Genomic DNA, 72,089 nt, shown 5'->3' with positions numbered 1-72,089 from the left:
ATCAAAGAAAGTTGCATACGAAAAAGGGTCGAAAAAAAATCCCTTTGAATTTGGCAGTTGTATGATATAAGTCCTACATTTCATGCAGTTAAAAAAATCAGTCATCAATAAATATTTGTTGGATGTTTCAAAGCACCATTATCTTTTTTTATTTGGTGTGTTTATAGACTATACTTGAGGTTACATGGTTACTATGATTTGTATACAGGAACGAAGGGTAGGACATTTGATTGGTTATCTTAAAGTCATGGTTATTTTCTAATACGCATTGACAGTTTATGTGAAATTGTTACTGTATAAAACGATAGGATAAAACTCTACTTATGCTAAGCATTTCCTTATTTTAAACCAAGGTAAATTCTGCACAATTGATTTAAAGGTGCAATTTAACAAATAATATATAGGAAAATCAATGGTGGTATGACACCACAAGTGTTTTACAATATTTGGGTCTTTTAAAGAATGATGCAGCATGGGTATTAATATACCGATTCAAGTCTTTTAATTCTGATTATTCTCAACACCTTAACACATTCGGATAAAGTATCTTCGACTTTTTGCACGTTTCAATGCCTGGCATAATTCTCGACTGAATCCATCAACGTTTTAAAATTGTGTTCCCAAGTATTGTACCAACTTAGCCTCTTAGGTATTGTGTGTTGTTAATTGTCCTGTAACTAGATTGTCCCGAGTACGGAGCTACTATTCTAGTAAGATATTCACGCTTTCTTATCACGTCATAAATATCAGCTTTCTTTAGTTTCCTCATGATGTGTCAAATATCCTTTTTCCTAGAACAAGGAACAAATCCTAGACAGAGGAAGATATTTAGTACGGAGAAAATTGCAATAATGTATTCAAGATCGATTGAATACCATCAATGAATAACTTTGCCTCTTCTGAATAATTTAGCTTGCGTATATAATGTCAAGTCAAATTCAAATTTATAAAAAAAAATGAGGGCGTATATGAAAATCTTTCTTGGTGATCATCATCTGACTATATATGTAATCATATACACCAACAGCTAAAATACATATTAATGTCAATGATCTGGAATAAATTCTCTACCGTAATGCTTCATTTCTACTCTACAGTTAAAAGTACTATCTAGAAAAGAGACTAACCAAATATTTTAAATACCTTACAGCGGATTCCATTGAGTGTGTAGCCAGAGGTAATATCTTTGCTTAGCTTGCTTGTTAGCTGAACCGTGAAGTCATTGTTATGTTAGGTAAACTACCCTTCTTTAAGAATAGACTAGTCCGACAGAAAACCAATCGATCTGTCTGTTGGACTATGCTACTTAGAAAGGAGGGTAGTATACCTGACCTAATAATGACTTCACGGTTCAACTAACAAGCAAGCTAAGCAAAAGTTATTACCTTTCGCTACACACTCAATGGAATCCGCTGTAACAACAACAAAGACCACATCTTGCTTATCAGATTGATCTAGCAAAGCACTGTAATGTTTTCTAGAAAGCTGAAACTTGTGTAGCAATTATATTGGTGCCCTTTTGGTAAGATAGCCTGTATACAGATAAGACAAAACCTGAAGTTTATATTTTATGCTTTATTCAAGACCGGAGTGGACTAAAAACACAGGTATATTGATACTAGTTAATATATAGCTATTGGTCAAATTATCTTATGAGTTCTCATGTTTTATTGGATTTCTTGGTGTATCATTTATTTTAAAGGAAATCGAAATATATTTATATAGAAATTCCAAAATCTCACATGAAATGCAGTTTAGCAGTTTGTCTAGCTCGGAAACAATTCAATTGCTCTTACCGATCTCTGGTTTTACATAAAAGTATGTCTTTATTATCAAAACACAATTATTTTTTTTTCAATATGAAACAATGAAGGGAGGGGTACAACATTATAAATCATTATTTATTTTGACCACTTTATTTATATTAAAAGAACAACCTCAGATAAGAATAAGATATATAGCTAGGAACATTGCTATTTGAGACGATATCAACAAGTAAGAACTAGTAAAAAATGGAAACGTCATATATTGGTAACTTTTATTATCCCCATGGAGCTGTCTTTCTTTAACACATATATCTGTATATGTTACTATCAGTCCAATGTGAGCTTGAATTATGTAACATAGTAATTTGACAATACCTTTCTTTTATGTGCTTGAAATTAGTCAACATTACAAGTTTGATTCATTCATATACATAGAACCACTAATTCGGGCCCGGTCAGAAAGAACAGACAAAAAACATGGATATATTTAACCAAATAGGTCCTACGTCAAGCTTTAGCTTTATTAATAAGTAAATTATTGGGTTGATGTATGTATAAACTGAAAGCTTTCAGAAATAGGATCATTGCAAAATTCTTGCTGAAAGCTTCTATTAAATAAAAACAAGTCCTTTGGACTTTTATTTGTTTTTGAGTGAATTGGTCGAGTTTATACACCAATAAATTTCTTTAAAAAGGCGTTTAATCCACAAAAAAAAAGTGCTAAAAAATCTGCTTGTTACATTGTATATTATATATCAACTAATATTTTTGAAATATTTCTTCCTTAAATTTTATTTTACTGTTGAAATGCAAATATGAAAATTGATATTGAAATATGTTCATTGCATTCGATGGTACTTGATTGGCATTTTCACATCAAGGAATCAGAATTAATTCTACTTCCGTTTTCGGATTAAAAAGTGTTAAATATGTTAATTGCTGTTTCCGTTTAAAAAAAACTAAACATGTTAATAGGTTTAACCTTGGTCCATATTCGAATGCATACTGTTTTCAAATATACAGATGCATTAAAATTTTATTTGAAACCACATTATTAGTTTTTTTGTCAAATATTAAATGATTTTTTAGTTTTCAGAAAGTTAAGGATTGAATCCCATTCCACATAATCTAAACAACATTTCGATGTTAATATTTTGCGGTACGTTGTTTCAATTTACAACTTATTTGCTTATAGAATGTCTACAAGTAGGGTGTTGGATTGTATGTACTCTCACTTTTTGTTTGTTAATTTTTTCAATCTAAGAAAGATGTAGTTTTTTCACTGCTAAGAAATGAGTTATTCTTCTTTATACAGTTTTAGTTAAAAATTATTCTTTTAATAAACAATCGAAGTCTCCCACAGAGTAAGATTATTTGTCTGTCTCATTATGTTATATTGTGTATATAGAAGTATATGTATGCGCAAATGGTGCAAAGTATAGATTTTTGTGTTTTTAACCCACATATAAGGGTTATATATTTTGCCTCTCCCGAACAGAATTTCGGACATGGTTTTGACAATAAACATTTTGTTACTTGCCTTAGTGAACATATATTTGTTTAAGTGTTCTGCATCTATTGTATTGTACAAAGAGGTTAAAATTGTCTTGATTCTGTGTCTAGATTATTAACCATTAATATTTCTTACATTTGTAGATCGGCAAACATACACCCTAGGAATTATGTACATTTACTCATTTGAAATGTTATTTGCCAGTTCGAATCCTGAAATTGAAACAAAGTTAAAATATAAATGATTGAAATAGCATCACTTGTATATATGAAGATGTCATTTTCAATTTGCTCTAAAAATATCTGAAATCATATCATACATGCAGGTGTACAAATGATGCATTTTATTACATTTGAAATAGTTAACACGTTTTGACTTGCGAATACAATTAACTTTACTCTCAAGTTTTCGGTCATTTGTGTATATGCAATACATGCATTTCGATGTATATATCAGGAGAAAAATAAATAGATGAAGTAAGATTTTATTTCTGCTTTCGGTAGACGGGAGATAATCCAAAATTACTGTTATCATTACGCCTATTACTAATATTTTATACGTCAAATACCTTTGTTAAGATTACGGCTTCAGCTAATTTATTCATAAGGGAACGCACAGGGTAGACGCCTGCAGTAGATGACTATGCAAGCAAAATTTCTCACGCGAATTTCACATGCATCTCACATTATATTCATGTGAAAAATTTCCCGTGATATTCACTTCAAAGAGCTTACAATGTATATTACTTCAAATGAATTTCACGTGAATTAATTTTGTGATTTTTTCCTTGTGAAGTTCATGTGATTTTCAAATGTTTCACATAAAATTCACGTTAAACTCACATGAACTTAGTTGTACGTGAGTTTCACGTGTAAGCTCGTATGTTGTAGAATGCTTATGAGTTTCACATGTAATTCATATGAGTCTAAATTCAAGTGAAACTGATCTGAGTGAAATTCGCCTGTTAAAAAAATAGTGTATAAGAATCATGCTGCGTGGAATTTGTTTGACTGTGTGCGATCTATTAATTATAAATAATGCTAAATGTTAGTCTGTATTGTAAATGAATGTGCCGTTTGAATTTTGAACTTTGAAGTTTTCTATGGTTTCAAAAAGTATCCTTTTGAAAAAGTTTTTAAGGCCTAATAAACATTATTGAAGACAACACGTAAGGAATATCTTTTTTTTTCAAAATGAGTGTTAAATAATACATTTATTAACAAGTATCTATTTTTTGTTAGAAATGTTTAACACATGCATTCATTCTTTTCAAAATATTATCAAAATGATATAAAGCCGAATAAATGTTGACAAAGAATATTTTGTAGCTGCTTAACTCTATGTTTCTACCTTAACAGAGACGTCCTCAATTGCGTCAAAACTTAAGATAATTGATACAAACACGGTGATTACGCAGCGTCGACTTGAAACTTAAAACAGAAAAGAGTACATAATTAATACAAAAATATCCATATCGATTAAAAACGCATATTTATAATTTATGAGTTTAACTGTCCCTTTGGTATCTTTCGTCCCTCTTTTAATAATACTATTAGCTAGCAATAAAACCAGATTTAATAAAGTTTTAGTACATGATCAAATGACTGTGCCAATTCGGAAATATGATAGTTGTTTTCCATTCGTTTCATGTCTATGAGCATATGATTTTGCCTTTTGGTTAACGACTTTCCGTTTTGAATTTCCCTTGGAGTTCGGTAATAAAGTTGTTTTACTTGCACATAATTAGTTTTGATTATCTCCCGTTCGCCAGACGGAACATAACATAACACCAATTCAACGTTACATATGTATGACATATGTAAGGTCAGATACTTACGTAAAGTATGTTAAAAGTTGGTTCTCTTTTAATGTCAATGTTTTCATTCGTTACTTCAACTTATACATAATTCAATTAACATATTTGCATTTGCACTTTTGGTATGACTTAAATGAATATTTGAAATTTTAGTCTTATATTTAATGAAAAATTATGATATTTCATGGTCAACATTCTTGGTATGCATTCATCCCAAAGTGGCTCATTAGAATTTAAGAGTAAAATGAAATAAATATAAATTCTTTACGAACAGAAAAGTACAATCAATTAATCATCGGTCTACTCTGTTGAGTGTTAGGGGGAAACAAAAATTAGTAAAACTGAGAATGGAAATTGGGACTGTGTCAACGCAACAACAACCCGACCATAGAACTGACAACAGCCGAAGGCCAGCAATGGGTCTTCAATGTAGCGATAAACTCCCGCACCCGGAGGCGTCTTTCAGCGGGCCCTTTAACAGATATGTATACTAGTTCAGTGACCTCATACTTAACTCCGAATTATACACAAGAAACGAAAATTAAAATGCATACAGGACTAACAAAGGCCATAGGCTCCTGACAAAATTGCTGCGGGGTTAAATGTTTTAACATAACATTCTTTTTATGCGACCGATAGAAAAACAACTGCATTTTTGAAACTGTTATAAACCTTGCCCAATAGCTCAACTATAATACGCTTCCTGTAAAATGCCAAATGATAAAATCAGTTTGCTATTGTGTTGTGAATATATAAATATAAACTAGAATATGTTTGTTTTTCTGTTTTTACTGACAATAGTTAAGTTTGTATAAACTATGAAGAACAAAGAATCATTGATGTACGACATTAAGAATGATGATCCAAATTCAACAACCATATTACTCATGTAAGAAAAGGATCATGTTGCTGCTATTACATTTTGTCAAATGTGATGGTATTGTTAAGATCATTCGTAACACTTAAGTTTTGTTTAATTCATTTGCATATAGTCAAAAGCACTTTTGTAGAGGGGGGAGTGTAGTTTTTGATCAATGTCAACTTCATATATGATCGAACTGTACTGACATGATGAATATTATGTAAGACAAACTTTCAGTTTCGACTGTAACTTACCTAACTTACTTAATTTATGCATGATCAACCCTGGTTGTGTCCACGTGCATAGTAGGATAACTTCACCTTCCCAAAGCACCAAAGATATCTTTTTTAAGGTGGTACCCAACACGTTCACTAAAATAAATTTGCCTCGTTTAATTTTTATAAAATTTTCACTAAGTATTTACTTTGACCCTTTAACAAAAATGTAAAAATGTCAAAAATTTTGAACCAACCATTTTATCAGAAAAATTACACTGGTTATATAGCAGTTTGACAAACACCAATTTTGATCACTGAGAAGCTTAATATTCCCTTTACAACACAACGTTATTAAAACGTTTAGCTGACTTTACAGAGTTATCTCCCTGTAGTGTTAGGTACCACCTTAAATTGGTGGGAACAGTTTATTTGCTACTATTGAGTTTGTTATTTTTTGTATTTCGCCTCTATCTTCGTATCGTATGTTTAAAAATTAAAATGAGCTGAGCTTTTTAAGATGTGTTTTATTGACAAAGGTCTTTGGTATTTGATTGCTTATTTCAGAACATAATTTGTTTTTGTCTTGATTCCAGTCCACTGTTCATATGATGTTTGTCTTTTTTTTTTTTGAAAATGTGAAAATATGTTTTATTGAAAATCTATTATTATACGTATCAGATAAACATGAAAAAGTCAAATATTAAAACATGTACACTATATCACATTGCATAACTATATCTGCCTATTTAATATTAAAGGCAGAGGGAAACGACATATACGAATGGAATATGCAAACTCATTATTCAAAAACAGAACAAACAAGGTTCAGATTTGTTGACTTATCTTGGTATAGGAACACAATATTGTTAGGTTGATATTTTGAAATCAGTTTCTTTATTTGTTTATTGTATATTACCCAAAGCATCATATACATAAAAGAATCGAGCTATACTATCGATCAAATATATCATTGCTTTATAGGAAGAGACGGTAATGTGTCATATGGCCTATTATAGCAACGTGAAATACGAAATAACATAAGTAATGTCATTCATCTGACGTCATAAAGCAATTGGAGTTGTCAAGACGTTGTCGATGACGATGAATAAGAAGGAAACAATTGAAAATGCGTAGTAAAAGACCGAGTCCTTTTCATTTTCTATTTTATGATAGTTTCTAAGTTAGGGTTAGATATCAAGGCACATGTTAGTTCCCCATTTACATGTAGCATCGAAAGAACCAACCAATCTAATTACAAAATAGAAATAGTCAAAGCACTGTCCCTGACGTTTCTATAGAGGATGTTTACTAGAAGTATGTAAATTATGCCACAGATCAAAAGTTTATAAAATAAAATATTCGAAATTCTATTGTTTTTACCGGAAACAGATTAAACTGACAGATGTTAACCGAGGGGTAAAATCTCGTTAATTGATAAGAAAGGCAAATCAAGGTAAGAAATAAAAATTGCGATAATTCATAAGGAGTGAGACCAGATGAGTTACGATGTAGCGTGTATTGGTAAACGATTTATTATCAATACAGAAATGATTGCAATATTTTGTATTATTGCTATACGTGGGACAGGATTCTAATCGAAATAATTTCAACTAGCATTTTGGATTTTGTTTATATGAATTGAACAAGATTTTTCTCAATCCTGTTTAAAAATATTTATAAATCGCATTTTAGTCTTAAACGACAAAATTGCGATACTAAATGCTCGCAATAATTTTTGAATTCAAAGTCTTTTCTGAAACGGTTATTTTTTTCTTAACATCAACCGACATATCGGACAAAAAGATAATAAAGTTTTGTTAAGTCGTTTGGTCAATTTTTAGACTTATCCGCTGCATCAAATTCAGTCTGGGAATGAACAATTTACTGTAAATGAAATAATAATGGCTCATGAAGTCTTTTAAGACCGTTTTAGATCAAAATTGGTGAAGCGATAGTATCCGTCTCCGATTAAATATTCATACAATTCCCTATGACTCTTATCCCAACCAAGATCAATCAGCAATCCTCGGGTGAATCAGCTACGCTAACTCTTAGATAAAGTAACGGAATCGGCCGAGTTGTGACGAATGCAACCAATATGTTACAATAGAAAATAAGATAAATTATGATTCCGACGACTGCACAGATTTAAGACAACGAAAATGTGTCACTAAAATGACTGGAGACATCGGCACAGAGTTCTTTTAGAGAAATTTGTGTGTCAAGAGCATATGTTTTAGACAACTTTAAGTTAGATTTTAGTTAAAAAAGTAAAATGAAAAAAACTCGAACTCCGACTAAAATTCAAAACAGAAAGTACTTAGTAATCAAATGGCTAAATTGAAAGCAAAACACATTAAACGAATGGATAACAATTCTCATATTCCTGATTTGGTACAGGCATTTTCTTCTGTAGAAAAGGTTGGATAAAACCTGATTATAGAGTGGGCTATACATTTCACTTGTACACTGTCGCATAAAGTTCGATTATATTGACAGCGATGTGTGAACAAAACAAACAGACACAATACTGTGGATTCATTATTATTCAATGGATACCAATTTTCGTGGATTTCGTGGGCACAGTCAAACCACGAAATTAAATATTCAACGAATGATAATTTTTCTATAGGTTTTTATGCAGACTTCAGCAAAACCACGAAATTAAATATCCATGAATATGGAAGTTTTTCTTAATCCACGAAAATTGGTACCCACGAAAATAAGTGAATCCACAGTAGTTAAAAATGTCAAAAATCGAAGTGCAGCATTCAGCATTGTGTTATAATCCTAATACTTTAGAAAGAAGAAAAAACACCCTTTGAAGATGACTTGATTTTTGTTCTAGTCATACTGAGGTTACTGCCAACTTTGTGACCTTTGACTGAAATATAACAAAGGTGTCAGAACTTTGCAAATAACGCGCTATAAAACGTATACTTTATATTAAATAAAACATGTATACAATAATTAACAAAGTTACCTTTACTGACATTTTGAGATATTAAAAGTTCTCAGTTATGATGATGATATCAGCTTTGATATATATATTCCTATAATCTTAAATATATGTGTTTTGTCTAATCATCGAGTCTTAGACTTCTTTGTATCGTCTGACTGATTGTAATTTCAGACGATATTAACAAATAAGTATGTGCATGGACTATGATAAGGGACAAGAAGATACCATATCAGGCAATCCAAACACACAGCAGCCTTGACATTACTTAATGATCCAAACAGGTTGATTTTACACCAAAATACTTTTTTAACTATCAGGAATAAAGTAAGGCGACATATGCTTACAATGTTAACATCTCGTAAGGCAAATCAATGTAACAAACAAAAACTGACAGAATCCAAAAGCAGTGAGACCAGATGTGTCAGTGGGTACTTGTAAGTAAATTATATTCAAAAAAGGTCATGTTGGTCCTAAAATCGACCGAAATTCAAACTAAGAAATATTTAAGTCATGAAAAGTTTTCAGGTCAATTTTCACACTTATTTGCTGAAGTAAAATCAGTACTGCTCAGTCTGGATATTAAAACAATTCAGTAAATGACATACTATGGATGCAATATTATTCACTCGATTCTAGTTTTCGTGGATTTCGTGGGTACATGAGAACCAAGAAATTAAGTATTAAACGAATTACAAATGATCTATTAGGTAATATGCAGATTTTTGCAAAACAACGGAATTATTTATCCACGAAAATGCATGAAAATGGGTAACAACGAATATAAATGAATCCAGAGTTATAATGTCTTGTTTAGTCTTTTGAGTTCGTTCAAGGAGGCTCGAGTGTACAAAAATTTCAGAAAAAATTGAACATTTTTTTTTCATTACAAATTTTATTTATTACTTTATTAGTTGTTATTTCATCATATGGCACAAAAATCAACCAAAAAATTCAATTTGTTTTGGCCCCAGATGACTTTAAAATGTATATCATTGAAACAGCTCCAAATTATCTCCCTTTGGTGTAAACATGCATTTTATTGCATTTAAAATTATGTAATACCCGCAAGCCCCCTTAAAATCAAACTTAGTTTACTTGTGAGTAATCCGTCAGTCGGCAATCCTTAGGTGAAGACTCTACGATTTTTCTTTGATGACAAAACGGCATTGATCGAGTTGGGACGAATGCAATCAATTATGCAATCAATGTGTTACAATTGGAAATTGGTTTAATTTCAATTCAGATTACAATACAGATCTAAGACAAAATGGCGATAAAAAATGACCTGAGACGTCGGCTCTGATGGGGGCGATTTTTGTGAAAGGAGAACTTATTTAGACAACTTTGAGTCATAGGTTTGTTAAAAATAATTGAAATCACCAAAATACCGAACTCCAAAGAAAAATTCAAAACAGAAAGTACCTAATCAAATGGCAAAATCGAAAGCGCAAAACACATCACACGAATGTATTACAAGTGTCATACACCTGAACAGGTGTCAAAATCTTGATAATAAAGCACAATATGAAACTAATGTATATCTTACAAAAGGAAAATATGTGTACAATAATTAACAAAGTAGCCTTTCCTGACATTTTGATATATCAAATGTTCATAGTTATCACAATGATGGCAGCTTTGATATTATATTCCTATAACCTTAAAGATATCTTTTTGTTTAATCATCTGATTAAAATGTTTGGTGTCTTTGTATTGTCTCATTGGTTGTTATTTCGGACTAAGTTTTAAAAAAAGAGTACGTCTGTACGTTTATGATGGATAAGGGGGTACCATGTCTACATGATATTTCAGAGCAAACTAAACAAAAAGCATTCTTAACGTCATTAAATGATCCAAACAGGTTGTTTTGATGCCGTTACTTTCAATGTTGTGCTAAATCATTCACCGCCCTTGGGGTCAGCTGACTTTAATACGGTTTGAGTTTGCAACGTTGTTTCTTAAAGATTTGATTGTCTTTTCGTTTTTTTTTCATTTTGACCTTGTCATTATTATTTTTATTAATGCATTTGAAAGTTCCCTTAGCGTTCTAAATCTCTTTTAATGCTTCTGTGTTGACATGAATATCAATAATGTGGTCACTTTTATAAATTTCCTGTTTGAATTTTTGAAAAACTAAGGATTTTCTTATCCCAGGCATAGATTACCTTAGCCATATTTGGCACAACATTTTGGAATTTTGGATCCTCAATGCTCTTCAACTTTTTACTTGTTTGACTTTATAAATATTTTGATATGAGCGTCACTGATGAGTCTTATGTAGACTAAACGCGCGTCTGGCGTACTAAATTATATTCCTGGTACCTTTGATAACTATTAATGTAGATACAAGTGTGGTGTTACTATTTTGTATTATATACATGATATATGTTTACTGCAATGTCCTTCAAATACTACTTTTGGTAGTAGTTTCTCGTTAGTTTTCATCATACATGTATCTCACTGTGTTCATAGTATTTGTTTTACCCCTAACAGATTTAAGAGTATCTTAATTTTAAGACGTTTCCTCAACTAATTTCTATTTAATTTAATAAATAAGTATACTTTCAAATTTAATTATTGTTAACATATTTGAATGTATTTTAATTCACGGTATGATACAGAAATTAAAGAAATATAAATAACGATGTATTAACTATAAAGTAAAATAAATATATCTAGAATAGAAGGTACTCTGAATTATGGAGCAATAAAACGTCGATGGCAGACGTATGTGTTCAAAAATAAATTTAGACATTTGGTGGCAATTTTTTTCTTTTAAGAAAATGTTAACTTGCAAATAATTCAAATGATACTTTTATTAAGCAAGTAATGGGCTCGAAATACATAATTAATTGTCGATTGTTCATGATGTAGTTTGGATTATGTTACGGAAAAAAATAACATACGACAGAAAGAATATCCAGCATTCAGAGGGGGACTTCAAAAATTGTAAAACGTATTCTGTAGACCAAACTGTCACCTTTCAAGCAAACGCAATTACAAAATCCAATAATACATGAAACATGTGAAAGCCATTACTAGTTTCCCCAAAAAGTAACAAAGGTAAAAAAAAAATGGATCACGCATTAAAAACTTGTTAAACCACAGTTACTGACTTTCCGTTTGGTGGCTTTTAACTAGAAGCGTTAATAGGAAAGACCATATGTTTAGAAGATGAAGTATGCCAAAGGAGTAGGTCCGGTAAGGGTCGATTTCGGCCTCAATTTTCAAGTTCATCTAACGAAAGATTTTAGAAACTTTCTAAACACTTAAGTGTCTATTTCAATTGATTCAAGTCGTTAATGTGGAAGATTTTAACTTAATAAGTCATTTAAAACGCCCCGATTCGAGCTTAAATATGAAAAATCTATCAAATATGCCAAAAATCGTCACTTTTCAGATGGTTTTTGTCAAAAATGAAAGTGGCCGCATCCGTGTTCATCCTCAATCTTTATATATATTATGTATTATCATCAAATACAACTTACATTTCAATATTATGAATGAACACGAATGCGGCCACTTTCATTTCAGACGGAAACCGTTTAAAATTTAACTAAAATGCTACAATTGTGAAGATTTCAGTAAAAAGTAAAATCACAAAAATACTGAACTTAGAGCCAATTGGGAAAGTCCATAATCACATGGCAAAATCAAATAACGAATGGACAAGAACTGTCATATTCCTGACTTGGTACAGGCATTTTCAAATGTAGAAAATGGTGGATTAAACCTGGTTCTATAGCGCTAACCCTCTCACTTTAATGACAGTCAGATAATTTAGCATGACTTCATGATGCTAGTACCCGATATATGTGCATTGTGTTGTCAAAAACAGCCCATATTTATGTAGTAGAGGCATTCTACTGTGCAATGAATATCTAAACGATTACATTTTCACGATTTTCTAAAACTGCTATATTTTGAGGCCAAAAAGGGGTCTTACTGAACCTACTCCTTTTAGTTTTTATATCAGAAATATATTAAGACGATATATGCTTACGATAGGGAAATACTGTTAATTGATAAGGAAAGGCAAATCGAGGAATCAATCAAAAACTGAGAGAGTTATCATGCAGTAAAAGCAAAGATCACATTCTAGAAACCTTTGAAATTGACCTCATTTTGAAGGTCATCAACCCAAGACCTAAAATCAAAAGACAGTAGGTCTTTATTATATGTGGTTAATGAGTTATTTCACGATACACGTGATTTAAAATATCAGAGGAGAGAAAACTCAAAATTAATGTAAGCGTACCTTTCCAACTAAAATGTATGTGTTTTGAAATGCGCAAATAACAATTTTTTGAAGAAAAAAAATTTAGTAAAATATATTGTTGCTATCTTTTACGGTTTTTGAAAAGAAGTGAAATTAAGCTAAAAATATAAGTTTAGAATATGACCTTGACATCTGACTTCTGCCCTTGAACTACTTTATTTATTTTTTTTGACCTCAAATCAAAATACCCTAGATCTCTATCACTTAAGGTTTATCAGTTAGAAATGCATATCACGTATATCAAATGCATAAGGGGGAATAACTCTCACACTCTCACATGGAGTGTTCGTAACGTTTCATTCAAAATAAAACGTAACATTCTGAGGATATAACGAGCAATTTTAAAAAACAATTTGTCGTTTTCTTTTACGGTTGCGAAGGAGATCTCATATGAAGAAAATCTGCTCGGTCATACAGGGTCAGTTTCAAAAGCGTATAGACGCGACATCGTTTGACACAAAAATACGGCGACAGAAAAAAATTAGGCGAAAGAAAAAAAAACATAACCCTAATAAAATCAATAGGTCGTTCTACGGAAAGTTAGTAAGACCTAATGAAAAAAATACTGAAACCAGTGGCGTCATTGATAACGAGCCAACTTCTGAAACGGTCAATTTTATCTTAACATCAATAAAAGGTTTTGAACAATAAATAATTGAGTCATGTTTAGTCTTTTTGGTCAATTTTCAGACTTATCCGCTGTAGCAAATTCAGTACTATTCAGTCTCGAAAAGTGAAAACTGTAAAGGATTGTTTAATTTTCAAGAGCTGCTCAGTTCAAAATGTTCGTTTCATGTCATATTTTGAGGACACGTTTCTCCAGTTTACTCATCCACCGCAATAGCCACTCTATTCCAATAAATATGTCACGATGGGAAATAGGTTTATTTACGGTTCAGTCATTGATACTGGTATACACATAATTATTTAAACCAACAAAAACAAGTAGCGAAATATTTACTTGAGAAGCCGATACTGAGCTCTTTCTGGTAATTTTTGTGTGGAAAGCATGTGGATAGACAGCTTTTTTACCCAGATTTTTGAAAAACACATGCTGACTATGACTTTAATTATTAGTTGTTAAACTGGTGTTTTTAACCTTTGTTTGAAATTAGACGATACAAAGGTGTCAAATATCTTGCCAAGAAAGCGCAATAAAACTATTATATATTGAACAAAAATATCCCACAAGGAAAACATGTGTGTAATAATTACAAGTACTTTTCATGACATTTCATTAAATCAAAAGTTAACAGTTATCATCCTAATAGCAAATTCGATATCTATATTCATATAAAGGTTATTATCTTTAGGATATGTGTTTGTCTAGTCATCGAGTTCACAAGATGTTGACAAGTGCCATGTGTCCTTTAATCAGGGACAAGGGGATACCATTTTGAATGACCACTTCTGTCGCAATGTGTGTTGCACAATTTTTGAAGTGCAATAACATTAAAACAGCAAAGGTAATAAATAATATGAGGCAGACATTACCTGTGAAAGGGGACGAAGTCTGAATGAATCATTTTTTGTAACTTCAAAATCTAAATACCGTGACGTTTCCGATTTTGGTTTTGTTGTGAGGGAATTTACTTGTGACGTTATTTAAGGTATGAAGTCATGTTCAATATAAACAAAGAAAGGCAATCATCATATGTAACGTTTATGCATATCAAAGACAAAAAATGTTTTAAAATCAAATTATATTGTGTTCCTTGGGTTTCTATATCTTACTAACTACTCAAAGTTTCATGTAAAGGAGACCAGAAGAAGGAAGTACATGTCCGCGTTCTGCGCAAATGCGGGATTTCAATGACAAAAAAGTTAACCATTTTGAGTTCATAATTACAATTAAAATTTTTGGATAATTTCCCGCTTTTTTTTTTATTGTTTTTTTTTTTTTTTTTATCTTCAACTGAAATCCCCTTAATAGAGATATGCCATTTTGTGCATTTACCCAGAGGATACTACGTTCACATCAATATGATGTACTGTTGTACTGAATTTAATAGAAAATCGGGACTTTATGGCAAATAAAGCAAAATTTTTTGCAGAAAATATATTTACTTTAATGCAGAAATTTTTCTTATAAAATTTAAAACATGGATTACTCACTTCATTTCCCATTCTCGTTTACTGCTTACTAAAAATCCTTAACAACCTTTAAATTTGTAAAACAAATCTCATGCTGAGTCCTTAAAGTCGAGCGTACCCTTGACGATGTACTTGAATTGATCCATATTTATATTTGTTTTAACCATTATATGAATTAATAAACTTGTTTTAAGAAAATAATTGTAAGCACTGCATGCAATAAAGATCTATCTTTGCCCAAGTTTTTGGAATTTTGGGTTCGCAAGGCTCTTCAACTTTGTACTTGTTTGGCTTTATACCTGTTTTGCTCTGAGCGTCAGTGGTACGTCTTATGTAAAAAAATCGTAGTAAAAAAATCGAGAATATGTAAAAGAGAGCGAAAAAATAGGGGAAAAATGAAGAAAATATTTGGTCTCTTTCTTTGTTAATATTTGAAAAAAATATGCCCTGCAATCTTTAGATTTATTTGTATTGGTATCAGTAATCAATCCGACTCATCTGAAGTGGATTGTTCAATCCTCTTTTATCAGCAAATAAGTACTTGTATAAATAATGTTCACGATAACTTCATTTGTTTTAGGAAAACGATACTTAACCTATTCAAGTATTTGACGCGATATACTTATGTATTATCGATTATTCATGATTAAGTTTGGATTATGTTGCGTTTGACAGAAAAAAAATAATTAACATACTACTCAAATTATGAAAGGGAATGGGGAATGTGTCAAAGAGACAAAATGCTAAAAAAATGCAGAAGGCCGTCAGTTGATCTTCAACACAACAAGAATATTCAGCACATGGGTGTAGACTTCAGCTGATTACTGGCCACTGCATTGTATGAATGACAGAAACGTAGAAACAATAGTAAAACATCTGCAGTTGACCCAAACCTCACCATTCAAACAAAAGCAATACGAAATGCGATAACGTATCCAAGCAATTACTACTTTTTCCACTTAGCAACAAACATGACAAAGGTAAACAAAATCATATTCGAATTGAAATATAATTAAAGCACTGACACTGACGTTCCCTGTCGTTGATTTTAACTAGAAATATAGTTTTCTGCGTTGTATCTAGTAGACTTGATTTTTTCCCTCGTTTTACATTTTGTATGACAGAATTCTGATATGGTGTTCAAAAATGAATTTGGGCATATTAAGCCATTTTTTCTGTTGAGTAACTGTTCACTTTTGATTAATCAAGGCAAACGATACTTAACGTATACAAGTATTGGACGCGAAATACTTAATATGTATTTGTCGATTATTCATGATTTAGTTTGATTATGTTAAGTTTGACAGAAAAAAAATAATTAACATACCACTCAAATTATGAAGGGGAATGGGGAATGTGTCAAAGAGACAAAATCTTGGCCAAAAAGCAAACAATTCCGAAAGCCGTCATTTGATCCTCAACACAACAAGAATATTCAGCAGCTGAACGCGGACTTCAGCTGATTCCTGGCCACTGCATTCTATGAATGACAGAAACGTAGAAACAATAGTAAAACGTCTAAGTTGACCCAAACTTCACCATTCAAACAAAAGCAATTACGAAATGCTATAATAGTATATATTGAGCAGAAATGCCCCACAAGGCAAACATCTGTATAATAACAACGTATCTGTCCTGACATTTCCATAAAGCAAAAGTTCACAGTTTTCATAATAATAAAAGCTTCGATACCTATATTCATATAAGGTTTAGCCTAAATGATATGTTTTGTCTAGTCATCAAGTTAAAATATTAGGCTTCATTGTATCGTTTGATTGACGGTTATTTCAGATTAAGTTTACAAATAGTTTTGTGTCTGTACTTTATTCAGGGATAAGAGGATATCATGTCCAAATCAATTTTAGAGTTAACTCAGCAAACAACAGCCTTAACATCACTAAAAGATCAGGTTGTTTTTACGCAGTTTGTTTTTCTGTTGTACTAAATCTTGAAAACATGCATTGCCCTTCGGATGAGCTGCGTAGCATTCGTATTGCCATGGTTTTAGTTTTCTGCATTGTTTCTAGAAGACTTGTTTGTCTTTTCGTTTTTTTTTTTTTTTTTACATTGTCAGGTTTTTTTATTAAGCGTTTTAATGTTCCCTTCAACAAAGGAAAGATTTTAACGACCTTGACTGGCGACCCGGCCCTTGGTTCCTTTAGCATTGTGTACCTCTTTTAATGTAAAAACAGATGTTTTGTTAGTATTTTTATTTCTTCATTTATCTTGCAATGTCCTCTAGTTAATGCTGCTACTAGATGTTTTTCATTTTTTTAATTATATTTGTTTGACCCCTAATTAACCTTAATATCTGACATTTTATGATATTTGTTGCTGCTTATTATAGTTAAAGAAATGTTTAATAGATTCAACATGTTTAATATTAAATTGTATATTTCAAACATTTTCAAGGAGTTGTCGAAATTGGGAAAAAAAAGATACCCTTTAGTGATTAATAGGTAGTAGGATGGAAGTGATTTTTGTTATATACTTGGGTGCATAAGTATTTATTCAACCAAAACATTTGACGTTTGAAGCCACATTTTTTTAGTTTTTTCGATTGGTTGCTTGTAATTTTGTTTGAAATTGATTAAATTATTAATATGTAAAAAAAAGGATGTGGTATGATTGCCAATGAGACAACTCTTCTGCGAGACTAAATGACACAGAAAATTAGAAGAGTTATAGTTCAACGTACGGCCTTATTAAATAAGCAAGGCCCATTCCACATAAGCAGGCTCATTAGATATATCTGTGACTATTCCAAATCAGGAGCCGTAATTCAGTGGTTTTCATTTGTTGATGTGTTACATATTTGTTTTTCGTTCATTTTTTACATAGATTAGGCCGTAAGTTTTTCATTTGAATTGTTTTACATTTGTCATTTTGGGGCCTTTTATAGCTGTTTATGCGGTATGGGTTATGCTCATTGTTGAAGGCCGTACGGTGACCTATAGTTGTTAATTTCTGTGTCATTTCTTCATGTGGAGAGTCGTCTCATTGGCAATCACACCACATCTTCTTTTTTATATAGAAGTGATTGGATAAAGTGACAATAAAAGTATGGGAAGTCAAAGATTAAAAAAGATATTTAAATTTAATAAAGATCAGAATGGGGAGATATTAACACCTTTGAGACATGAAATGGCGTGGATGTAAGCAAACCATTTACAATAAGGGAAACGCTATACTGAATAGTCAGCTATAAAATTATATTTTTCTTGCAAAAGCAAAGGGCTACATATGTGATGTACTTAATGAAAAGTAAAATACTGAACTCCGAAAGTCCATAATCACATGGTAAAATCAAATGACAAAACGCGTCACACGAATGGACAACAACTGTCATATTCCTGACTTGGAAGAGGCATTTTCAAATGTAAAAAAATATTGTTATTTTTACAACGATGTGTAAAGAAAACAGACATAATAAATGTCAACTTAAATGACAATGATTTAAACAAATTGTTCTTTCGTCAAATGCATAGTCGGAATATTCTAAATCTGACTAGATTTTTTTTACAAATCTCAAATATTATGTTATGTATATATATAACAAGGCTACCTAAACTACTTTTTTTTCAGAAGATAGCACATTAATGGTATTCTTCTTTAGTGACATAACGTTGACTTGAGTGTTAAAATACGTGTATACGTATAGTCATCTATTAAAAGGTCTTCCCACTACAAAAATATATTAAATATTGGAAACATTTTGATTGAAAAAAACTTACGACTCAATTTGTAACAGTAAAATAAACGAAGAACAGATATGACAACCTATCAAACAACCACAACTATTCAAAAATTAAAGACTTCTTACTGAGAACAGACACATGAATAATCTGATGTAAAAAAATGTTAATTCCAACCCCATAAAAAATTATGGAAAAAATAGCAAATGACTTAACTTACTATATCTATGTGAAGCACAAAAATCATCAACAAAGCACAAAAAAAAGAGAATTCACATCTGCTAAAAGTTGGTTCAAAGCAAATACTATTATATTATCTATTGTTCTTCATTTGACGAACATTTAACCTAACACGGAAGGTTTTATAGTCTATAGGTATCTTTGCTTTTTCTGTTGAATTCGAAAAAGCTAAATAAAACGACCGAAAAGTGCCTATATCTATTTTGATTGTCTATGTCGGATTAACGCTGACATCAGTCAAATAGACAATGGGAATTATTTCTGATCTCTATGTTTTACGCCCCTGTTTAGCACCACTATTGGACTGTTTCATGGCGGCCAGTTTTTATTGTTGAAGTAATCCTGAGTGCCCTTGTCAATTGAGATTGAAGTCGAGTGCATCTGCACGAGCGGGGTTCGAACTCAAAACCTCAGTGTTAACTGGTAAGGGACTACAGTAGTTACCTTTTAGAGACCAACGAGGCCCCGAGAATGTGTAAAAGAGATAACAACCCAACCAAACAGTAGAAAACAGCCCAAGGCCAGACAAAGTAGTCGGTAGAGTTTTTGGGAATTTTGGTCCTCAATGCTCTTCAACTTCGTACTTTATTTGGCCTTTTTAACGTTTTTGGTTTCGAGCGTCACTGATGAGTCTTTTGTAGACGAAACGCGCGTCTGGCGTATATACAAAATTTAGTCCTTGTATCTATGATGAGTTTCTTTACCATATAAATATCGAACTCATAACTCTTAAGATTTTGTTTACCTTCTCGTATTTGATAACTAAAGGTGATTTACCAGTGATCAATGACGTTTATCTAGCAAATTAAATATAGATCACAACATGAATTTTAACAAAGAGCAAATCAATACCGAATCCTAAAATTAATAGGCATCGTTCTTACAAAATAATTCAATACAACTGAGAAAAACATCAGCTTCTAAATGTAAAAAAAACCAACAACAATCAATATTTTTGTTTTGTTATAGGTTTTTATTCAATAGTTAGTTATATAATAAAACGAATATACTGGCCATGACAAGAAAAAGAGAAAATATTAACATGCCTATATATATATATATCATTAAATTCGAGAATTTTATTTTTTTCTCTAAATTATAGTTATAATTGCATTAAACATCATAGCCATTACAGTACATTGCAGTTAGTTTGAATTACTTCTTCAAGTAATCTAGGGAGATCAATATATAACTAAATGTATACTTAATTGATCAATCGCTTATTGACGGTGAATGAATCTGTTAGCCAACTCGTCTTTCTCATGTCGACCAGTTCATTTTGCACATTTTATTTTGTTGATGGCATGTGAGTCTGAAAATGTTGATATGTCAGTGTCAATGTTGATTACACATTAACTTATATGGCAACCCAGCAACCGATTGCGAGGCCGACCCAGAGTTGGTATTAAGAATATGCTACTTCTTGTATTGACATCATAAAGTATGTCGTCTCTTGTTCACACGATAAGTATTGCTTATACAAATAACGTAAAGCAAAACAACTTGTGAAAGGAACTTTATAAAGCGAAATAATCGTTTCACTTTATTTGGCCCTCTGTTATTATTAATGAAATACAATAATTATGGTTTAATGTCTTTTCATTTATGATAAGAAACATCTGAAACTTAGAAATCTTTTGGAGGTACAGCCACAATCGATGATCTACGTATCGCAACAGTTGAAACAGATCTCCTCCGTCCATTTTCCGACTCCACAATGTCTTTAGCCCCTTGTGTATGTTGTGTTAAGTCGGATACCGAATTTGATAAGCTGATATCAAAGCTATTACAAGACATTCTGATTTCGATTGACCCTTCTTTACATATTGATTTTCTTCTAGATATAAGCTTTTCTTTGTCGTATCTTGATATATCTCCCTCATTCCCAGCTAGGTCATGCTTACCCTCTTTTTTCGTTCCGGGTGAATCGAGTAAACTATAACATCGGTATAGCACGGTACTATTTGTCGCACATGAAGTCTCGGATTGTCTGTCTGACCTTTTCATCTTGCAAGTTTTAACCAGTTCATTGTCTATAGCATCTAATTTTGAGTTTTTTGCCGGAGACTTTTTATTTTGTTCACTCGGATATGTGTCCATACACCAAAACGACATTAGAAAACCTCGTCTTGGTTCGATAAGTATCCCTAAAGCACATGGTGTCAAAATCATGCCAGTCAATTGACATACTAAATTGAATTCTTCTAGAATTTGTATTTCAGAATTAAAATAAATTATCATTACGTCTGATAGTAGCAAACAAATACAGGGAACAACGTAAAAAAAAATCTGTAAAAGTAAGGATAGCAAAAGTTGTCGAAGTAAGATGAAACTTTGGGGATATTCCTTTAAATTAGATGGCTTCGTCAAGAATGTTTGATATTCATTTTTACAATTGATTGTACGTAGACGAATGATAACTATACTGGTCAATAAAACAGTTATAACGAAAGGTATCTCTTTAACTATAAAATGAAGAACATAGAGTATGGTCATACCCATTGATGAAAGGAAATCTGACATCCATACAACGATTCCATGACAAACCGACAATATTCCGGTCACAATTAAGGACAGTTGAAGATGCTGTGTTGTCGTCCGTTTCATAGAATTCAATGGTGATTTTATTCTACTCAGAAGTTGATATCGATTAATATTGAGGATCAACATGCTGTATATGTACATGCCATCAAGGAAAAATATAACTGTATCTGAAAAGAAAAAGAAATATAATAAGAGCATCATGTATACATATAAGATCATATATATATTTAATTTAATTTCAAATAATATATTATAGATTGGTTATATTTCCTTGCTGTTATCATAATAAATACTTCTATAATAAGATAACATGTTTTTTTTACACAATGCATTTGCTACAATTATCAATTAATTTTGGGACTGTATTTGTAAAAAGGCACTGAACAAAAATCGTAATCTGTTTGTGTTATTTGCTCATACTTGTTTCATTCTTAACATTAAGGTTTGATTTGTCATTCATCGTCTATCTTATTGATTATAAAAATAGTTAATTTTTGAAAATTTTATTTTTCACACCATAAAATTTTATTGCTTGCAAAACTTACCTAAACCAATCTGCAATTGACCGTAGATAGTGTTCGATCCTTCACTTTTTGCAAGGAAGCCATTAATTAAAAGGCTGAATCCTTTTATGATCATTGTTATTGAAGCTGAAATCATTGTTGAATCGGTTAAATTTCGTCGCTCTGAATTTTTAGTTGATATCCAAAGAAACATACTATTAAAAACCATTCCCACAAAAGAAAAGAAAGAAATCATCAAGCAATACGCTTGACCGTTGAGATACACCTGAGTCGGCATTCTGATAGCATATTGTGGGTGATATTTGTATGTTATTTTTATTTATACTCAAATAGTGATGCGCTTTTCGTAAACCTTTAGACTGTTAGACCTTTATTTTCCTAAAATAGAATTCACAATTCACGTAATTTTCACATAGCCAGCACGTCTATATTATTTAGCAAGTAATACATATTCAAATACCTAAGACTCATTCACAGTACTTGTCCTGACATTTTATTTAAACGATTCTTACACCTAGGATTTGTTTTACGTAACTGCAGAACACTTAAACTATGTTTCATTTTAAAAGACCAATTAAAGCGAAAATGAATTAACTTTTTTGGATGCATCTAGGTGAGTTGTCTTTTTGAGTAAAATAAAATGTTAAACAAGTATTGTAAAAATAAACTATATGAATTCCATGATTATATATTCGTTACAAAAATATGTCAGTGTGTGTGAAGTCCTATGATTTCTTTCGTCCATGGAAGATGTTTGTTGTTTTCCTGCGGTTTACATGTTATAACGACTATTATATTATTTATTTTTTGTGTTTCTATGTGATTAATATTATTGCGTTTGTTTGTGCTATATTTCTGTCACGTGGTGTTGTTATTTTTAAAAGAGTATTTTTTTAACATTGTCTTATTAGCGAGAGGTTTGGCTAGCCATAAAACCAGGTTCAATTCACCTTTTTCTATTCAGATGTTTTGTACCAAGTCAGAAATTTGGCAGTTAAAATCACAAAAATACTGAACTCCGAGGACAATTTAAAAAAAAAAGTCCCTAATCAAATGGCAAAATCTAATGTTTAACCACATCAAACTAATGGATAACAACAGTCACATTCTCGACTTGGAATAGACATTTTTAAAAGTAGAAAAAAATGCATTAAACCTGGTTTTAAAGCTAGCTAAACCTCTCACTAGTATGACAGTTGCACAAATTCCATTATATTGTAATAAATGGGTATTGTTAATAATCTCAAAGAAACAACACATTTTATATTTCTAAATTTTATTGGGATCAATATCTGAAAACCTGAAAAATAACGGTCTTAGATGATTTTCATACACTAAGACATCTTTGGCAAACTCAATTTGGGGAGATCAAATTGCATATTTTTATAATTAGTACCAATTTTATCAGATAACATAACATTTAACATAACATTTAACATAACGTCTATGAACTTATCAAGTTGACATAGCGGTAAAATTCAACTGTCAGTGAACAGGCACTTCGATCACGATTTCACGGATCTACATTAAATTCACACTTTCAGGGGATTGTGGGTTTGTAAAACATGTTTGTCGTTACCTTTCATTCAGTCTCAGTGTTATTTGACACATCTTTTGGGTAGTTTTCCTTTAAATTCCATCGTGGCAAGTGCTTGTTTACGTATATTGGAAGTTGCCATTTCAACGAATGGTCACTTCCGGGTAACGGTACTTCTTTATAAAGTTATAATAATACATAAAAGTATTACTAAGATATAATTAAATTACTTCCTGGCCTTCCTTTTATTGTGTAGGATATTTAATAATAAGATATAATTACGTTACGTAGGTGATAAGGCTAAGAGTATGGAATATTAAGGTTTATATTTATTATGTAACTTATTTATTGGAATTAAAGGCAAACTTTCGCGATTTTATGTATTTATAACGACATTTTGGGACATGAGCCTGAGTTTTCCTTGGTATTTCAAAGTTATAGTAGATTTTCAGTTCTGTGAGTCGCGGATGTATTTCACCGTCAAATATAAATACGGCGTCGGACTAGCACTTTAGCATATCGTATCTGGCTATCAAGCAGAGCAGAACAATAAACAAAACAACCCTTAAAGTCAACCAAGCTATTTAGGTACAGGATGCATTTCGATATAAAGCTATTTTACCTTAAGCTATGCGATAGCATTTCAAGTCTATATTTATCTTTTTACATCTTTTGGAATATTAAACTAAAAGGTTACATAAGGACGTCTAGGAACCAAATACCGTTTTTATAAATATTCCCGCTGAAGCAGGTCTTCAACAGGAAGTGGCTTCATATTTAAACAAGATGTGGAACCAGTTCAATATTTACAATTTCTTTTTTGGCAAATTATACAATTATTAAAGATGTAAAGATACGATGTCCCACCCGATTACCCGGAAGTGACCATTCGTTGGAATGGCAACTTCCAATATACGTAAACAAGATGTTGTTTCGATGGGTCTTTGCATAAACTGTACTGATAGGATATTTGTTATCAATCCCAGTATGACAACACTCTAGAACAAGTTGAACGATCATGCAGGGATATAAACATCCATACATCCACATTCGGAGCAGGATTTGCCCACCGGAGCAGGTCTTTGGGGTTCATGTTGCATTGTCTTTAGTCATCATCAGTCACGTCTCAATCATTACAGCTGAACGGACGTGCTGGGTCAACTCTCCTATTTTCGATGAGGGTTTACTTTTAGATATATCAACGACTAACTACTTTAGATGACAGAAACCAATCGAACGCTGTACAGTAAACGTTTGTTTAGTGCGTAAATTCTCGAGTTAACATGCACTACAAAACCCATTGTGGATGGGGAGTGTTATGCCGACTGACGTCCGAGGGTTGTATCCTAGGTGTTAGACAATGGACCTTCATTTCACTGTCTTGAGAATTTGGTCCTGATAATGCTTCCTGTCATCTTTAATACTATGTCCCAGACTCATCTACCAGTAATCCATCATCGTGGTTAGTGGGCTGCCAATCTGACCAAACTTGCTATGAAAGCAGCCGTTGTGAAGAATATAACATAAAGTTAACAAACTAAACCAAAACAAAACCAAGATGGCGGCCTACCAGAAATGGTGTGCTTTCTTGTTCTGACCCACCGCAGAAATATTTTAAGCTCACCAAACGCCTTTGGGCATCGAGCCGACCGTGCCAGGGCTAAAATGCCATCTAAGGTCGTTAAATACTTCCATCGTCGACGAAGTCTGTAGTTTTCTATGTTGTGTCTTAAAACTGTTATTTATCCGTTTGTCTTTTTCTTTGTTAACCATGGCCATGTCAGTTTATTTTCGAACTATAAGTTTGACTGTCCCTCTGTTATCTTTCGCCCCTCTTCTACAGGTCAAGACACTGCATTCATAACCACAACCCTTTACGTGTAGTAATCTTAGAGGTACCCGATAATATTATGTAAAATAAAAGCAGAAAAAAAATCACAATTTCATCTTATACCATTTAACAAACAACAATTATAAAAGTCGATAACATATGACAATCACGAAATAACAGGCTCCAGTCTGGGAACAGGTATTTCTCTAATATTTTTCCGATTTTCACATTTCGTTATCGGTGTGAAAAAAAGTTTCTCCTCAATAGTGAAATATCTGTTTTCGTCAAATGATTGGTTAAAATTTAATTATAAAGTCAAATTGTCTTGTCATGAAAAAAGACGACCATGTCTGATGACGTCATAGATATATAACACAGTTTTTTGAAAATCTTTGAAAAAGGGAGGATAAAAATAATTAGAGGAATAGATTCCACAACTATAACTTGTGTATAACGTTATTTTCAACTCTCAATAGTTAAATTTTGATTTTTATAAAGGCTCGTGTTTTGAATATTATAATTCAACTGTCTCAAGTGGAGAATATCGTGTTGGGATCTGTATATATAACAAACGTCGTCACGTTTATATATGTGTGATGTTAAGGCCTACCCTATCATGAAACAGTTGTATGATTCTACAGCTGCAATAATTGTAAAATCGTTTTGAAAGAGTTCAAATCTGTTTCACACAAAAAGTGTATATCAAAGATTATGCTTAATTTCTAAAAGCTAGTTCACATTTCAACACAGTACATATGAGTTAATATGAAGGTAATGAATGAAATTGAATTATAGTCAATATTCATGTTTGAAGCATCAACTTGAAATAGCAATTAAACAATGTATCATCAAATATAATAACCAACTTATTGTTAAGTTCTTTTGTGTCTCAACCATCATATGTTGCTGAAATTTAAACTAATTTTAGGCCTTCTAACTAGAAGTTTGTTTCACATTGTGTCATTCAAATCAAATCAATTCGCTAAGATATAATTAAGAATATGTGGTATGAATGACAATATGACAACTCTCTATCCAAATCACAAAAAATAAAAAGTAAATAAGTAAAGGTAGTACGATCATCAGACATGGAACCCATAATTCAGACCCGATCGAAAAGAACACATTAAAAAGAAGTGCATATTCTAAATAAAATAGTACCTTCGCACAGCTGTATCTCGTCAATAAGTGATATATATGGGTAGTTTTGGTATCAAGTGAAAGCTTTGGATCACTGCAAAACCCTTAAAACTTTATCAGCAGGATACATTAGCTATGTTGTTCAGATCAGAAGTACCTGTTTTTGTATAATCAAACTTCCGGGAACCAGTACGCTCTAATATGCAATTAAAGGTATTATGAATTTGTCAGCACAAGTCAGAATAAGGTCTAGTTTTGACATGAAATAACGGCCATTTTTTTTAACTTAATACAAATTAGCCATTAATTTTTGAAATTTCAGAAATTCACCTAGAAAACAATGGATATATGAATTAGTTGTTTTATACCTTCAACACGGATCCTTGACTCACACAGAACAGCAGGCTATAAATGGTCTTAAGATGACTAGAAACAATGTTGTTTTAAATTTCAATGATAATAATTAATCGCTGTAGTCATGTCACGAATCTTAGAACGTTGCTTCCTTTATCACATAAACACTTAATTAAAAAGGGCATGTAGAGCGCGCAAAAATCTATAAAAAGGGAACCTAGAGAGTATGAGAAATTAACAAAAGGGCACAAATATATAGTATGCTGCAGAAAACAAAAAAGTATCAGGTATTTTATCAGTTCAATAATCACTATATGGAACAATATTTTAAACTAATTTTAACTATAATTCAGTAATTTTTGTGCATGTTCCTGATGTTGGTTGGAAGTTATTTAGGTTCATGTCAATAGTTACAAACGAAGAGATTTTTTTTGGTAAAGTGCACACAAAAGTGCTCATAAGTAAGGAGTTTTAAAAATATAAAAGATGGAACAGGAGATGATATATTGATGCAATACTACATTGCATACATTGTAGAAGGTATTGACAGTTACCTTATTTCTCCATAATTGTTAAGAATAAAGGCATTTTTTAAGTCCTCCTATATAAGGACGATTATAAATACAAGAAGTAAAACAGGAAGTGTCTATATCCAAATACGAATTTCTTTAAATTTCATACTGACCATACTCAGGGTGATGAAACAAAACACTTTTTTTACCAATTTAGTTAATACAATGTATACCTTTAAAATTGTTTCAATATTCATTTAAATGTCATGCCTACTTGATAAAGTTTTTCAGGTGTACATGGTGTACCTAAATTAATGAATAACATGTGAACATTTTTATTGTGTACTGTGTGTTTGCTTAATTATCTTAAATATTTAAATTAGAAGAAAACAATCACTAACAGAGGTGTACACAATCAGGTTACAATTTTAACGGAAATGCCAATGGGCATCCAATTTCAAATTCTTATATTGCTAAAGGCTTCTTTTTAGGGCATTTTCGTGTTAATGGTGTCACTCAAAGAAGTAAAAAAAAAGGGCATGGCGTCATTTATTAAGACAAATAAATGGCATGGCGTCTATCAATGCTAAACATGCTTGGGGGAACACTGACTCAAATACCTTTTATTGACAAGTTGCATTTTCAACTTTTTTTTACTTACAATTAATTAATTGAAAGTGGTTGTCATACGAATACACTCCATTATTGAACTACGACGATAGTGTATATTTTAAAAAGTACATGTAGTGTTTGACATTCATCTAATTGTTTTGATCGTGGATTGAGTTCGCCACTCCTTTATTCTTTAATTATTCAGAACATTTTTCAATGTTCTTAATTCATTATGGTAACAATTTATTCTCTATTCATTAATTATGTAGATCGTTGTTCATTTTTTTTATTTTTATTTTATGTGGTCATAATTATCAATTTATATATTTCACCACCTGGGTTTCGTTCAATATCATAGTAACTACATAGCGCTATATAAATTTAAGTCGACTTAACAAGTAGCTAGCATAGCTACTATCATTTTATATGTAGCAGGTAGGCTAGCTACACGTCCAATGGTCATAATTCTACGTAGCCGCTACGATATTGAACGCAACGCTGATTATTCTGCATCTTTTATAGATAATCGCTATGGTATTATGATATGGATATTTTTTGGCATTTTGCTATTTGCTGTTTTGAAGACTAAGTCAATTGTAGAAATCGGAAATACAAAACAAATGGTTAAAATGCGGACTAAATCTTCACTGGTTTTATAAGCTTTCTATAGCGTAAGTATACCAACAAATCGTATCTATCAACGTGCTTATGATGATGATTATACAACTTATATAGTGGTTATTACCTTTCATTTGTATCATATATCTGTTGAGGCACGGTTTATGCAAGCATCATACCTAGTACATAAAGTATGTATGGGGCGAACATGCACGAGTAACGCATTGAAACGACCAGAGTAAAAGAACCCAAAAGGAAGAACTTATAAACTTATTATAAAATGGACCAACAAAAAAAAACCCAACATGTATTATAATAACTGTTCAAAAATAAAATGAATATTTTTTTCAAAACCTACTGAACAATTTCAACTCTTCCGAACGACAAATTTAAACATAAAATTTGAATTAAAATACCAATCATATTTCTACTATGTGTATTACATTAAAACTAAATCAATTTGTTCGCATATCTGATATGACCACAGGGATTAATTACTATGATTAAAATTGTAAAATATAAATAGCTACTATTGACAAGTTGAACTTTTTTTTTTACAAAAAAATGATTAAATTTATGTGCAGACGAAAACATTCAATTGATGATTCACAAAAGATAGTGTTAATTAAAAATGCAATCATTGCTTTGAATTTATATTCCTAAGTAATACATCGATCGGTTGCCGCTAATCTGTACCATGTAGTTATCACTTTGAGTCCATTATTCTCTTGTCTGTAAACCCCAAACTAGACCATGAAATACTCGTAACAATTTTCTTTGTTTTTGTGCAGTTTACGACTTTTTTTTAGAAATGATTAAATGCATGTGAAAACATTATGAACCATTAATTTGAGATATAAAAACACTTTTTGGCAGTACACCCTTTATGGTATTATGATTTAAATATATCTTATTTTTTTGTGACTCAAAAAGTCATATTGAGGAGTAGGACACTATCAGTGTGATTACAGATCAGACGTCTTTACTGGTATGTAAGTTATTAGACTACAAAAACTAGTCGCGTGTGAGTCACGACAACGGCACTCAGTATCAGTTAACTTATTCGTGTGGGTGACTATAGTGTTTTGAAATATTATCTGTGTTTGTTTTATCTCCTATCAACTAACGAATTATAAGTAATACGCAGTTTCAACATACAACAGAGACTCTGACGTTGTAAAAAATAAGTTCATTACTTATATATCATGTGTCTTCTGTCTTTCATAAAATTGAGAATGGAAATGGGGAATGTGCCAAAGAGACAACAGCCCGACCATAGAAAAACCAACAGCAAAAGGTCACCAACAGGTCTTCAATGTAAAACAGGCGCAAAAATGCGGCGAGGTTAAACATGATTGTGAGATCTCAACCCTCCCTTATACCTCTAGCCAATGTAGAAAAGTAAACGCATAACAATACGCACATAAAAATTCAGTCCAAGAGAAGTCCGAGTCTGATATCAGAAGATGTAACCAAAGAAAATAAACAAAATTACAATAATACATAAATAACAACAGACTACTAGCAGTTAACTGACATGCCAGCTCCAGACTTCAATTAAACTGACTGAAAAATTATGATTTCATCATATGAACATCAGGTACATTCCTTCCCGTCATACCATCATAACATATATGAGAAGAACATAACCCGTGTCATGCCAACAACTGGTTTTTGAATAAATGTGTTTAGTTCCGATGCAAAGACCCTATAAGTGAATCAATATTAACGCCAAAATATGCAATCTTTAATGACCTGACAACAGTATCGTAACTATATCCCTTCTTAATAAGTCTATTCAAAGGTTTTGTTAGTTTTTGAGGTGAATACTGACATCTGTGTGCTTTATAAAGACTATTTCCATAAAAAATTGGATGTGAAATACCTGAACGTATATGAAGTCTGCATGTTGAGCTATATTTACGAATGATGTCCTTATACCGATGATAAAATTTAGTAAATGTTTTGACTAGTTTGTGATATCGAAAACCCTGGTGTAATAATTTTTCAGTAATACATAAATTTCTCTCGTTAAAATCTAAAATATTGTTACATACACGAGCGAACAAGTTGAGATATATAAACACCGTTAGATGGTGACAAGGGAACGTCACCATCTAAAAATGGATAATTAACGATAGGAAATGAAAAATCATCTCTTTTATCATAAATTTTAGTATTCAGCTTTCTGTTAATGATATATATATCAAGATCGAGGAAAGGACAGTGGTCATTGTTAGTATTAGCTTTATGTAAAGTAAGTCCAGCAGGATAAATTTCTTTAATATACATACTGAAGTCGTCATTATTGAGAGCCAAAATATCATCCAAATATCTAAAAGTATTATTAAATTTGTTTATCAGATGTTGTTTCGATGGGTCTTTGCTTATTTTTGTCATAAACTGTAACTCGTAGCAATACAAAAACAGGTCCGCAATAAGTGGTGCACAGTTAGTCCCCATTGGAATTCCGATAATCGGAATATACGGAATTCCAAAAGCGAACAAAAATGTTATTTAGTAAAAATTCAAAAGGCATATATAGTATCAAAGCATGTCCAATTGACATAGTTTTTTTGTTTATTGCTACTAAAAATGACCTAAAAGAGTTTAAACATATATATTCACATACTGAATTTTTAAATGCCCATTTAATTAGGTGTGTGAATTTCTCCTTAATGAGAATGTGAGGCAATGTGGTATATAGGGTAGAAAAATCAAAACTTTGAAAAGATTCAAAATCACCAATATAAGCATGTAATTTATCAAGTACTTCCAACGAGTTCTTGACACTCCAAAAGTAATTAATTCCACTATACTTAATCCATAGATCTCATCCTCTTATTCTATAGATGCTTATTTATTTCAGTTGCTTGATTATTGTGCCACAATAAAATATATGATGATACCTGTAAATTTATGAAAAAAAGAAAATATAAAGAAAAAACGCAGGAAGACCATAAGACAAAAGACAATTGTCAAAACACAGCATTAAAAACAAAAGACTGAGCAACAGAAAATCTAATTCTTGATTCGTATTGAAGGGAAGCATTTTGATTTTGTCTTCAGCTTGATCAAGTTAATAATATTCAGACTTTAGGAGTAATCAATTTTTACATGTAGTAATTTGAAATCTACAGCATTCGTTGTAGAAGGAAAACAATTGTTTTTACTTGTTTCCTGTCATAGGCTAAACTGAATGATCAGTTATTGTTTTGTAATGGGTTGCACATCTTGGTGCATGTCCAAACCTGGAATGCTTTAGTTGAGTTTTTAGTTTGGAAGGAAGACAATTTTCTATGTTAATTATCTGTAAAATCATTGCTTTATTGGTTGATGTTTTCTTTGAAAGGACAAGAACATTGGTATTTAAGGAAGTCAGAAATATGACAGTTGCTTTCCAATCATAACGATAGGTGATATAGTCGTGTGTTTGAAAAAGAGAATGCAAAGGACATATTGAACGTGACAGTTCAAATTTGAATATTTATTTTATCTATCTAGCTAAGAGTGATTGCAACGACGATTTCTAATAGTTCGTTTCTATGTATGTTGCATTTTCATTTGTTTTTGTTGCAATTCAATGTTCTATTGTTTCGTTGTTTTCCTCTGATAGTCGATGTGTTTCACTAAGTTTTAGTTTGTAACCGGGATTTGTTTCCTATCAATCGATTAATGAGTTTTGAACAGCGGTATAGTACTGTTGCCTTTCCTTACTATCTTACGGACGATCAAAATTGTTGATGTCAATTATTCAGAATGACATTAAAATAGATTCGGCAAATGTTGGTTTTAAACTTTCTGTTAGTACAGACCCACATGATCAGTACAGACAATTGTTATAATGTTTATATGGTCAAACTTCATACTGTACGTAGGTTAATATTAATTTAAACAAACACGCAAGGATTCAAAGAAAAAAAAATGACATTTGATTTTGCAGTAAGTTATTCATTTTTTTTAATAAAACACAATACATAGGTGTTAACATTTATCATGTGATTCGACATTTAAAGCATTTAAAGCATGTTATTTAACGTCGATTGCACACCACTTACGTATAAAACAGATAATATTATTTTCTCTTCTTAAATGTCAGCGAAATGAAAAAGTATTAAGGAAATCCTGATGTGAAAAAGTTTGAAGAAAATAATGACGGTCATTATAACGATCTTATATAATTGTAGAATTCTGCTTTTAAAACTGCTAAAGTTGGGCATATCTATGAGGAACGTTGCAAGAAAACTTCCATGCATATGAGTATATAATGAGTTTAATTTGCTATTGATTTTTATTTTCCTGAAAACAATAGCTGATCGATAATCAAATCTGTGAATATCATTTATAAATCAAGGTTAACATATTTTTTATGAGTGACAAGAACTCTGAAACCGCTTAATTGATTGTCTGGTGTTATACACGCATCAACAGGCATGCAGTTCCGCAATCGTAACTGAGAAGAACGTCAAAATAAGGATTGTAATACACCAATGTACAATTGTTAAATTTACAGATGAGGGCTGATATGCTTAAAACTACTTTTAAAAGTTAAGATTTGTTCCGAACGGACGATTTTTAAAACATGTCATACACCAAAGTAGTACTACGATTGGTTTTCTTATCTTGAGTTTTATGGATATCAGCACAGACGATTATTCTGTATTTCCAACACATAAAAGACCGCCATCAAACAACATTTGTTTTAATATTTGCTTATAAAGGGGATATAAGGATGATTGTTCATTTCGATTTTTTCAAAATGACTAGCGATTATCGTTTGAAATTTAAAATGAAAAAAGAAAGGTGTGCACTAAACATTAATTTCTGAAACATGTATGACCTTTTACTTACCTTCAAACCATGATATTGTTTGTTTTTCTGTGATTTATGTATTTGATTGTCCCCTTTATTAGCGGACGTAGACCTTTTGTCCACAATTAAAGCTAGTGTTAATGAAAATGTAAGACCAAATGATGTTTGTTAGCACATTCTGTTACACCTATATAATATATAATATGCAATTACTCTAGAGTGTTAATTTTAAGACACACAGTGAGATATTTCTTGTGCGTGTATTGCTACTTGTCCAATAACTGTGGTTTTTGGTTGTCTAAATATTTATCCGTTTTGTTACGCAAGATATTTTTTATAGTTGGTAATACAGTACCGGTTTTACACATGGTTTTAGGCTGTACGATAACCTGCAGATATTTGCCTGTACGCTATTGTGAATCTTGTAGATAATTGTCTTAATAGCTTTCATACCAGATTTCCTTAAGTTTTTTTTACTAACGAAGGTCACGGTCTTTACATTCTAGATAGAGTTCATGAAAGAGATCTCCAAGAAAAATGCAAAGAAGCTAGAATTATCCTTTAACTTTGCGTTTGCTATTTTAACATTTTAGCTCATTCAATGTCGGGTCATTATTGTGCTATGTTGATCTTTTCTATCCAAATACATGTTCACAAAATTAGAAATTACACATATACAGTTACGTCTGTCTCATGTCGTACATTTTTAAATGTGTTGTTTCCAACTATCTTTTTGTGGTCATTAAATTTTACCATTGAGTTGTGTGCAGCTTATAATGAAGCTATTGATGAAAGGATACTGAATGGAAAATTACAATAACATTTTTAGGTGTTACGAACGCAAGCATATGTTTGACCGTTAAGGGTTATATGCCGATAACGGTCCAGCTGCAACTGTGTAGACATGATTTTAAGATATTTTAATTAATTATGACAACACCGAATTAAATTTCTCATCGAATTTGTACTAATCATGATAAATACAGCAGATGATATATGTTGATCTGGTTCTATAATTTCATTATGCTCTATAGGTATTAAAACGGGCCATTCAAACCTAACATCTCTTTCAGTGTATCGTCCTGAACATGCATGAAATATTTCCCACTGGACGTTAAGCAACCAACAATCAAGCAATCAGTATATCTCAGTTTGTACTTTGTTTGTTTGCAGTGGTGTGTAGACCGAAGACATTTAAGAGTGCGGTCAACCCACAAATACATTCATGTTATCATGTTTATTAACACATATCTATTTTGGATGTTTGTTCACGCATTGTGTAATATTTTTATATAATACATAAAGGAGTAGGTCCAGTAAGACCTCTTTTTGAAAATATAGCAGTTTTGCAAAATTGTTAAAATGTAAACTTTTAGTTATTCATTGGATTGTAAAATGCTTCTGCTACATAAATATGGGCTGTTTTTGACAAAACAATGCACATATATCGGGTACTAGCACCATTAAGTCATGCTTAATTACTGAAATCTTCACAATTCTAGCATTTTAGTTAAATTTTAGACGGTTTCCGTGTAAAACGAAAGTGGCCGCATTCGTGTTCATCCAAAATATTGAAATATAAGTTGTATTTTATGATAATACATAACATATATAAAGGTTGAGGATAAACACGGATGCGGCCACTTTCATTTTTGACAAAATCCATCTGAAAAGTGACCTTTTTCGGCATATTTGGTAGATTTTTCATATATGAGCTTGAATAGGATCGTTTTAGTGACTAAATTAGTTCAAATCTTTCACATACACTAATTGAATCAAATGAAATAGATACTGAAGTGTTTAAAAAGTGGTCAAAATCTTTCGTCAGATGAACCTGAAATTTGAGGCCAAAATCGGCCCTTACCGGACCTACTCCTTTAAAGTGTTAATTTAAAGAGACAGACTGTTGAACAAGATAACAAGAACTTCGATTTTATTGTGTCAGTGAGGTTGCATAAAATCAGACTGTTCGCTCTGAAAAATATTGACACGCGTAATCATCACCATATTCTGAGAGGTCAAAGGTCTGCACATGGACTTGTTCTTACAGTTCTACGTTTAAACTGTTTTTATATGTTTAATGTAGATTATCTGTGTAGCTCCATCTTCATTGTACAAAAACAGTGCACAATCGAAAATAAAAGAACATGGTCATGATTAAATTGTACTGCCAAATTCTGAGTAACTTAACTGGTTACATACAAAACAATAAAAACGTCAATACGTGGTGTGACATGGAATTTCATGCGACTGTCATAAAAATGAAAGGTTTAGCTAGCAATAAAACCAGGTTTCATCCACCATTTTCGAAATAAGAAAATACCTGTACCAAGTCAGCAATACCTTAGCCGTATTTGGCACAACTTTTTGGAATTATGGATCCTCAATGCTCTTCAACTTTGAACTTGTTTGGCTTTATAAATATTTTATGAGCGTCACTGATGAGTCTTATGTAGACGAAACGCGCGTCTGGCGTACTAAATTATAATCCTGGTACCTTTGATAACTATATGACAGTTGTTACACATTCGTTTGATGTGTTTGAGCTTTTGATTTTGTCATTTGATTGCGGAATTTCCGTTTTGAATTTTTCTTGTATTTCAGTATTTTTGTGATTTCATGCTTTGATAGCAACAACAATGTGATTTATCATTCTACCGGACACATGGACAAAAATAGAAAGCATAGAACATTGCAGTGTAAGATATTTCCGTTGCCGAGTGCATGCAACTCACATATACGTAAGCGACATTCTACCTAAGAATCAGACAAATTCAAAAAATTTCAAAACATAACATATTTCAAATATTCATCTCATTGACAAAATATGTTACCTTAAGTCAATCCAAATAGAACTGTACAATCAAATTTTAGAAAATTAAGGTTTCTTTCTCTTATACTATTAGCAGTAGGTCAACTATGTGTGGTGTATGGAATGATTGTAAGGAATAGATGTCAGTTTAGATCTGGCAGGTTCCATCAGACCTTGACCCCATTTTCCTGGCTCATTAGTCACTAAAAAGTTTCTGTGTTTTATTTAACGCATCAATGTAATTATATCGGAAATTGATGAGACTGTCATTAAAGTGAGAGGGTTAGCGCTATAGAACCAGGTTAAATCCACCATTTTCTACATTTGAAAATGCCTGTACCAAGTCAGGAATATGACATGTCTCGTCCATTCGTTTTTGATGCGTTTTGTTATTTGATTTTGCCATGTGATAATGGACTTTTCTAATTGATTTTCCTCTAAGTTCAGTAGAACATGCTTATTACCACAAGATATGGTAATAAGCATGGTGTATAAGTTTTATAACATTTTGTTGAGGCAAACTAAAGTTAGAGAACGGAAACCAATTTTCAGACATACGGACGGACAAGAATAAAACTTAATGCCCTGTCCGCTACGGCAGAGGCATATACATGATATACATGCATTTAAAACCCTGAAAGTAAGGTCATATTCATATGAAAGCTGCCAGACTGACATGTACTTATAACTATTCCTTAAACCACATAAAAAAAGTTGTTAGAAGGACCAAAAAGTAAAATCACAAAAATACTGAACTTAGAGGAAAATCAATTCGGAAAGTCCTTAATCACATGGCAAAATCAAATAACAAAACGCATCAAAAACGAAAATAGTGGATGAAACCTGGTTTTATTGCTAGCTAAACCTTTCATTTTTATGACAGTCGCATGAAATTCCATGTCACACCACGTATTGACGTTTTTATTGTTTTGTATGTAACCAGTTAAGTTACTCAGAATTTGGCAGTACAATTTAATCATGGCCATGTTCTTTTATTTTCGATTGTGCACTGTTTTTGTACAATGAAGATGGAGCTACACAGATAATCTACATTTAACATATAAAAACAGTTTAAACGTAGAACTGTAAGAACAAGTTCATGTGCAGACCTTTGACCTCTCAGAATATGGTGATGATTACGCGTGTCAATATTTTTCAGAGCGAACAGTCTGATTTTATGCGACCTCGCTGACACAATAAAATCAAAGTTCTTGTTATCTTGTTCAACAGTCTGTCTCTTTAAATTAACACTTTAAAGGAGTAGGTCCGGTAAGGGCCGATTTTGGCCTCAAATTTCAGGTTCATCTGACGAAAGATTTTGACCACTTTTTAAACACTTAAGTATCTATTTCATTTGATTCAATTAGTTTATGTGAAAGATTTGAACTAATTTAGTCACTAAAAACGATCCTATTCAAGCTCAAATATGAAAAATCTACCAATATGCCGAAAAAGGTCACTTTTCAGATGGATTTTGTCAAAAATGAAAGTGGCCGCATCCGTGTTTCTCCTCAACCTTTATATATGTTATGCATTATCATAAAATACAACTTATATTTCAATATTTTGGATGAACACGAATGCGGCCACTTTGGTTTTACACGGAAACCGTCTAAAATTTAACTAAAATGCTAGAATTGTGAAGATATCAGTAATTTAGCATGACTAAATGGTGCTAGTACCCGATATATGTGCATTGTTTTGTCAAAAACAGCCCATATTTATGTAGCAGAAGCATTTTACAATGCAATGAATAACTAAAAGTTTACATTTAACAATTTTGTAAAACTGCTATATTTTCAAAAAGAGGTCTTACTGGACCTACTCCTTTATGTATTATATAAAAACATTACACCATACGTGAACAAACATCCAAAATACATATGTGTCAATAATTATAATTTTCCGCGTTTCGAAGTATAGAGGAAAATTATTGTACTAACGGTTCTTTCAATATATGTATGGACACGTGATATTAATTGTAGTATCACGTGAATGGTCATTTTTTTGCGGGTTAATTTCCCTATCAGACCATTCTGTCGCCAACTTCGAACTGGTCATGTTCAGATTTAATGTTGGTTCATTATTGTTTGATTTTTTCTTGTTTTTTGTACTATATATTGGTATTTTTGTTTGCTATTACACATTTTGATGATATTTTGTTTATGTAAAAAATTAGCTAATTTTCAGTATTGTCCAAGTACACCTCTCGAGACGATCTTCCGAGCATTAGGGTTTGGACACAGGTTTCCATATCGACTAAGGTAACTTGGTTGTTGGTTTTTCCTGGCCGGCGGGTTCGTTTATGACGGAGTCAATGTTTTCGTTTTGTATTGAAAGCATTGTTTATATGTATATATATATTATTGCAAAATATTATGATTGTTATGATAGATTATAATAAAATCCGGTGTCCTTCTAGTCTCGTGGGCGATCGGCTATTATAAATTGTGTTTGATATATTTATTGTTATATATAAGTAAAGTGTGTACACATGATAACATGAATGTATTTGTGGGTTGACTGCACTCTTAAATGTCTTCGGTCTACACACCACTGCAAACAAACAAAGTACAAACTGAGATATACTGATTGCTTGATTGTTGGTTGCTTAACGTCCAGTGGGAAATATTTCATGCATGTTCAGGACGATACACTGAAAGAGATGTTAGGTTTGAATGGCCCGTTTTAATACCTATAGAGCATAATGAAATTATAGAACCAGATCAACATATATCATCTGCTGTATTTATCATGATTAGTACAAATTCGATGAGAAATTTAATTCGGTGTTGTCATAATTAATTAAAATATCTTAAAATCATGGCTACACAGTTGCAGCTGGACCGTTATCGGCATATAACCCTTAACGGTCAAACATATGCTTGCGTTCGTAACACCTAAAAATGTTATTGTAATTTTCCACTCAGTATCCTTTCATCAATAGCTTCATTATAAGCTGCACACAACTCAATGGTAAAATTTAATGACCACAAAAAGATAGTTGGAAACAACACATTTAAAAATGTACGACATGAGACAGACGTAACTGTATATGTGTAATTTCTAATTTTGTGAACATGTATTTGGATAGAAAAGATCAACATAGCACAATAATGACCCGACGTTGAATGAGCTAAAATGTTAAAATAGCAAACGCAAAGTTAAAGGATAATTCTAGCTTCTTTGCATTTTTCTTGGAGATCTCTTTCATGAACTCTATCTAGAATGTAAAGACCGTGACCTTCGTTAGTAAAAAAAAACTAAAGGAAATCTGGTATGAAAGCTATTAAGACAATTATCTACAAGATTCACAATAGCGTACAGCCAAATATCTACAGGTTATTGTACAGCCTAAAACCATGTGTAAAACCGGTTCTGTATTACCAACTATAAAAAATATCTTGCGTAACAAAACGGATAAATATTTAGACAACCAAAAACCACAGTTATTGGACAAGTAGCATTAAACGCACAAGAAATATCTCACTGTGTGTCTTAAAATTAACACTTTAGAGTAATTGCATATTATATATTATATAGGTGTAACAGAATGTGCTAACAAACATCATTTGGTTTTACATTTTCATTAACACTAGCTTTAATTGTGGTCAAAAGGTCTACTTCCGCTAATAAAGGGGACAATCAAATACATAAGTCACAGAAAAACAAACAATATCATGGTTTGAAGGTAAGTAAAAGGTCATAAATGTTTCAGAAATTAATGTTTAGTGCACACCTTTCTTTTTTCATTTTAAATTTCAAACGATAATCGCTAGTCATTTTGAAAAAATCGAAATGAACAATCATCCTTATATCCCCTTTATAAGCAAATATTAAAACAAATGTTGTTTGATGGCGGTCTTTTGTGTGTTGGAAATACAGAATAATCGTCTGTGCTGATATCCATAAAACTCAAGATAAGAAAACCAATCGTAGTACTACTTTGGTGTATGACATGTTTTAAAAATCGTCCGTTCGGAACAAACCTTAACTTTTAAAAGTAGTTTTAAGCATATCAGCCCTCATCTGTAAATTTAACAATTGTACATTGGTGTATAACATTCCTTATTTTGGCGTTCTTCTCAGTTACGATTGTGAATCCGCATGCCTGTTGCTGCGTGTATAACACCAGACATTCAATTAAGCGGTTTCAGAGTTCTTGTTACTCATAAAAAATATGTTAACCTTGATTTATAAATGATATTCACAGATTTGAATATCGATCAGCTATTGTTTTCAAGAAAATAAAAATCAATAGCAAATTAAACTCATTATATACTCATATGCATGTAAGTTTTCTTGCAACGTTTCTCATAGATATGCCCAGCAGTTTTAAAAGCAGAATTCTACAATTATATATAAGATCGTTATAATGGCCGTCATTATTTTCTTCAAACTTTTTCACATCAGGATTGCCTTAATACTTTTTCAATTAGCTGACATTTAAGAAGAGAAAATAATCTTATCTGTTTTATACGTAAGTGATGTGCAATCGACGTTAACTAACATGCTTTAAATGCTTTAAATGTCGAATCGTATGATACGGAGATATGCATCCAGTGAGAAAGGCAATGCATCTAAAATAAAAAAATTGTCGTCTGCATAATGAGACAAGATATACCCTGATTCATATATCGTAGAACACTTTATCTCATCACTACTTCTTACTAAAATGCTCAATAGTTCCGCACATATATATCGTAGAACACTTTATCTCATCACTACTTCTTACTAAAATGCTCAATAGTTCCGCACATAGATAGAAAAGGTTGGCAGACACAGTATCTTCTTGTCTATATCCTCTCTCAATACAGAAAGCTTAACAGTTCTGAAGGACAGTTGATGTAATATCATTGTAAAATGTATTATATTAGTCTATAATAGAGTCTCCAACATTAAAATACTTCAGTGTTTCAAAGAGAAAATACTATGATAAAGAGTCAAAGGCCTTCTCAATATCAATGAATAATAATATACCTGGGATATCATTTTCCTATTTAATGTAAAATATCATATATAATTCTACAGTTTTCCCTGATAAATCTATCCGGGATAAAGCCTATTTGATCAAAGTCATTTTATACCTATATGGAATTATATTCTTTCCGAACGATACCATGTTTCAATGAAATATGCTCCGATGCATAAAATATTGACCCGTGTGAGGTCATTATATTCCTTCATAAAAATGTACATTTTTTTAACTCTTTTTTTGTTGACGATTTGGGAATTTATTTTTTAAAGCTCAATCTATGATAGGTGTAAAAAAAAATCGTCATTGCCCGCATTTTAATTTTAGAAACAAATAATGGGAAGTTTTGTTAATTTATCACTCCAATGCAGACATTGTCATATAATTATGTGCAATGAATTTATATGTAAAACTTTTATGAAACCTAAAAAAAATAACATTTTAGTCTGTAAGATTTTCACACTTATGGGAAATCAAACTGTGACCTACATGTATTGATATTCCTGGTTGTGTTACATGTACATGCATTTCGATTTCGTGCTCTATTCGTGTCAGTTCTTAACTTTTTAACATTTATGTATACCTTTCACTCTATCAAATGATCAAATGATAAAATAGTCTTATATTCTATTGAATAACATCCACGTACCTCACAATTGGATTTGGGTATAGAATTGAATCCTGATTATCTTTTAAAAAATGTATTGTTAATTGAAAAGAAAATCATTCTGAATATTTTATTCGTTTAAATCAAAATTGAATTGCTGGAAAAATAATATTTTTCCGCGATAGAAATATCATGACAAATAGAAAAACGAACAAGAATATAGCCTCCTCTCCTTTTCATGAACTAAGTTGGTACAATAACTTACTTACAAAGTGTCTTGTATATTTTATACACCGTAATCTGATGGTAACAACTCATTTGTGTACTTCATGCAGTTACTTTTGGTCCTCAATGCTCTTTAACTTCGTACTTTATTTGGCCTTTTTAACTTTTTTGGATTTGAGCGTCACTGATGAGTCTTTTGTAGACGAAACGCACGTCTGGTGTATATAAAAAATGTAGTCTTTGTATCTATGATGAGTTTATTTACAGTAATATTTGTATTGTGTATAGATAATAATTTCAAAGCTTAACATCAAGATTATTAAGTGAATATCCCACTTTAGTGTGGTCGATAAAGTAGGATGCTAAATTTTGCAAATCTTTATCAGAAATTAGATTGTTTTGACGTTTTGTAAGCTTGATAAGTGAGATTATATATTTTAAGGTTTTTCTTGTCGTTTAACACGTGGAAGGGTGTCAATATTGATCAAATGGAAAACCGATCGTTGGAGGTCTTTCTTTGGGGCAATCCTGACACCCCGACGTGTGTTCTACGTCAAGAAAAACCTTAAAATATGTGTTTTGTCATACTTCTGTTTAGAACTGTTTTTATCCTCTCAACTCTACAACGATAAGCTAGTTTGTTTGTTGTAATTGCACGCCATTTTTAAGAGCTGTTTTGGCTTGTCTTCTTTTGGAATATGTAATAACTCCCTGCCTCTGTGTGACAGACATTTCCCATATTTGATATGAATAATTTATTGGCCTAAAGACAAACACTCCCAAAGTCTAACTACAATACTTTTTTTTCAAATCTGCAGCAAAACCGTCTGACCAAGGGCTTGTATTATTGTTCATTCTTGTGTTTATTCAGTAAAGGAAATATAACCTTCTAATGATTCTTTTTCGTTATCGATTATTTTATATGTCAAAAATGAAATATATGCTACTTATCTTGGGTAAAATACATATTACAAACTTTTGATTGTTTTAAGATTCATTTTTGATTTTTACTACAGTATTTTCATCATTAACTAGTTATTTATTAGTTTTGTTAACAACGTTTTTTGTTTCTAAATTACAAAAGAAATTAGTTGGCCTCCCTCCCTTTAAATTCATTGGGTTCTTGATCTATCATACCGATCTTTAACCTTTTATCTGAAAATTCTATCTTGACATGTTGTGGCTTATATTTCATCAATATTGTCCTCTGTACTTACCTTTTCTTCTAAATTTTGTATTTCCTCAGTCAGCTAGATTTCTTGTTTTATCCTTTTTCTTTTTTTATAAATGTTGAATACGAAATAGTATTTCCTCTAATCACAAGGAGAAGGGTCTCAACAATAATTGGTCATCAATTGACAATCTTAATCATCAATACTATGAAAAGCATCCTCTCTATGCACTGGCATTACATAAAAGTCAACTGTGTTTTTTATTTGTTGTTTTATTAGTTTTTTTATTATGAATTGTTTATTTCGTGTATTTCTGCGTCATTATTCACAAAAACATCAAGTAACTCTATTTCACACACCTTTTCAATTAGCGGTTATGGAGAATATGCATAATAAATGCCCTATTAAATGTAAGAAAAAATAAAATCAAGCGGAATCTTTAATTTTGTCAGATCCAATTCAGAATCAAATCTGTTTGTGCAATTTCGTGAATATTTCATTGAGATATCACATATTGTGATATGTTACAAAGAAGAAGAATTAAATCATGTTTATATGAAAGATAAAATATCTAAAAACAGTACATAAATAAATTATAATGAACTAATTATGGATGCAAAGCGTCTGACGTCGTTTGGTTTATCAGCTCATAGACATAATTTTGTTATGTGACCGTGACTTCATCAACTTTTTTATTATTTAGTGTGCACCACATTTGTTATGTTATTTCTTCAGTCTTTCCTCATTTTATTTATATAAAGTTTTCATAAAATATTTACTTGACCCTTTGACAAACATATACATATTTCAAAAAACTTATTCCACGAACTTTATCGGAAAGTTTTCATTAGATATACAGCTGTTTGACAAAAACTAATTTTGATGAATTAGAGCTTGAATATTTCCTTAAAAATAAGGTGATCAAAACATTTAGGTGAATTTACAGATTATCTCACTGCAGTGTTGAGTACCACATTTAGCCAAAAACTAATCTAAATACATTGACAAAATTTTAAGATTTTTATCTGTATCCTCATCCACTCGACTGGTGGTACAAGTTCAGTTGTGTAAATCGTTTTTATTTTCATAATGAAAAATTAAGGAAACACTTTTATTTATAATTGCTGTAACTCAGTTTTACAGTTCAAGAAACACTCATCATTGACGTTTTATATAGTTGGATTTAAATACCTTGTATGTTCAGCTAAAAAATGTTATTGGTCTGACTTTCCGAAAATTGCGTCATTATCAAAGAAACATGGGTAATGTTTTCCAATTTTTCAATACAACGAGTAAATACGAACGAAAAAAAAACAACATACTCGCATATGGTTAAAATGAATATACCCTCAATGTTTTTGTTAGATGTATTTCTATATGTATCCATCTGATGAGTTAAGTCATTTCCAACTGATGTTTATAGTTCGTTCTTATGTTGTACTGTTACACCACTGTCCGAGGTTTGAGGGTGAGAAGAGATCCTGCTAACATGTTTTACTCCGCACCGTTCTATATGTGTGTGCCTGTCAGGAACCCTTAATTAAGTGGTTGTCGTTTGTTGATGTGTTACAAATTTGTTTTTCGTTCATTGTTTTGTACATAAATTAGGCCGATAGTTTTCTCGATGAATTGTTTTACATTGTCATTTCGGGGCCTTTTATAGCTGACTATGCGGTATGGACTTTGCTATTTTTTGGAGGCCGTACGGTTATCTATAGTTGTTAATGTCTGTGTCATTAGGTCTCTTGAAGAGAGTTGTCTCATGTGCAATCATACCACATCTCCGTTTTGATATTGGCTGTTGTTTTCATGTTTGAATCGTTTAACATAAACAAAAAATATGATTGTGTGGTTTTTTATTAGTCACTATGCGATATGGGTGTTGTTCATTGTTAGAGACCCTGAACCGATCTAAAGTTGTGAAATTTATACGGCATTTGTTCTCTGGTGTAGAGTTTTCTTACAGACAATCATGCCACTACTTCTCTTTTTATCATGTGTTTTCCTGAATGATATATATATATATATATATATATATAATAGTGTATGTGATAATTTGCCTTCGACTAAGTCCCGTTTATATATTTTCCAGGGCATACAAATGAATATATTGGTTTCTGAATACAAAATTCATTATAGTTTATGATATATTCATTGTGTGTAATATTTTTAAAATATGAAGTTCATCATTTTTTTAAATGTAAATCATGTATTTATTTGTATACTTATATCTTCTATACAACAACGGTACATATTTGACGCTCAATGCTTTAATACTTGAAAGACAAAAACCTAAAAAATCCATTTTATACACCAAAAAGTTAAATCTATATCATAAAAGATCAAGCTTTTCCTGCTTTGATATTTATTGCATGTTTTATATCTACCCTTTAGATTTCAGAGAAGTGGCAAATATAAAATAAAAATGTTTAGATTTCATCAGTAATTGATCTGCTTCTTTGGAAGAATATGTTTACAAAGCCAATATCATCGAATTTATATTATGCGTGGTCGGAGGGATTTAATATGATGCTGTTTAAAAAGCCATCTGAAAATATTATAACAGCTTTGTTATTTTTCATAGCTTTGGAAAAAAAACCGGTCAAAAATTAGATCGCTAGAAAATTTAAAGAGAATCACTTCCCGACAAATTTGCAATGGCTTATATTCAGAAAACAAGCACATACACCCCTTCATTGTTTTCTGCATTCCTGGTTCCAGAATTTATATACTATCATTTTGAAAAAGTCTTTTAAAAAGCTTCTTATTTCAAATAGAGTGTTCAAACAATAGTATGTCATTTTATGTAGTACACAGACTTTGATATAAAAAAAAATAAGGAAAAAATCTGGAGGGAGGGGGGTCATTTTCTTTTTCGTATTATTAATTCTCGAGATATACAATGTTAAAAATAATTTACAACGTTCAATTTGTTTTGCATAGCCGAGTGGATGATTTGTACACTTTCACGACAACAGTTCTATCATATATGTTATTATTATATAAAACAGATTTAGAAAGTAAAATTACAAAAATATTGAACTCTGAGGAAAATTCAAAACGGAAAATCCCTAATCAAATGACAAAATCAAATGATAAAACACATCCAACGAATGGACAACAACTGACTAGGTACAGACATTTTCAAATGTAGAAAATGGTGAATTGAACCTGGTTGTATCGCGTTAAACCCATCACTTGTATGACAGTCGCATCGATTTCCATAACATTTACAACAAAACAGACATAAAAGGTAAAATTGTCAAAATAGGGATACGGCAGTCATCGCCATGTCACAATCTCAATTAGAACAACAACAAAAAACATATATTTAGCACCAAAAAAAACATATATCAAATTTAGCAATCCACGTTCATTGCTTACTTATTTTTTTTTTTCAAACATTTGAAGTCCTGTGACTGAATGGCTAGGTTAACATCAATTATGGTGTAGAATCGCGTGTTTGACGTCAGAGTGTAAACATCACACAAGTAGAGATAAAAAATAATTTTGTCGTACAAAGTATTTTCAATTATAATAGAACTATAACACAATAGCATTATAATTTATAATAGAACGATAACATAATGCAGGATGTTTAAAAGTACAGTTCCACGTCATATGAGTCAATACAACTTTTATCCGTATTGGCCCTGTTTTTTCCGTATTGTCCCTGTTCGAAAAGCAAGATGAACTCTTGATTTATATCGACAGTGGAACGTGATCAGTATTGCACATGCTGATTTATCTGTATTAGGGCTGATTTGCTCATATCATTTAATAAAACTATACATATATTTTTTTAGAGTCAATGGACAGCTACAACGGGCTTTCACTGTATACATATTTACATAACAGCTAGTAAGTTCTATTCTTACATGTTAACTCTATGGGTACTTCATTAGGATATGTTCGCCCCTACAACTTAACCGCTCACAGTTTCAAAGAAGAATAATTGAAATCGGTATAATAAACATTTTACGATAATCATCATGCTTTGATGTGTATGTGTCTAATCTCACTGGAGTGTTCTCGTGTTCCTTATTCTTTATAAACTATTTTATATAGATTTCTTGTCTATAATTGTATTGTTCAAAGTTAATCTATTTGATAACATAACTGATTCGGTATTTTTTTTTTCAAAAAGTTTCTTGAATTTGTTTTACTACTTGAGTCTTTTCTTTTTTGCATTTCTGACTTCTGTTTTTAAGTTCTAATATTGTGTAGATAAATTCATCATAGATACCAGGCTTCAAATGTTAACTCCTGAAGGGGGTTCGTGTACAAAAGACAAAACAGTGACGCTCGAATTAAAAAAAAATGCAAAAAAAAGTCCCAAATGGTTTGCCAACTACATCCCAGGTAAACTGTTTTTAGGGTAGAAATTCGTACGTATTTCTAAAATTCACAGTGATAATAGCATTTGATTTAGAAGTATGGCAATATCAATTATAATTCAATTCAACAAAGAAGTGCTAGTGATAATTAAGATTTCATTACAACTTGCCGTGCCTCCATTACTGTTTACTGTTTACATTTTGATATATTTATAAGATGCTGTATAGGCAGTATTTATATTATGTTCGGTAGGCACAGCATCTAACGTGGTTTGTGGTAGTGACGTTGTTAAAAAAAATATCACTCGTAGAACAAGCGAGGGAAAAGCCTTCACATGTCATCTTTTTGAAAAATGTGTAAATGATTGCGAATGATGTTTGACATAAATGTCACTTAAAGAAGCATCCTATGTTATTGTTTCTGTTATCATCAAATGTGTCAATGCCTCTCGCTGTTCTGTTGTATAAATGTCATTCGTTGAACTTTCAGATGTCATATGTCAAACCGTCTACTATAATTATCTCGACACTTTTATAAATTGACTGTTTGCAAAAAATTAAATATTCGAAATACTACGGGGTTCTTATCCAAAGCAGTGATAACCTTAACGTATTTGGCACAACTGTTTTTTTAATTTTGAGTTCCGATGTTCTTCAATCTGATACTTGTTTGGCTTCCATGTATATGATCTGAGCGTCACAAATGAGTGTTATGTAGACGAAACGCGCGTTTGGCGAGTCAAATTATAAGCCAGTTACCAGTTGCGCAGACATCTGTGTTTGTTCTGTTTACTTATACATCCCGCCAGTGTATCATTGTGCTATGGTACAGGGTTGTTTTCTTGTCTGTTGTTTTTATTTATGTGCTTTGTCTATGTTCCTTTTTGTGTTTCTTTGTTGACATATTTGTTTGTTTTATAGTGATTTAGATTATTATAGACAATTTTAAAGTTAATTCCAAAGTTGCCAACGAGGTGAAGGAAGCTAGATGTTTCTTGAGGGAAGACCCGGAGCAAACCGAACAAACCAAGAGGCAGCACAAAGTATCAGTGAAGGTTTGAATATATACGTCATAGACAAAAATTAGTTAAATTAGAAGATCAATCCGAGAGTGGCTGGGAAAAAGTGACACAATATGAAACTCATAGTCTGACCGACGACTCTGAAGTTGAAAAACGAATCATCAGAGCCGAAAACAAAGCTGCGCGGAAAATCAAGAACGAGAAACAAAGTAAACAGCTTAGATCAACCCCTTACAGTACCTCTCAATCATCGATATTTAATTCAAACGCACCTAGAAATAATGTTCCAGTTCAACGCCAGTGCATATTAAAACACTTCATTGTGTCATATAGGATGTTGTTCAATAAAAAGTCAGCAGGTATTATTGCGCATTACCTTGATACCAATTAAAAGTCGACCTTACGTTTATTAACTTTTCAAGGTCACAAGTTAAAGTACATCAAACTATTTTTTTAGCGGATGATTATTTGATGTTCTTGAAATTGCTAAGAGATTTTGGACGCACAAGTCAGACTTGATAAGAACTGGGGAGGGGTCTTTACAAAAAACAGTTTGTTTTCTATCAAGCTTTGATTCCCCTTACTTTTTGCTGAAAGCGTTGTCGGTTGGTATTTATACAGAAATGAAGATCGAACGCAGGCACAATTTTAACTTAGTTATTAGAACGTTATGATGATGGAAATGGGGCATTATACAATTTGGGCCGAAAAGAAAAATGGAGAAAAATGAGGTGCTGTAATATAACGAATACAGAAAGAATAATGGGGTGCTTTAATGAGGCCCGTCATGGGGGGGGGGGTCCTAGTAATCACATAATCACCATTTTTTTGCCAATATAATCACATAATCATAAAATATTTGCTTATCTTTAGTAATCAAATAATCATAAACTAAAAATACAGTCCTAGGTAATCAAATAATCATGAAATATTTGGCTTAATAATCAAATAATCATTAAAAAAACGGCCAAGTATTCACATAATCAAAAACCCCATGAGGGCCCTCTTTAATATACAGGATAAAATAGTTATCAAAGGTTCCAGGATTATGATTTTTAAAATACGCCAGACGCGCGTTTCGTCTACATAAGACTCATCAGTGACGCTCATATCAAAATATTCATAAAGCCAAACAAGAACGAAGTTGAAGAGCCTTGAGGATCCAAAATTCCAAAAAAAATATGCCAAATACGGCTAAGGTGATATATGCCTGGGATAAGAAAATAATGGACATTAACATAAAATTAAAGTAAAATGGCATTTATAACTGAATAATGCAGATATTGTGGCATCAAGACACTCTTATATGAGGCCTCTGTCACCTCTGTCACCTTTTTCTCTGTGTATGTCCATTTGGCAAGTGTATTCTCATTTTGACCGGATTTTCACGGATAATTTATCTTTTGTATTTTGTATGTATATTACCTCTTGTTTCACATGTCAATGTGACAGAGTGTTTTTAAAAATAAAGCATATTGTATTATATTGTATTTAAAGTTTGGCTAATTTCTCAGATCATATTAGTCATAAGAAATTTATCGTAAGGTGACATATCGGTCTGTCTCGACCTAATTGTGTGGATCATTAGTGAAAGTTCAGTTTTCGTGATGTGGATTTTTCTAAACCAAATTTCTTGTGTGACATGATTGTCCAGCCTGCATGTATCTATCTCACCTTGATCTCAAGTTATACATTGATTATTGGAATGCTAATTTAAATTATTACTTTTAGTGTAATATTATTCTTTTTTAACTTCAACATAAGTCAATATTGAACACTGAAAACATATGAAATTTCAGTGCGTCCTCTCTTGTAAACTTTCTTTTTTTTCTAAACTGAAAATTTATCTGTATTCAATTAGAATTTTCTTAAATGACATATTTTATGATAAAAGTCTTAATATTGGTTGTATAACATGTATAAATATGATCATATTTATTTGAATCTTCTGAACCATCATGAACATGTTATACTTTCTTTTACAAAAATCATAATAATGTGCAAATAAATATTGAAAAGTGATTGAGTTTATAGGTTTTCCACGTTTTATTATGTGCTTGAAGGAGTATAAACCCAATCAAAAAATTAAAGGGAGATAATTGACCTTACTGAGTTCAATGTGGGACAGGAATGATGGGGTGTCCTTTAGTGAGCTGTAGAAATCAAAGAATAGGCATCCTCTGCATCTAATAAAGCCAGTTGCTGTTTATGTGGTGTATGGTGTTACACATAGTACAACATCGGAAATATGTAGCAAAACCAAAGATATTGTTTATAATTACATTCTTCAAAAACCATAAACAAATGACTTTGCCACAATAAAACAAATTATTCATTTTTTCACCTACATATACAAACATGACATATATCCATACATGTATTTTTACCATGTTGCTAAAATAAAAAAAAATACCAATAGGTCCCATTCGATAAAAGTCAATAGACGAAGGATAGGCTTCAACCTTTAGGTCAAATGATCAAATTTCAAGGGCATACATAAATGAAAGTAAATAAATATGTATACTAAGTACTATACTTTTAATTCTTCCTACTTTTGGCATGTTTCAATTACCTACTTTCAAAAAATTAGCAAAAAGGAGAGAATTGTCTAATTTCAGGTCCTTAAATTACCTTGACCTTTGACCTTTTGACCTCAAGTTTGAAACTAGTCCTTTATCTGTTGCATATCATAAAATTATCATAACTAACAAATGTAATAAAAGATTAAAAACCAATTGTTCAGCGAACAATTGAAGGTCTTTCCACCAATGAGGATCTATTTTGATATGAAAATATTAAAATTCAGTTGAAAATGTCAGTTCCTATGGCTTAATGATGTAAAAATATGAATTTTGAGCAAAGGTCAAAATCTAGAACGTCAAATTTACTGATGACCTTGACCTATATTTCAAGGTCATAAACCAGGGACCCCAAATAAAAAGACCCTAGGTCTGTAATATGTATAGTTAATGAGTTATATCACTTTACGTTTAATTCTTAATATAGGAGGGGCAAAAACTCCCATTTTATGTCTACACACCCTTTTAACCAAAATATATAAGTTACGACATGTCGCAACTAACAATTTAGTAAAATAATTTGTCGGTATCTTATAAGGTTAATGAAAATTAGTGAAAATAGGCCAAAATCAAAATTTAGAATATGACCTTGACCTTTGATCTTTACCTAATTTTCATTTTTTTGGACCAATGATCTCAAAACAAAAGACCATAGGTCTCTATCACTTATGGTTTTCCAGTTTAAAATACATTTCAAAATTTCAAATACAAAAGGGGAACTAACTCTCATATGGAGTCTCTATACGGCTTCGGTCAAAATAAAACAGAACATCCTGAGGATGAAACGAGCAATTTGGTAAAATAAATTTGTCGTAATCTTTTACGGTTGCGAAGGAGTAGTGGCCACAAGAAAAACAGTGTTTGGGGAGATAGAAATGCATATCACTGATATCATATATAAAAGGGGGGATAACTCTCATATGGAGTCTCCGGATAGCTTCCGTTGAAATGAATATCCTAATCCTGAAGAAGTAACGAGCAATTTGGTAAAATAAATTTGTCGTAATTTTTTACGGTTGCGAAGGAGTAGTGGCCACAAGAAAAACAGTGTTTGGGGAGATAACTCTTACAACATAAAGTATTTTGTTACGCAGTTGTCAATTTTTAAAGCGTATAAACTATACGACATCATATTCCAAATATCTAAGCGACAACTTATTAAACAACAATACTATGCAAGAAAAAAAATTAGGCGGAAGAAAAAAAAAAAAAAATAATAATTAAAAACCAATTGTTCAAAGAACAATTGAAGGTCTTTCCACAAGTAAAGATCTATTTTATTATCAAAATATTAAAAATCAATCTAAAATGTCAGTTCCTATGACTTTATAATGTATAAATATGAATTTAAAGCAAAGGTCAAAATCTAGAACGTCCTATTAACCTTTGACCTTGACCTCAATTTCAAGGTCTCCATCCAAGAACCTCAAATAAAAAGACCCTAGGTCTGTAATATGTATGGTAAATGAGTTATATCATTTCAGGCATGATTTCAAATATAAGATGGGCGAAAACTCTCATTTATTGTTTACGCACCCTTCCAACCAAAATTTATAAGTAACAACATGTCGCAACTCACAATTTAGTAAAAATAATTTGTCAATATCTTTCATGGTTGTTGAAAATAAGTGAAAATAAGCCAAAATCAAAATTTAGAATATGACCTTGACCTTTGACCTTGACCTTATTTTCATTTTTTGGGACCAAGGAACTTAAATCCAAAGACCCTAGGCCTATATCACTGATGGTTTACCAGTTAGAAACGCATATCACTTATATCAAATGCATAAGGGGAAATAACTCTCATATGGAGTCTCCGTATAACTTCAGTCCATGAATATCCTAATCCTGAAGAAGTAACGAGCAATTTGGTAAAATAAATTTGTCGTAATCTTTTACGGTTGCGAAGGAGTAGTGGCCACAAGAAAAACAGTGTTTGGGGAGATAACTCTTACAACGTAAAGTATTTTGTTACGCAGTTGTAAATTTTTAAAGCGTATATACTATACGACATCATATTCCAAATATTTAAGCGACATCTTTTGAAACATCAATACTACGCAAGAAAAAAATTTAGGCGGAAGAAAAAAAAAAAAATAATAATAATTAAAAACCAATTGTTCAGAGAACAATTGTAGGTCTTTCCACTAGAAAAGATCTTTTTTGATATTGAAATATTAAAAATCAGTTTAAAATGTTAGTTCCTATGGCTGTATGATGTATTTATATGAATTTAAAGCAAAGGTCAAAATCTAGAACGTCATATTAACCTATGACCTTGACCTCAATTTCAAGTTCACAAATCAAGGACCTTAAATCATAAGACCCTAGGTCTTTAATATGTTTGGTTAATGAGTAATACCACTTTACGCGTAATTCTAAATGTAAGATGGACAAAAACTCCAATTTATTGTATGCGCACCCTTTCAACCAAAATATACAAGTAAGGACATGTCGCAACTAACAATTTATGAAAAATTATTTGTCGATATGTCATAAGGTATTTGAAAATAAATGAAAATAAGCCAAAATCAAAATTTAGAATATGACCTTGACCTTTGACCTTGACCTCATTTTTATTATTTTGGACCAAGGACCCCAAATCTAAAGACCCTATGTCTTTATCACTTATGGTTTACCATTTAGAAATGCATATCACTTAATTTAAGGGAAAAGGGGAATAACTCTCATATGGAGTCTCCGTAAAGCTTCGGTCCAAATGAATATCCTAATCCTGAAGATGTAACGAGCAATTTGGTAAAATAAATTTGTCGTAATCTTTAACGGTTGCGAAGGAGTAGTGGCCACAAGAAAAACAGTGTTTGGGGAGATAACTCTTACAACGTAAAGTATTTTGTTACACAGTTGTAAATTTTTAAAGCGTATAAACTATACGATACCATATTCCAAATATCTAAGCGACATCTTTTGAAACATCAATAATACGCAAGAAAAAAAATTAGGCGGAAGAAAAAAAAAAAAAAAAATAATAATAATAATAATCAGAACAAATTCAATAGGTCTTTCCACGGAAAGGTGGAAAGACCTAATTAAAAACCAATTGTTCAGAGAACAATTGAAGGTCTTTCCACTAGTAAAGATCTATTTTGATATTGAAATATGAAAAATCAGTTTAAAATGTTAGTTCCTATGGCTTTATGATGTATTTATATGAATTTAAATAAAAGCAAAGGTCAAAATCTAGAACGACCTATTAACCTATGACCTTGACCTCAATTTCAAGGTCACAAACCAAGGACCTTAAATCAATGTCTTTAATAAGTTTGGTTAATGAGTTATATAACTTTAGGCGTAATTCTAAATGTAAGATGGGGAAAATCTCCCATTTATTGTCTGCACACCCTTTTAACCAAAGTATACAAGTAAAGACATGTCGCAACTAACAATTTATGAAAAATTATTTGTCGATATGTCATACGGTATTTGAAAATAAGTGAAAATAAGCCAAAATCAAAATTTAGAATATGACCTTGACCTTTGACCTTGACCTCATTTTTATTTTTTTGGACCAAGGACCTCAAATCTAAAGACCCTAGGTCTCTATCACTTAAGGTTTACTAGTTAGAAATGCATGTTACTTGAATCAAATGAAAAAGGGGGAATAACTCTCATATGGAGTCTTCATAAAGCTTCGGTCCAAATGAATATCCTTATCTTTAAGATGTAACGAGCAATTTGGTAAAATAAATTTGTTGTAATCTTTTACGGTTGCGAAGGAGTAGTGGCCACAAGAAAAACAGTGTTTGGGGAGATAACTCTTACAACGTAAAGTATTTTGTTACGCAGTTGTAAATTTTTAAAGCGAATAAACTATACGACATCATATTCCAAATATCTAAGCGACATCTTTTGAAACATCAATACTACGCAAGAACAAAATTTAGGCGGAAGAAAAAAAAAAAAAAATAATAATAATCAGAACAAATTCAATAGGTCTTTCCACGGAAAGGTGGAAAGACCTAATAATCAGAAGAAATCCAATAGGTCTTTCCACGGAAAGGTGGAAAGACCTAAATATAGTACCTAAAGGTAAGTTTACTTTTGAAAATTTAATAAAAAAAGAGGTCATTGTCAAATTCTAGCTCCTCAAATTACTTGACCTTTGACCTGTTGACCCCTTAAGGTTGAAACCAATCCTTGGTGTTTAGAATATCACCAAATGGTCATTATTAACAAAGATAATGAATATTATGACACTAATAGGTTGATTTACCTTTAGCAAAAAAGGAGATTATCGACTTACTTTTGCACAAAAAATGACCTTGACCTTTGACCTTTTGAACTTTACATACCATACCTATCAGAGTTTATTCTGATTATAAGTTTATATGAAGTATGTTGGATTTTGTTAAAGATTTACATGAACAATACCGAAAAACATCAGAACTGTGATATCCAGTCTCCATTTAGAAACTATGACCTTGATATTTTAAATCAAAATTTCTCGAAATCGGTACAGTTTTAGAATGGAACAACATGCAAAGTTGTCAATTTTGAATGCTCGGCTAATATATTTATTTTTGAACTGGTGATGATATAATATTGACAAATTTGAGACTTTTCCCCTTTTTCTATTATTAGTAACAATAACACATTTCTAAAAATAGAATAGCAAAAATAAAAATTAGATTAATTTGACAAGGTTAAATGTAAGGTTCCTTTTGAAAGATAATTTAGTCAATTATACTATATAGGTTTCTTAAAATTACATACTATTTCAATCCCTTATTTGGCATTTGGGGATACAAAAGGGGGCACGATGTAACCCAGCTCTGTTATTAACCTCAAATATTTTGCGGATTTTTATTTCATAATAAAAACTATTAGACCCCCTTACTTCAAATCCTTAATAAAAATGTAAATTGTTTTGCTTGTTGTTTATTTGCTAATTATGGGCCGGGTACCTTAAACCGAACCTCTTCGGGACTTAAGATTTTGTTCGGTTTTTTCCGATGTTCGGTTTTATCAGCTTCACACCGCACATAATTTGATATGGCGGTGCTTACGAACATGTTTGGTTTATAATATAAACTTACAAAATTTACCAAAAAAACACCGAGTGTCCCTCTAGGGGAGGAATTCGAATTCAAAGGAATAATCAAATAGACCGCAAACAGTTCATGGGTATGATAAAGATTTTATCGTTTAATATGTTTCTCCTCGAGTTTCTGATTGTTTGTCAACCGAGACAACTCTCCACATAAGATCAAATGACATTCGCGAAACCTGTATTTTGAATGGCGCAATGGAGAAGATGTGACTAATCAGCAATCAGTTCAATTTTATCACCTTATGTAATGTCCGGTCAATTCCGAATGATTGATTTGCGATTAAATAATCGTAAATCATCAGAATATAACGAAGGAATTATTTGATACAAGTGGTAAAAGAGTTTAACTTATTATATTTTTTCCACTAAATGTTTTCGTTTTGGATAGTTTTCGGCATTTGCTATGGCTTCGCAAGAAGTGAATGAACATAAATATTTTAAAAAAATCTTATTTGAGAAAAATCTGAACAGCAACTTTCATTTATTGAAAATGATTTACTGCAATATTTCTCTAGCTAGAAGGAAGGGCTGGTAAAGAAAAGCTATAGATACATAGTAAAGTAAATCAAGTTCATGATACATAAAGTAACCTTAAACTTCCGTGCAATAATATATTATATTACTAGTACAATTTAAGATTAAAATTAATGGCGTACTATATCAGTTTTTGAAGCTTTACTACTATAAAAGGGAAGTAGGTCGTTTAAAATCTAGTACAAGAACATGTTAAAGTTTAATACGACTGGCTATGTTGTATTTTAATGTTTTTATAATGTTATTTAAATGTTACCTATTTATCATAATAACTCCAGATAAAACTAAAATTGCGGAAAACATTTACGACTGTCTGTGTAATATGTTTAAGTGAATGGTAGTATAAAGTTCCGTAAACTTTTCATTTATTATTATTTTAAGTTTGTTTACAACTTCAATATCCTTATTTTTGCGTATAAGTTATTTTTATACTTTATCTATATGTAAAGAAGGAAACAAATGAATTGGGGCATTCTATTCGCTAAAAAATAATAAAGTCGTTCTGCTTTCTGGTTCTGATAATTTTATAAGATCGTAAGTTTACATACGGTATCCCAAATATATATATTGCATTAAAGGAAAACGGTTCAGAATGCAAAAATATCTAATATTTCTAAATATTTATCATTTCCTTGGACTAGGACTTGCATTGAATATCTTCATCGCTACAACAGAACATAACAAGGATTTGTTGACAAACCAACAGCAGAAGAATAATTCCGAAGATACATTTTCCAATTTTTCAGATGTATTGAACGAGTTTGATATCCTGGAGAACTGGAGTCGGCTATGTAATATATCACAAACTGGTCATATCGACTTTAACATTGTGTGTATCATTGAAGGTAATTCTAGTATAAAGTTATCAGAATTTAGAAATTTTACAGATCGTGTATCATCAAATATCAGATTTGACTTATCCGTCACGTGTCATGATGGCGTCATACACTTTCCCTGGCCTTTCAGAGCGGACAAACTTAATAGTATTTACATCAAGGACTGCAAAATTAAGGATTACAGAACCGAATTCAAAAATCCATTGATAAACAGCATTCCCGACACAATCAAACATCTACAAATAGACAATGTTACAGTTATTCTTAGAATGAAAGAACTATACGACTCACTGTCAAGAGCCAACTCCCCTATCACAAGAGATGCAGAATGTGGACCGGAAAATGCTTTTTCCATAATTCGAAGGGGGACAAAGGCGATATTTGAAGATTTTCCCAATTATCATTTGTATGACTTCGAAACTGAAATGGCAAATTATAATCATTATTTTAACATACAGAAGAGAACCTGTTTGTACAACAACCTTGAGGTTTTTGAAATCAGTGGAACGGAGGAATTAGAGAAAAATGAAGTCAATAAGATCGTACTTACAGACATGGCAGAAAATCTTCAAATTTTGAATTTTTCTTCTAATGGTATGTACGACACTATTTATAAACTACAGGGCTGGCGACTACGGTTCCCAGCGATGGAATATGTAGACTTTTCAAATAATAACATAAAGGTCATTCCAATGATACGAGATTACGGAATGACAGTAAAAAAGACAACATCAGTTGGAATAATAGATATAAGGCGTAATAATATATCTACATTAACAAAAGGAATGATAGACTCGTTCTCCACTCATGAATTTGTGAAAGTCGACATCAGTGAAAATCCGTTCTTATGTGAATGTGGAATTATTGAAGTAATGGAATATCTATCTACAAAGACTATGCCAAAAGCTTATGATTATCTAGGGTCGCTAGAGTGTGCAAATCCCTTAAACGTCCGGGGCCGTCACCTGTCGAGTCTGTCTTTTCAAGAACTAAACTGTAACCAGGAAACTGTAATAAATTTTCCATTAATTGTAATTAGCATCATAGCAATAGCATTGTTCGTCATAATTTTGTTGACGATCTATTTTAGAAATCTGATCAAGGTGATTTTATTTACTCGGCTAAATATAAACTTCGCTTGCCAATTCAGAAAGCACAAAAACGAAGAGAAAGATTACGATGCGTTCATTGCCTATAGCGAGAAAGATGTCGACTGGGTTATACGTACAGCTTTACCAAAGCTGGAGTCAGAGGAATCCGGGAAAGCATGTAGAATCTGTCTTCATCATAGAGATTTTATAATTGGTTATACCATAGCTGATAATATATTCAACAGTGTTGAAAACAGCCATCATACCGTCTTAATTGTTTCCGAAGAGTTCTTGAAGAGTGATTGGTGTATGATGGAATTCCGAACGGCTTTGTGGAAAAGTTTACATGACAAAGGTCCTTATTTAATCATTGTGTTGAAGGATACTGTAACTATGGAAAATATTGATCCTGATTTGAAAAGTTGTCTCAATTCTTATACCTATCTTAAAATTGGAGATGTATTATTTTGGGACAAACTGAAATATGCAATATCATTTCGACATAACACAAAACAAAGGAATTAAAAACAATTATACTGTATAGTATATGTACATATGTTTCTGTGTATGTGCGGTTGTGTGGTTATATGCCGTTCTGTAGATTTGTTTACAGTTACTGGTACAAGCAAGATATTAACTCCGTCGAATATACACTATAGGTGTCACATCTGAAATCCGTGGAGGGATCCGAAAGTCCGAAAACGGAGGGTTACACCACAGGGCAAGCACCACAAGACCGCAGACGGAGAGCAAGAAAAATCTTGATCCGATTTCAACGCCGGGAACATTGTCGTCTCTTGTAAGGGTCAAAATAAAAAAAAACACATGCAAAACTATGTTATTGGGTATGTTTAAGTCAAAAGACGTGAAAATATATCAAAATTTATCAAAATAACACTTGCATATGTTAGATATGAATGTTTTGTGATACACTATATACAGTTTACAGTATGAATTGTTATAAAAACATCCTTAATGTTTTCTTAAACCCTTGGATATAGCCAAAATCAGCTGTTATTTTTTACTATAAATCCTTTTAGACCTTAAAAGGACTACTATTTATACCATTTGTTATTAGGATTTATCACTTTTTGTTGCATTTTGATACATACAAAAATTTTTTAATGATTTGGGAGGTGTATGTTCGTTTTATAATTAAAACAAATCACCAAAAGGAAAAGTCTCATATTTTAAAGCAATGGTGTAACTGGTAGGGTAAGAGTTATCTTTCTGTTACCTGTAAGAATGTTATGCAAATGAAAACAAACATTTATGTTGAAAATTTAGTGAAAAAATCTTATATCCTAATTGAAAATCGTGTCCATGGTGTACCCTTATAAAAATCATTTTTTGAAAACATTTCCTGAACTTTGAATTATGAAATATATTGATTATAGAAACATGCACCAGTAACAACATATAGAAAAGGGGAATGGAGCACTTATTTCGTAACTAAATCTTAAAATACACCTTAAATCATTGGTGTTACTGTCAATGGTGAGACCATTTTGATAAAATAACACCATTGACCAGTTTAGTAACACCAGTGAATATATCATGACAATCAGCATTGTTTTGTGTTTCTTTCATGCTTAACAAGCGAAACATCATATTATTTATGAAAAACAATACTTATTAAACAATGTTTTAACAATATAATGTATTACATATACAAAGTTTTACAAACTGATGTGTGCTGGTAACACCAATGACACTATTGACATTTTTAGTTATTGATGTTATATAATTTGAGATATTTTAGCCTTAGAATTATTTTTTCATCTTTTTCTTTTGCTAGGTGTTCTTGGCTTTGTGTTCAGTACTAAATAAAGGTAAAATTTGAAATGTGATGTCAATGGTGATACTTTTGTGTCTTTAGAGTTACTGAAGGGTCAGTGGTGTTATATATAAAAATGCGACATTTTTTTTATTTTTATTCATAAATGAAAGTGTTTTTAGGTCGTGTACGAAGGATTAATAATATTATTATCATTTACTCTTATACAATTCACATATATTCAGTTTAAGTGCAAATTTAAACCTAAACAACAAATTGGAGCAGTTGTTTCATATTAAACAATATATTTAGTACCTTAATGCATGCTTTACATTGGTAAGACCATTGACACAATTCTATCAAAGGATGACCTAAAATTGTTAAAATTGAAGGAACTCTTCATTTTTCCCATTGCATATTTCTGTATATTGTTGCTACCCTTCTATAGAATAGCGGGAAACATTTAAATGTTTTAAACAATGACATCACTTTTCTAAATATTACCTCGTCGAAATTTGCACTTTTTTTTATAATGACCCGTAATTGATCAGAGTCTGTTGAAAGTTGTCATTAAATAAATCATAAATGATTAATTTTAATCATCTGATTAAAAAGATTCAACCACTCGTTAGCACTTGTGACAAGTTGGACAACATACCCCAAGAATCGAATACCCCGCGGATTTCCGATTATGTGATACCTGGTGGGAATATTACTTGTATATCTCATTAAATATGGTTTAAGATATACCCTCTCACAATGGTATTCAATCTTTATTTATTTCTGCAACATTGGAGATATTAATATATGTACACTTCCGTATATATGTTATTTAAGCATAAAAGGATTAATTTATTCAATAAGATGTATCTTTTATGTGATATACCTATAGCGTTTAAATTCAACCGACCAAAAAAAACAATTAGGTTCATCACTAAAAAGATAAATAAGTATTTGATACCTTACCAAAACAAAATTTATTGAAGCATAGAAGTAGTAAACAATATTAGAACTGTTCAAATATATATATACTTAAGAAAAACAATATCAAAATGGACTGAAATACCGAAACATGCATTCCACACATAATAGAAAACTAAACTTAAGATGGTATTTATGCAACGGGTGATCAAATTATGAAAGCAAATTTATGGCCATTTTAATTTTTTGGATTCGAGCGTCACTGATGAGTCTTTTGTAGACGAAACGCGCGTCTGGCGTAAATACAAAATTTAATTCTGTTATCTATAATGAGGTTTTTTTTCCAGTGGTTAGTACTTCATGCATGTTCAGGACATGATGTCTAAATAAAATAAACACCACAGTAACAACTTTGTTTTCTACGAGGATATACACCTTTGAAATCGAAAATTACTACTAATTGCAAAATTAACTGAGTGGGTGTCACTAGTGAGCCAGAATCACTTGAGATCATCTTTAGAATTTGATTGGATTCATGTTGCTCATTTTACAGATTTGAGTTATCTTTTGTAAATTATTTGCTTGGCTGTTCTTCAATTTTCTTTTTGACAATGGTGTTTTTTTTTTCTTTTTGACAATGGTGGTTTTTTTTTCTTTTTAAAGAATGTCTCGAATTTTTACAATAGCAAATATTCCATCTGTATTTTGCTTGTCTGAAATAAAGTATCCGTCTCATTTGACATGTTTGATACGATTTACCAGAGATTGTAATTTCTATGAAAGTTTTATTGATGGGGGTATCTTATTATAAAGCTGGCTTCATCTCTTGTCAAGTTTTATAACAACGCATTTAAGATATGTTAACCACAAATGTTTACATAAATACGACTTGTATCACCTTTTTTGTTTCTTGTCATTTCAAAAATAGTGACAGACCATTGTCAAGACGTTTAAAACTGTCAAAATAAATAAAAACAAACAACAGAATGTGGTCTTAGAAACTTATTGAAGCATTCAAAAAGTGATTATTTAAATATGCAGTGGACTAAGGATGTGGACGGGAAATCACTGAATAGACTATTTACATATCGCTGCTGATTTCAAAAATCGACGCATTGTCTTCTCTATGAAAGGACATTCTGGTACTCGTTCACATGAAAGCAAATGGAATCAGTAATTAAAGTTCGTTGTAACTTTTAGAAAATTAGCTGTGCTAAGTTTTCTATAGTCGACGAAATTATCGGAACAGTTATTTTCCCCCAACTAGCTCGGATAAGCTGAATTTTACTGCTTTAGTTGCTCTTACTGTTTATATACATTGTAAAATCTCTGCTAGCAAAAAAAAAAATGCGAACAAGTTATCAGCATGATAAACAAAGAATGCAAATCTGAATTGATTAAAGTTGTTTTCTAATAATGAAAAAGCTGGAAGAGATACCAATAACACTGGTATTAAAGAGATAATCGTAACTGCAATTACGATTATCCCAATATGGCGACGGTAGATATAGGTAAAATCTTTACACTCATTTTTCTTAAATGTAGCATGTTTTTGTCAACAGTTACTCAGCTGCAAGGTTTATCTATACCATTTCATCATATTTGAATCGTAACGGTGCACTGGAATTGTATAAGCGCTTTGAAAATAGCCGTTGAAAAATTCGGGATGATAATCGTAACTCGGAAAAAAGATAATCGTAATTATGGTATTTAAAAATAAAAAAGATAATCGTAACTGGAAACTGTTTTATTGATATTGACACTAAAAACGTATATCTGATAGCATATTATGAAATTATGGCGATGAATTATTTACGAAACGTCCCAACATCTTATGGCATTTCTTTTTATGCATATATAATTAATTGTTCTTATGAAAACAGCTACATACTAGTATATTATAAAATTGGAAGGGTGAATAAGCTTCAAGAAATTTGGAAATGGGAAAACACGAACTTTGTTAATATACAGAAATTTATTGAACTAGGTATGCCACAAAATATGTGAATGAGCGATGGAAATTATGATACGTGACAATAATTGTCAGGCGACACGCATGTGTCACCTTACATCAGATTTCTGATTAAGACAGTAAACAAAAAATAATTTATCCTGAAGTAAATAGTAAATATAGTTAATATTGTTTAAATTATTTTATTGTAGGTGGTTATATGTGCTATTTCTGCCCCCGGGAAGCCACTGCTGATTTAATTCTAGAACATACCCTAATATGCCATAACGAAGTAGGAAAGACATTTAGTATTCGTCAAAAACCGTTTGACGAGAAATTAGTGGCTACAGTTTTCATGTCACTTCGATCATTTTTCATGGATGATATCACAACTTAAAAGTTATGATGAACATGGGATAACTTTGAAAAGTGTTTTACAGTGTCATTTCTTTTATAGCTGACTATGCGGTATGGGCTTTGTTCATTGTTGAAGACCGTACGGTGACCTATATTTGTTAATTTCTGAGTCATGTTGGTCTCTTGTGGAAAGTTGTCTCATTGGCAAACATACCACATCTTCTTATTCATATTAGCTACTTCATGACTGTCACTGAAATTTCAGTATCTCAGATATAAACTATAAACAACACAAATTCAATTTTGAATTATGATAATATGACATCCTTAAAACATTTAATGCTATATAAGACTAGAGAATGTTTGGCCCTAAATGGGATTCTTTGTGTATTATGAAATTAAGTAACGTGGAGTTCATTGACAAACATGGATTTGTGTTCTTTTATAGTTTGGCCAAAAGCCCGAAAATCAAAAAATAAAATTGATGTAGCTTTAAATTTTCTTACAAGAAATACTTATTCAAAGAATGACTGCAAAGATGAGAATAAAATAACGCATATTCCGCAAAATTAGAAACAAACTTATTAAAAATTCATAAATACTCGGTATATGAAAAGTATGCTGCATACATATGCATGGAAGATATTGTAGAGAAAAATATTGAAGGTACTAAACAAGGAACATTTTTGTATTTGCATACTTGCCATATAATTAGTACTTTTCTATTAAATGAAAACATAAATTAGCCTTTCCTAATTTTCATGCATTTTTCTGAAGCACAAAATATTTGTTTTAAAATCTATAAAAATCTTTGTAATTAAACCAGTTCCGACTGTTATAATCTACATGTTTGGCCCTTTGATGTAATTTATCAATATGCATATTTGTGGGTTTTTTTTCGTCTGTCAAATGCTTCGTAAGACTATAGGTAAGGCTAATAAAAACAAAAAATAAAAGTAACAATAAACAAAAGTAACAATAAACAAAAGTAACAAAAAACAAAAGTGATAATAAACAATAGTAACAATAAACTATTCTAGATCCTTTACCATCCACACTGTTTAAAGAAACGTCCTAAAATACATGTACATGGGAATTTGATCAAAACATTTGAATTTAATTTTTAAAATCATATATCAGTATAAAATAGAAAAAAGTGAATCCAAAGGAAAAATATGGACGGCTGAATTTATTGATAAGAACTTAATCATCAGCGTATAGCAGATATGATATATCATTATCATTTAACTTGGGTGGTTCACATGTTGAGTCAAAAATAGAAGGTAAATCATTAATATATAAAGAAAATAATGTAGTGCTTAAAATACACCCTTGTTTTACCCCAACTGAGGAATTAAAAAAATCAGTGATACCTTCCGAGATCTTTACCAAGTACAAAACCTCTTTATACATATCTTTATTTCATTATACTAAAAAAAGGGACCATCTATGTTGTAATAAGACAATTTGTATCGAATGCCTTCCTGAAATCAATGAAACAGGCATATATCTTTTTTGACATATGAAAATGTGGTATTCGTGACTTTCATTTTCAGCAAAGAATTGAAAGGATTGCACTTTTGGAATATGGGATATAGCTAATCCATCCTTTTTCTCATCAATTAGAGATATATAGGTAAATTTATCCTAGATATTAACCTGTAAGTTTCTTCATTTATTTTTATATGCGTTAATGTCATCGTTTAACTGGGCATTTACATTTTTAACACACAAAATACCATTGAAATGCTGAAAGACACATTTATTATGTTTCAGTTACTATTATCATATAAAGAAAATTACGATTATCAAAGAAGAAAAATACCATGGAGTTACGATTATCATCCCGAATTTTTCAACGGCTATTTTCACAGCTCTTAGACAATTCCAGTGCACCGTTACGATTCAAATATGATGTAATGGTATAGATAAACCTTGCAGCTGAGTAACTATTGACAAAAACATGCTACATTTAAGAAAAACGAGTGTAAAGATTTTACCTATATCTACCGTCGCCATATTGGGATAGTCGTAATTGCAGTTACTATTATCTCTTTAATACCAGTGAATAAGAAAACAGATAATACAATTGCCAAAAAAAAGAAACTGACTAAACAGACATGCAAATCCATAACACACTACACAGAAAACTAAAGATCACTAACACAAACCCTCAAATAACAAGAATTATCTTATGCAACGAGTAATGCCAATGATCGATACGGTTAGTTTGGTAATTAGAAGGGTATACATTTTTTTTGGTGGGCTAAATTTCATAATCATCAAACGAAATTCACGAATGCTGCTCTCAATGAACATTTGATACATATACTGTTTGTGTTCTGTAATACCAAAATTTGCGATACCAATGTATGGTTTTAAAACCTGCTTTGCTACTGTTGATGATACGGCATGTGATACGGATTTTGCCATGTATTATTCTTTATGCATCTTCATTGTTAAGATGATAGGCAAAAAAGGGCATGAAAATAATCAAATATTCGTCATTAAATGGCAATTACTCCCTGAGAGAATTTTTTGACAGTTTTGATTTAACATGACAATAGGAAGGGGACATTATTCTGAACCATTCTGATTCGATCATATTTTCTCTTTTTATTGCGGCATTTAAGATAAAAGACAGAACTTGCATTCAACCTCTATGTTTTGTTTTTAGACATTTCGGTCATGTTGTTTTGCAAGAAGGGCCATCGGATAATTTGTTTCCCACTTTAGGTACCGTAAACATGCTAATGGTGATTGTAGCTAATTTAGGTTAAATTGAGCCTAGTAGTTTCAACGGAGAACATTTTTGTAGAGTTGACGATAACAACGACAAAGATCTGTCTTGGTCCTTAAGGCTTAGTGATCTAAAATGAGGCGATGTGGTAGGATTGCCAATGAAACAAAAATCAACTAAATCTGTAAATACAGTTGTAGAAAATTTGTATTACTATTATGAAATAGAGCTACAGTGATGCCTTCGACAAAGCAAACATCAATATTCCTTGTAGTCAGTTATAGTAGCTACATGTAGGCCGAGACATAAAGAAAACTTAACGTGAAACACTGGGATTTTTGAACTTTTCATTAAAATTTAAGTTATTTTGCATTAATGTGATGCTTTTTGTTCTGGTTATCAAGGAAGCGATTTTATTTTTTGAATCGATGGTCAAGTCATTGTCAGGAACAAAATCTATTATAAAATTAATTCCCAACAAAAACATAAGATAGGTACATATCAAGCTTTGTGTTGAGCCGACACTTTTAAACAGTTCAAAATATCGCGCTTTTTATTGTATTCATATCGAGTCACTGGACTTTATACAAACTATGTGTGATAAACAAGGTTAAGAAATGTGTCTCCACAAATATACGTGATAGATATAGCTGGTAACAGAATAGTAGGTAAAGTTTAACTTCGTACATGTATAATATTTTTTTTGTTATTGTTAATAATATCAATAGATAACCACTCAGTGTTTAAGTGTTAATAAAAAGTAAAAACACAAAAATACTGAACTCCGAGGAAAATTCAAAAAGGAAAATCAAAAATCAAAAGGCAAAATCAAAAGTCCAAACACATCAAACGAATGGATAACAACTGTCATATTCCTGACTTGGTACAGGCAAATAAAAAAGAGAAAGTAATATTGGGAATTGCTGTATTATATAATCAACTTCATTCGAATGATTTTGTTTTTATCAATATGTCGCAATTCTTTTTATACGGATTTTGACGACTGATATATTTAAAGTAATAGCGTGCTAAACACAATCATAATAACATCAAACATTCTCTACCGTGAACCACATATATTTATGAAATAAGCCACACCCTTTTCAGTGTAGCACCAGTACCACAGTAAATCTCCACCTGCCAACTGTTAGACCACCAATGCACACACTTCAGTTCTCAGGAATAGATTACTTTAGTTGTATTTGGCAAAACTTTTAGGAATTTTGGTCATCAATGCTCTTCAAACTTCGTACTTCATTTAGGCCTTTTTAACTTTTTTTAATTCGAGCGTGACTGATGAGTCTTTTTTAGACGAAACGTGTGTCTGGCGTAAAAACAAAATGTATTCTTGGTATCTGTGATAAGAGTATTTGGTACGTATGTAAAAGTAGTCCTTTCCTGAAAAAAGCGCCTTTGTTGACAGTATGTTGTGTTTGCCTACGTAACGTTGGTTGTTGTGCTGACAAGTACATGAGGAGCTTCAAAAGCATACAGTCCACAACTTTTTTAAAGTTTATTCTACCGGCGTTGAATAGTGATTAGAGAGTCTGTTGACCCGTTCGTTCGTCTGTCAGTCTCTAGATGTGGTCCTCTCCTCAACACCTTGATTTAATTATTTTAAACATTCTATTCTTAATCACACACTGTTCTTTTTCACCTATTGCATTTCTTCACTTGAAGTGAATGGTTTTCAGGATTTTCTTTGAGATGACATGGACTCAGTTTGACTCAGCCATATCTACACACTAACGTACACGTTAACAGTATTTATTTTGTATCTATGTATAAAGCACCTCGAAAAATCAACATGAGGTTCTTTTTTTGGTTTCAATTCTTCGCTGATCTTCCTTTGTCAAAATTCGAGTTTAAGAGACGCCAAAAGTTATTGCTTTCTAATAACTACACACGTAACGTAAAAAGACGACCATGCGTGATGATTTTTATTGCATGGAAAAAACACATCGTTTTACAGATTAACTTTGTCTGTATATTGTTCAATAGTCATTATGGAAGCAGATTTCACCACCAAATATCGTGCAATGCCAAATCTAGGCACTAAAGATAGATAAATATATCTACTCTGCTGTTTTTTTTTCCCGCTGGCAATATATCTTCACACTTATTATTACTGTTTATATCTTTTTGATATTAATATGAACAAAAGGACATGTAGAGGGCAACTACAGCTGTCTACAAAATATGTAAAGGTCCAAATCATATATGGTCTATATGAAAATTGTGTATAAATTTAATAGAAACATCGAAGGTTCTGCCACTGAAATAATATTCTCATAAAAACGAAATCAGTAATGTATGATATAAGACAACCTCTGCATATGTTTCTTTCTTGATACAAGCAAAATGAGGTACATGTATTGTCATATAGGGATTTGATATCTCAACCTTCATATTTTAAAATTAACAAAATGTACATAAAAAAAATGCAGTAAAGTCAGTTTATTTTTCTCCCTCGCTGTTCATTTTAGTTGGTAGAAAAGCTGCTGCAAAAGGATTAAGAAAACTGTGACAGACCCAGTTCCGCATCGGTATTAATTTTGAATCGCTTGATAACATTCTCTACTGTAATAACCTTGGATTTAATATTCTTTTGGGAAGATTTGCAATACACACTTTTCGGGAAAAGGGAAAACATTCCTAGCTGTATACGTTTTTATGTCAATAAATCTTATCTTAAGAGATCAAATCGACAAAAATATTTGACATTTAGTTTGAAAGATTTTTCTCTACATTAAAAAGTTTAAATAGAGACTGGGTTATATGAAATAAAAATTGTATTGTTATATATTTTAGGAAAATGCAATGGCTTCAGAAAAACATGTACCCTGTGGTCCGTGTATGTTTGATGATGTCACAAAGAATGCAGGGAAATGGTGTACTAACTGTGAAGAAGGGTTATGTGAAGATTGTGGAAACTCTCACAGAAAAAGCAAAATATTAAGAAACCATAAGGTTATTTCAATAGATGATTATCGAAAGATTGAAAATATTTCAATCTCTCAATTCTGTGAGCATCATGGAGAAAACTTTGAGTGGTTCTGTAAAAGTCACGACGAAGTCCTCTGTGTTGTTTGTGTCCCGTCAAAACACAAGGCATGTTCTGAAGTAATACCGATAAGCGTTGCTTTGTCAAATGCAAGGCAATCTACTGCTTTATCTGACCTTGAAGATGCAATTGAAACGACACTGCTAAATGTGACAAAATGTATTATAAATCGGGAATCTGCCACGAATGATTTGGAAAAACAGGAATTAACGGTTAAAAACATGATACTTGAAACGCGGACAAAAGTAAATCTCCACCTTGACAAGCTGGAGGAAAAGTTGTTACGCGAACTAAGAGAAACAGCTGACAGTTGTAAATCAAAATATAACATATTCCTTAAGAATCTTAAATCAATGGAAGAAATGCTCAACAATCTAAGAGAACAAACAAGACATATGAAACAATTTTCATCTGATATACAAGTATTTTTAGGAACGCGTCAAATCAATAGGCGGATCAATAACGAGATAGAATCCATCAAGAGTGAAATATGTGCTACCAAAGATTATGAATTTAAAGTATCTATGCATAGTATTATCACTGATTTATCAAACAATGTTGAAGAGTTTGGACAAATAAAGGTGTCGGAATTCGACGCCAAATTATATTTCACAGACCCAAAAATCGATCAGGCTCAGATTGGGATTAACGACAAAACATCAAGAAATATATCGAACATAAAACTTCACCCAATCAAAACATTTCAAATGCAGAACATGAAGGAAATGAATATAACAGGATGCATTATATTACCAAATGGTAATTTATGTATGGCGTGTAACACAAGCGCAAATATTTTAATAGAGTACAGTGGTGCAGGACAACATATCCGTAACATTCCAGTCTATAGTAAACCGTATGATATTGCCGTGATAGATCTAAGTCGTATTGTTGTGACGTACGGAGATGCAGCAATCTTAGAAATAATGAATAACAGTACTTTCAAAGTTGAAAAGATAATCAGATTACAAAATAGTTGCATGGGAGTATCTCACGAGAATGGGAGACTGTACGTAGTAAGTGGTTACGATACTGTACATGTTCTGGATCTATCAGGAACGCAACTGAAAATATTGAAAATAGCATCTAATACTGTTCTTCACATCACAACTAGCAAAGATAAGATATACTACACAGATTACAAAAGCAACAAAGTGCATTGCTGTAGTTTAAATGGGGAAGAATTATGGCAGCTTCATTGTGACTGCCTTCGAATTCCGACCTGTGTAACAGTAGACAATTACAATAACGCGTATGTTGTAGACTATATTTCTAATAACCTAATAATAATACAACACGATGGAAAGGAAAATAAGACATTACTGACAAAATCGGACGGATTATATTGTTCAAATGCTATATTCTATGACAAGCATACGAGAACTTTACTAATATGCAATGAAAAGGGATTTGTTATGATGTACAAATTAGTTTAACACTTTTCAATTTTTTACATGAGTTTCCTGTGAACTAAAACAAGATGATATACAATGCATTCACTATGACAAAAAAATATGCAAAGGAGTAGGTCCGGTAAGGGCCGTTTTTGGCCTCAAATTTCAGGTTCATCTAACGAAAGTTTTTGGACACTTTTTAAACACTTAAGTGTCTATTTCAATTTATTCGATTAGTTAATGTGAAAGATTTTAACTGATTTAGTCATTAAAAACTCACTGATTCAAGCTTAGATATGAAAAACAAAAAAACGCCACTTTTAAAATGAAATTGGCCGCATCCGTGTTCATCTTCAACCTTTATATATGTTTTGTATTATCATCAAATACAACTTACAATTCAATATTATTATTTGAAGATTTCAGTAATTTAGCATGACTTAATGATGCTAGAACGCGATAGTTGTGCATTGTATTGTCAAAAACAGTTCATATTTATGTAGCAGAAGCATTTTACTTTCCAAAATATAGCGTAAAGATTGCATTTTCACAATTTTCTTAAACTGCTATATTTTGGGGCCAAAAAAGGGTCTTACTGAACCTACTCCTTTATGGAGCTTCATATATGATAAATGCATATATTTTTTACAAGCTTTAATTTAAAGTTGGTTAACTACGGGACATATCATTCTGGT

The 72,089-nt window shown here is 31.6% G+C and overlaps 2 protein-coding genes across 2 annotated transcripts; both read left to right on the top strand.

Moving 5' to 3' along the window:
• Positions 1-57,855: 57,855 nt before the first annotated feature.
• On the top strand, positions 57,856-59,715 carry LOC139504152 (toll-like receptor 2 type-2). Its single transcript, XM_071294213.1, has one exon. It carries the CDS (start codon positions 57,856-57,858, stop codon positions 59,713-59,715), a length of 1,860 nt encoding a protein of 619 aa, XP_071150314.1.
• Positions 59,716-69,756: 10,041 nt separating this feature from the next.
• Positions 69,757-71,436, top strand: LOC139504151 (uncharacterized). The gene has a single exon (XM_071294212.1). It carries the CDS (start codon positions 69,757-69,759, stop codon positions 71,434-71,436), a length of 1,680 nt encoding a protein of 559 aa, XP_071150313.1.
• The last annotated feature ends 653 nt before the right edge of the window (positions 71,437-72,089 follow it).

Source organism: Mytilus edulis, chromosome 14, assembly GCF_963676685.1.
Source record: "Mytilus edulis chromosome 14, xbMytEdul2.2, whole genome shotgun sequence".
NCBI classification, from domain to species: Eukaryota; Metazoa; Mollusca; class Bivalvia; order Mytilida; family Mytilidae; genus Mytilus; species Mytilus edulis.
Note: the sequence above shows the minus strand (reverse complement) of the source record. Positions and strands in the feature narration are given on the sequence as shown.

What these genes read in the sequence shown, in the direction of transcription:
- LOC139504152 (XM_071294213.1), top strand. Translation starts at nt 57,856, where the DNA reads ATGCAAAAATATCTAATATTTCTAAATATTTATCATTTCCTTGGACTA.
- LOC139504151 (XM_071294212.1), top strand. Translation starts at nt 69,757, where the DNA reads ATGGCTTCAGAAAAACATGTACCCTGTGGTCCGTGTATGTTTGATGAT.